The sequence below is a fragment of the Nothobranchius furzeri genome, chromosome 3 (genome assembly GCF_043380555.1).
Source record: "Nothobranchius furzeri strain GRZ-AD chromosome 3, NfurGRZ-RIMD1, whole genome shotgun sequence".
NCBI classification, from domain to species: domain Eukaryota; kingdom Metazoa; phylum Chordata; class Actinopteri; order Cyprinodontiformes; family Nothobranchiidae; genus Nothobranchius; species Nothobranchius furzeri.
This window is the reverse complement of record NC_091743.1, coordinates 22,170,937-22,243,025: the sequence shown is the minus strand read 5'-3', so window position 1 is coordinate 22,243,025 and position 72,089 is coordinate 22,170,937. Positions and strand designations below refer to the sequence as shown.

At 40.3% G+C, this 72,089-nt stretch overlaps 2 protein-coding genes across 3 annotated transcripts; one reads left to right on the top strand and one right to left on the bottom strand.

Annotated features, from left to right (window-relative positions):
* Positions 1-34,267: 34,267 nt before the first annotated feature.
* LOC129155802 (uncharacterized) lies at positions 34,268-37,250 on the bottom strand. Of its 2 annotated transcripts, none has more exons than XM_054735535.2 (5): positions 37,025-37,250; positions 36,162-36,338; positions 35,612-35,719; positions 35,318-35,525; positions 34,268-34,902 (listed from the first exon to the last, which is right to left on the bottom strand). In XM_054735535.2, exons 1-5 carry the CDS (start codon positions 37,036-37,038, stop codon positions 34,438-34,440), a joined length of 972 nt encoding a protein of 323 aa, XP_054591510.2. In that variant the 5' UTR covers positions 37,039-37,250; the 3' UTR covers positions 34,268-34,437. The 2 variants fall into 2 exon arrangements, with proteins under 2 accessions (XP_054591510.2, XP_054591511.2); XM_054735536.2 differs by having other exon boundaries at positions 35,396-35,525.
* An 18-nt stretch (positions 37,251-37,268) lies between these two features.
* LOC129155803 (coiled-coil domain-containing protein 106-like) lies at positions 37,269-40,338 on the top strand. The gene is made up of 4 exons (XM_054735537.2): positions 37,269-37,401; positions 37,762-37,920; positions 38,631-38,837; positions 39,577-40,338. Exons 1-4 carry the CDS (start codon positions 37,269-37,271, stop codon positions 39,897-39,899), a joined length of 822 nt encoding a protein of 273 aa, XP_054591512.1. The 3' UTR covers positions 39,900-40,338.
* Positions 40,339-72,089: the final 31,751 nt, after the last annotated feature.

Below are 72,089 nucleotides of genomic sequence, written 5' to 3'. Positions count from 1 at the left end.
GGTCAAACCATGTCCCAAAGGTCACCGGATCTGGTGTCAATTTAAAGAAGTAGTCCAGTTACACATTTGTGGGCTTATAACTTGGCTTCTGAATGTCCTAGAGAGGTTAGGTTTGTTTCAGTGTACTCCAATCAAAAGCCCCTACAACCACAAAAAGGAAGGGAGTCATTAGCACTTATGGTTTGTAAATGGCACCCAGAATTATGTTGCACGAAGCACAATTTCATATCATTCTGGGTTCATTTGTATGAAAACAAGGTCCAATCAGGCTGAAACGTTACAGGAAGGTAGAATCTATTGAGTTGTAAGTGATCTGAAGGTTTCATGATGATAGCACTTTCCTAAGGGGGTCAAACCATGTCCCAAAGGTCACCGGATCTGGTGTCAATTTAAAGAAGTTGTCCAGTTACACATTTGTGGGCTTATAACTTGGCTTCTGAATGTCCTAGAGCGATCAGGTTTGTTTTAGTGTACTCCAATCAACAGCCCCTACAACCACAAAAAGGAATGGAGTCATTAGCACTTATGGTTTTTAAATGGCACCCAGAATTATGTTGCACGAAGCACAATTTCACATCATTCTGGGTCCATTTGTGTGAAAACAAGGTCCAATCAGGCTGAAACATTACAGGAAGGTAGAATCTATTAAGTTGTAAGTGATCTGAACGTTTCATGATGATAGCACTTCCCTAAGGGGGTCAAACCATGTCCCAAAGGTCACCGGATCTGGTGTCTAAAGAAGTAGTCCAGTTACACATTTGTGGGCTTATAACTTGGCTTCTGAATGCCCTAGAGAGATCAGGTTTATTTTAGTATACTCCAATCAACAGCCCCTACAACCACAAAAAGGAATGGAGTCATTAGCACTTATGGTTTTTAAATGGCACCCAGAATTATGTTGCACGAAGCACAATTTCACATCATTCTGGGTTCATTTGTGTGAAAACAAGGTCCAATCAGGCTGAAACGTTACAGGAAGGTAGAATCTAGTGAGTTGTAAGTGATCTGAATGTTTCATGATGATAGCACATTCCTAAGGGGGTCAAACCATGTCCCAAAGGTCACCGGATCTGGTGTCAATTTAAAGAAGTAGTCCAGTTACACATGTGTGGGCTTATAACTTGGCTTCTGAATGTCCTAGAGCGATCAGGTTTGTTTTAGTATACTCCAATCAACAGCCCCTACAACCACAAAAAGGAGTGGAGACATTAGCACTTATGGTTTTTAAATGGCACCCAGAATTATGTTGCACGAAGCACAATTTCACATCATTCTGGGTTCATTTGTGTGAAAACAAGGTCCAATCAGGCTGAAACGTTACAGGAAGGTAGAATCTATTGAGTTGTAAGTGATTTGAACGTTTCATGATGATAGCACTTTCCTAAGGGGGTCAAACCATGTCCCAAAGGTCACCGGATCTGGTGTCAATTTAAAGAAGTAGTCCAGTTACACATTTTTGGGCTAATAACTTGGCTTCTGAATGTCCTAGAGAGATCAGGTTTGTTTTAGTGTACTCCAATCAAAAGCCCCTACAACCACAAAAAGGAATGGAGTCATTAGCACTTATGGTTTGTAAATGGCACCCAGAATTATGTTGCACGAAGCACAATTTCACATCATTCTGGGTTCATTTGTGTGAAAACAAGGTCCAATCAGGCTGAAACGTTACAGGAAGGTAGAATCTAGTGAGTTGTAAGTGATCTGAACGTTTCATGGTGATAGCACTTTCCTAAGGTGGTCAAACCATGTCCCAAAGGTCACCGGATCTGGTGTCAATTTAAAGAAGTAGTCCAGTTACACATTTGTGGGCTTATAACTTGGCTTCTGAATGTCCTAGAGAGATCAGGTTTGTTTTAGTTTACTCCAACCAACAGCCCCTACAACCACAAAAAGGAATGGAGTCATTAGCACTTATGGTTTTTAAATGGCACCCAGAATTATGTTGCACGAAGCACAATTTCACATCATTCTGGGTTCATTTGTGTGAAAACAAGGTCCAATCAGGCTGAAACGTTACAGGAAGGTAGAATCTATTGAGTTGTAAGTTATCTGAACGTTTCATGATGATAGCACTTTCGTAAGTGGGTCAAACCATGTCCCAAAGGTCACCGGATCTGGTGTCAATTTAAAGAAGTAGTCCAGTTACACATTTGTGGGCTTATAACTTGGCTTCTGAATGTCCTAGAGAGATCAGGTTTGTTTTAATGTACTCCAATCAACAGCCCCTACAACCACAAAAAGGAATGGAGTCATTAGCACTTATGATTTGTAAATGGCACCCAGAATTATGTTGCACGAAGCACAATTTCACATCATTCTGGGTTCATTTGTGTGAAAACAAGGTCCAATCAGGCTGAAATGTTACAGGAAGGTAGAATCTATTGAGTTGTAAGTGATCTGAACGTTTCATGATGATCGCACATTCCTGTAGGGGGTCAAACCATGTCCCAAAGGTCACCGGGCCTGGTGTCACTTTAAAGAAGTAGTCCAGTTACACCTTTGTGGGCTTATAACTTGGCTTCTGAATGTCCTAGAGAGGTCAGGTTTGTTTTAGTGTACTCCAATCAACAGCCCCTACAACCACAAAAAGGAATGGAGTCATTAGCACTTATGGTTTGTAAATGGCACCCAGAATTATGTTGCACGAAGCACAATTTCATATCATTCTGGGTTCATTTGTATGAAAACAAGGTCCAATCAGGCTGAAATGTTACAGGAAGGTAGAATCTATTGAGTTGTAAGTGATCTGAACGTTTCATGATGATCGCACATTCCTGTAGGGGGTCAAACCATGTCCCAAAGGTCACCGGGCCTGGTGTCACTTTAAAGAAGTAGTCCAGTTACACCTTTGTGGGCTTATAACTTGGCTTCTGAATGTCCTAGAGAGGTCAGGTTTGTTTTAGTGTACTCCAATCAACAGCCCCTACAACCACAAAAAGGAATGGAGTCATTAGCACTTATGGTTTGTAAATGGCACCCAGAATTATGTTGCACGAAGCACAATTTCATATCATTCTGGGTTCATTTGTATGAAAACAAGGTCCAATCAGGCTGAAACGTTACAGGAAGGTAGAATCTATTGAGTTGTAAGTGATCTGAAGGTTTCATGATGATAGCACTTTCCTAAGGGGGTCAAACCATGTCCCAAAGGTCACCGGATCTGGTGTCAATTTAAAGAAGTTGTCCAGTTACACATTTGTGGGCTTATAACTTGGCTTCTGAATGTCCTAGAGCGATCAGGTTTGTTTTAGTGTACTCCAATAAACAGCCCCTACAACCACAAAAAGGAATGGAGTCATTAGCACTTATGGTTTTTAAATGGCACCCAGAATTATGTTGCACGAAGCACAATTTCACATCATTCTGGGTCCATTTGTGTGAAAACAAGGTCCAATCAGGCTGAAACATTACAGGAAGGTAGAATCTATTAAGTTGTAAGTGATCTGAACGTTTCATGATGATAGCACTTCCCTAAGGGGGTCAAACCATGTCCCAAAGGTCACCGGATCTGGTGTCTAAAGAAGTAGTCCAGTTACACATTTGTGGGCTTATAACTTGGCTTCTGAATGCCCTAGAGAGATCAGGTTTATTTTAGTATACTCCAATCAACAGCCCCTACAACCACAAAAAGGAATGGAGTCATTAGCACTTATGGTTTTTAAATGGCACCCAGAATTATGTTGCACGAAGCACAATTTCACATCATTCTGGGTTCATTTGTGTGAAAACAAGGTCCAATCAGGCTGAAACGTTACAGGAAGGTAGAATCTAGTGAGTTGTAAGTGATCTGAATGTTTCATGATGATAGCACATTCCTAAGGGGGTCAAACCATGTCCCAAAGGTCACCGGATCTGGTGTCAATTTAAAGAAGTAGTCCAGTTACACATTTGTGGGCTTATAACTTGGCTTCTGAATGTCCTAGAGCGATCAGGTTTGTTTTAGTATACTCCAATCAACAGCCCCTACAACCACAAAAAGGAGTGGAGACATTAGCACTTATGGTTTTTAAATGGCACCCAGAATTATGTTGCACGAAGCACAATTTCACATCATTCTGGGTTCATTTGTGTGAAAACAAGGTCCAATCAGGCTGAAACGTTACAGGAAGGTAGAATCTATTGAGTTGTAAGTGATTTGAACGTTTCATGATGATAGCACTTTCCTAAGGGGGTCAAACCATGTCCCAAAGGTCACCGGATCTGGTGTCAATTTAAAGAAGTAGTCCAGTTACACATTTGTGGGCTAATAACTTGGCTTCTGAATGTCCTAGAGAGATCAGGTTTGTTTTAGTGTACTCCAATCAAAAGCCCCTACAACCACAAAAAGGAATGGAGTCATTAGCACTTATGGTTTGTAAATGGCACCCAGAATTATGTTGCACGAAGCACAATTTCACATCATTCTGGGTTCATTTGTGTGAAAACAAGGTCCAATCAGGCTGAAACGTTACAGGAAGGTAGAATCTAGTGAGTTGTAAGTGATCTGAACGTTTCATGGTGATAGCACTTTCCTAAGGTGGTCAAACCATGTCCCAAAGGTCACCGGATCTGGTGTCAATTTAAAGAAGTAGTCCAGTTACACATTTGTGGGCTTATAACTTGGCTTCTGAATGTCCTAGAGAGATCAGGTTTGTTTTAGTTTACTCCAACCAACAGCCCCTACAACCACAAAAAGGAATGGAGTCATTAGCACTTATGGTTTTTAAATGGCACCCAGAATTATGTTGCACGAAGCACAATTTCACATCATTCTGGGTTCATCTGTGTGAAAACAAGGTCCAATCAGGCTGAAACGTTACAGGAAGGTAGAATCTATTGAGTTGTAAGTTATCTGAACGTTTCATGATGATAGCACTTTCGTAAGGGGGTCAAACCATGTCCCAAAGGTCACCGGATCTGGTGTCAATTTAAAGAAGTAGTCCAGTTACACATTTGTGGGCTTATAACTTGGCTTCTGAATGTCCTAGAGAGATCAGGTTTGTTTTAATGTACTCCAATCAACAGCCCCTACAACCACAAAAAGGAATGGAGTCATTAGCACTTATGATTTGTAAATGGCACCCAGAATTATGTTGCACGAAGCACAATTTCACATCATTCTGGGTTCATTTGTGTGAAAACAAGGTCCAATCAGGGTGAAATGTTACAGGAAGGTAGAATCTATTGAGTTGTAAGTGATCTGAACGTTTCATGATGATAGCACTTTCCTAAGGGGGTCAAACCATGTCCCAAATGTCACCGGATCTGGTGTCAATTTAAAGAAGTAGTCCAGTTACATATTTGTGGGCTTATAACTTGGCTTCTGAATGTCCTAGAGAGATCAGGTTTGTTTTAGTGTACTCCAATCAACAGCCCCTACAACCACAAAAAGGAATGGAGTCATTAGCACTTATGGTTTGTAAAAGGCACCCAGAATTATGTTGCACGAAGCACAATTTCACTTCATTCTGGGTCCATTTGTGTGAAAACAAGGTCCAATCAGGCTGAAACGCTACAAGAAGGTAGAATCTATTGAGTTGTAAGTGATCTGAACGTTTCAAGATGATCGTACATTCCTATAGGGGGTCAAACCATGTCCCAAAGGTCACCGGGCCTGGTGTCACTTTAAAGAAGTAGTCCAGTTACATCTTTGTGGGCTTATAACTTGGCTTCTGAATGTCCTAGACAGGTTAGGTTTGTTTTAGTGTACTCCAATCAACAGCCCCTACAACCACAAAAAGGAATGGAGTCATTAGCACTTATGGTTTGTAAATGGCACCCAGAATTATGTTGCACGAAGCACAATTTCACATCATTCTGGGTTCATTTGTGTGAAAACAAGGTCCAATCAGGCTGAAACGTTACAAGAAGGTAGAATCTATTGAGTTGTAAGTGATCTGAACATTTCATGATGATTGCACATTCCTATAGGGGGTCAAACCATGTCCCAAAGGTCACCGGGCCTGGTGTCACTTTAAAGAAGTAGTCCAGTTACACATTTGTGGGCTTATAACTTGGCTTCTGAATGTCCTAGAGAGATCAGGTTTGTTTTAGTGTACTCCAATCAAAAACCCCTACAACCACAAAAAAGAATGGAGTCATTAGCACTTATGGTTTGTAAATGGCACCCAGAATTATGTTGCACGAAGCACAATTTCACATCATTCTGGGTCCATTTGTGTGAAAACAAGGTCCAATCAGGCTGAAACGTTACAAGAAGGTAGAATCTATTGAGTTGTAAGTGATCTGAACGTTTCATGATGATCGCACAATCCTATAGGGGGTCAAACCATGTCCCAAAGGTCACCGGGCCTGGTGTCACTTTAAAGAAGTAGTCCAGTTACACCTTTGTGGGCTTATAACTTGGCTTCTGAATGTCCTAGAGAGGTCAGGTTTGTTTTAGTGTACTCCAATCAACAGCCTCTACAACCACAAAAAGGAATGGAGTCATTAACACTTATGGTTTGTAAATGGCACCCAGAATTATTTTTGCACGAAGCACAATTTCACATCATTCTGGGTTCATTTGTGTTAAAACAAGGTCCAATCAGGCTGAAACGTTACAGGAAGGTAGAATCTATTGAGTTGTAAGTGATCTGAACGTTTCATGATGATAGCACTTTCCTAAGGAGGTCAAACCATGTCCCAAAGGTCACCGGATCTGGTGTCAATTTAAAGAAGTAGTTCAGTTACACATTTGTGGGCTTATAACTTGGCTTCTGAATGTCCTAGAGAGATCAGGTTTGTTTTAGTATACTCCAATCAACAGCCCCTACAACGACAAAAAGGAATGGAGTCATTAGCACTTATGGTTTTTAAATGGCACCCAGAATTATGTTGCACGAAGCACAATTTCACATCATTCTGGGTTCATTTGTGTGAAAACAAGGTCCAATCAGGCTGAAACGTTACAGGAAGGTAGAATCTACTGATTTGTAAGTGATCTGAATGTTTCATGATGATAGCACTTTCCTAAGGGGGTCAAACAATGTCCCAAAGATCACCGGATCTGGTGTCAATTTAAAGAAGTAGTCCAGTTACACATTTGTGGGCTTATAACTTGGCTTCTGAATGTCCTAGAGAGGTCAGGTTTGTTTTAGTGTACTCCAATCAACAGCCCCTACAACCACAAAAAGGAATGGAGTCATTAGCACTTATGGTTTGTAAATGGCACCCAGAATTATGTTACACGAAGCACAATTTCACATCATTCTGGGTCCATTTGTGTGAAAACAAGGTCCAATAAGGCTGAAACGCTACAAGAAGGTAGAATCTATTGAGTTGTAAGTGATCTGAACGTTTCAAGATGATCGCACATTCCTATAGGGGGTCAAACCATGTCCCAAAGGTCACCGGGCCTGGTGTCACTTTAAAGATGTAGTCCAGTTACACCTTTGTGGGCTTATAACTTGGCTTCTGAATGTCCTAGAGAGGTTAGGTTTGTTTTAGTGTACTCCAATCAACAGCCCCTACAACCACAAAAAAGAATGGAGTCATTAGCACTTATGGTTTGTAAATGGCACCCAGAATTATGTTGCACGAAGCACAATTTCACATCATTCTGGGTCCATTTGTGTGAAAACAAGGTCCAATCAGGCTGAAACGTTACAGGAAGGTAGAATCTATTGAGTTGTAAGTGATCTGAACGTTTCATGATGATAGCACTTTCCTAAGGGGGTCAAACCATGTCCCAAAGGTCATCAGATCTGGTGTCAATTTAAAGAAGTAGTCCAGTTACACAGTTGTGGGCTTATAACTTGGCTTCTGAATGTGCCAGAGAGATCAGGTTTGTTTTAATGAACTCCAATCAACAGCCCCTACAACCACAAAAAGGAATGGAGTCATTAGCACTTATGGTTTGTAAGTGGCACCCAGAATTATGTTGCACGAAGCACAATTTCACATCATTCTGGGTCCATTTGTGTGAAAACTAGGTCCAATCCGGCTGAAACGCTACAAGAAGGTAGAATCTATTGAGTTGTAAGTGATCTGAACGTTTCAAGATGATCGCACATTCCTATAGGGGGTCAAACCATGTCCCAAAGGTCACCGGGCCAAGTGTCACTTTAAAGAAGTAGTCCAGTTACACCTTTGTGGGCTTATAACTTGGCTTCTGAATGTCCTAGAGAGGTTAGGTTTGTTTTAGTGTACTCCAATCAACGGCCCCTACAACCACAAAAAGGAATGGAGTCATTAGCACTTATGGTTTTTAAATGGCACCCAGAATTATTTTGCACGAAGCTCAATTTCACATCATTCTGGGTTCATTTGTGTGAAAACAAGGTCCAATCAGGCTGAAACGTCACAGGAAGGTAGAATCTATTGAGTTGTAAGTGATCTGAACGTTTCATGATGATAGCGCTTTCCTAAGGGGGTCAAAACATGTCCCAAAGGTCACCGGATCTGGTGTCAATTTAAAGAAGTAGTCCAGTTACACATTTGTGGGCTTATAACTTGGCTTCTGAATGTCCTAGAGAGATCAGGTTTGTTTTAGTGTACTCCAATCAACAGCCCCTACAACCACAAAAAGGAATGGAGTCATTAGCACTTATGGTTTGTAAATGGCACCCAGAATTATGTTGCACGAAGCACAATTTCACATCATTCTGGGTCCATTTGTGTGAAAACAAGGTCCAATCAGGCTGAAACGTTACAGGAAGGTAGAATCTATTGAGTTGTAAGTGATCTGAACGTTTCATGATGATAGCACTTTCCTAAGCGGGTCAAACCATGTCCCAAAGGTCACCGGATCTGGTGTCAATTTAAAGAAGTAGTCCAGTTACACATTTGTGGGCTTATAACTTGGCTTCTGAATGTCCTAGAGAGGTTAGGTTTGTTTTAGTGTACTCCAATCAAAAGCCCCTACAACCACAAAAAGGAAGGGAGTCATTAGCACTTATGGTTTGTAAATGGCACCCAGAATTATGTTGCACGAAGCACAATTTCATATCATTCTGGGTTCATTTGTATGAAAACAAGGTCCAATCAGGCTGAAACGTTACAGGAAGGTAGAATCTATTGAGTTGTAAGTGATCTGAAGGTTTCATGATGATAGCACTTTCCTAAGGGGGTCAAACCATGTCCCAAAGGTCACCGGATCTGGTGTCAATTTAAAGAAGTTGTCCAGTTACACATTTGTGGGCTTATAACTTGGCTTCTGAATGTCCTAGAGCGATCAGGTTTGTTTTAGTGTACTCCAATCAACAGCCCCTACAACCACAAAAAGGAATGGAGTCATTAGCACTTATGGTTTTTAAATGGCACCCAGAATTATGTTGCACGAAGCACAATTTCACATCATTCTGGGTCCATTTGTGTGAAAACAAGGTCCAATCAGGCTGAAACATTACAGGAAGGTAGAATCTATTAAGTTGTAAGTGATCTGAACGTTTCATGATGATAGCACTTCCCTAAGGGGGTCAAACCATGTCCCAAAGGTCACCGGATCTGGTGTCTAAAGAAGTAGTCCAGTTACACATTTGTGGGCTTATAACTTGGCTTCTGAATGCCCTAGAGAGATCAGGTTTATTTTAGTATACTCCAATCAACAGCCCCTACAACCACAAAAAGGAATGGAGTCATTAGCACTTATTGTTTTTAAATGGCACCCAGAATTATGTTGCACGAAGCACAATTTCACATCATTCTGGGTTCATTTGTGTGAAAACAAGGTCCAATCAGGCTGAAACGTTACAGGAAGGTAGAATCTAGTGAGTTGTAAGTGATCTGAATGTTTCATGATGATAGCACATTCCTAAGGGGGTCAAACCATGTCCCAAAGGTCACCGGATCTGGTGTCAATTTAAAGAAGTAGTCCAGTTACACATTTGTGGGCTTATAACTTGGCTTCTGAATGTCCTAGAGCGATCAGGTTTGTTTTAGTATACTCCAATCAACAGCCCCTACAACCACAAAAAGGAGTGGAGACATTAGCACTTATGGTTTTTAAATGGCACCCAGAATTATGTTGCACGAAGCACAATTTCACATCATTCTGGGTTCATTTGTGTGAAAACAAGGTCCAATCAGGCTGAAACGTTACAGGAAGGTAAAATCTATTGAGTTGTAAGTGATTTGAACGTTTCATGATGATAGCACTTTCCTAAGGGGGTCAAACCATGTCCCAAAGGTCACCGGATCTGGTGTCAATTTAAAGAAGTAGTCCTGTTACACATTTGTGGGCTTATAACTTGGCTTCTGAATGTCCTAGAGAGATCAGGTTTGTTTTAGTGTACTCCAATCAAAAGCCCCTACAACCACAAAAAGGAATAAAGTCATTAGCACTTATGGTTTGTAAATGGCACCCAGAATTATGTTGCACGAAGCACAATTTCACATCATTCTGGGTTCATTTGTGTGAAAACAAGGTCCAATCAGGCTGAAACGTTACAGGAAGGTAGAATCTAGTGAGTTGTAAGTGATCTGAACGTTTCATGGTGATAGCACTTTCCTAAGGTGGTCAAACCATGTCCCAAAGGTCACCGGATCTGGTGTCAATTTAAAGAAGTAGTCCAGTTACACATTTGTGGGCTTATAACTTGGCTTCTGAATGTCCTAGAGAGATCAGGTTTGTTTTAGTTTACTCCAACCAACAGCCCCTACAACCACAAAAAGGAATGGAGTCATTAGCACTTATGGTTTTTAAATGGCACCCAGAATTATGTTGCACGAAGCACAATTTCACATCATTCTGGGTTCATTTGTGTGAAAACAAGGTCCAATCAGGCTGAAACGTTACAGGAAGGTAGAATCTATTGAGTTGTAAGTTATCTGAACGTTTCATGATGATAGCACTTTCAAAAGGGGGTCAAACCATGTCCCAAAGGTCACCGGATCTGGTGTCACTTTAAAGAAGTAGTCCAGTTACACATTTGTGGGCTTATAACTTGGCTTCTGAATGTCCTAGAGAGATCAGGTTTGTTTTAATGTACTCCAATCAACAGCCCCTACAACCACAAAAAGGAATGGAGTCATTAGCACTTATGATTTGTAAATGGCACCCAGAATTATGTTGCACGAAGCACAATTTCACATCATTCTGGGTTCATTTGTGTGAAAACAAGGTCCAATCAGGCTGAAATGTTACAGGAAGGTAGAATCTATTGAGTTGTAAGTGATCTGAACGTTTCATGATGATAGCACTTTCCTAAGGGGGTCAAACCATGTCCCAAATGTCACCGGATCTGGTGTCAATTTAAAGAAGTAGTCCAGTTACATATTTGTGGGCTTATAACTTGGCTTCTGAATGTCCTAGAGAGATCAGGTTTGTTTTAGTGTACTCCAATCAACAGCCCCTACAACCACAAAAAGGAATGGAGTCATTAGCACTTATGGTTTGTAAATGGCACCCAGAATTATGTTGCACGAAGCACAATTTCACTTCATTCTGGGTCCATTTGTGTGAAAACAAGGTCCAATCAGGCTGAAACGCTACAAGAAGGTAGAATCTATTGAGTTGTAAGTGATCTGAACGTTTCAAGATGATCGTACATTCCTATAGGGGGTCAAACCATGTCCCAAAGGTCACCGGGCGTGGTGTCACTTTAAAGAAGTAGTCCAGTTACATCTTTGTGGGCTTATAACTTGGCTTCTGAATGTCCTAGACAGGTTAGGTTTGTTTTAGTGTACTCCAATCAACAGCCCCTACAACCACAAAAAGGAATGGAGTCATTAGCACTTATGGTTTGTAAATGGCACCCAGAATTATGTTGCACGAAGCACAATTTCACATCATTCTGGGTTCATTTGTGTGAAAACAAGGTCCAATCAGGCTGAAACGTTACAAGAAGGTAGAATCTATTGAGTTGTAAGTGATCTGAACATTTCATGATGATTGCACATTCCTATAGGGGGTCAAACCATGTCCCAAAGGTCACCGGGCCTGGTGTCACTTTAAAGAAGTAGTCCAGTTACACATTTGTGGGCTTATAACTTGGCTTCTGAATGTCCTAGAGAGATCAGGTTTGTTTTAGTGTACTCCAATCAAAAGCCCCTACAACCACAAAAAAGAATGGAGTCATTAGCACTTATGGTTTGTAAATGGCACCCAGAATTATGTTGCACGAAGCACAATTTCACATCATTCTGGGTCCATTTGTGTGAAAACAAGGTCCAATCAGGCTGAAACGTTACAAGAAGGTAGAATCTATTGAGTTGTAAGTGATCTGAACGTTTCATGATGATCGCACAATCCTATAGGGGGTCAAACCATGTCCCAAAGGTCACCGGGCCTGGTGTCACTTTAAAGAAGTAGTCCAGTTACACCTTTGTGGGCTTATAACTTGGCTTCTGAATGTCCTAGAGAGGTCAGGTTTGTTTTAGTGTACTCCAATAAACAGCCCCTACAACCACAAAAAGGAATGGAGTCATTAACACTTATGGTTTGTAAATGGCACCAAGAATTATTTTTGCACGAAGCACAATTTCACATCATTCTGGGTTCATTTGTGTGAAAACAAGGTCCAATCAGGCTGAAACGTTACAGGAAGGTAGAATCTATTGAGTTGTAAGTGATCTGAACGTTTCATGATGATAGAACTTTCCTAAGGAGGTCAAACCATGTCCCAAAGGTCACCGGATCTGGTGTCAATTTAAAGAAGTAGTTCAGTTACACATTTGTGGGCTTATAACTTGGCTTCTGAATGTCCTAGAGAGATCAGGTTTGTTTTAGTATACTCCAATCAACAGCCCCTACAACGACAAAAAGGAATGGAGTCATTAGCACTTATGGTTTTTAAATGGCACCCAGAATTATGTTGCACGAAGCACAATTTCACATCATTCTGGGTTCATTTGTGTGAAAACAAGGTCCAATCAGGCTGAAACGTTACAGGAAGGTAGAATCTACTGATTTGTAAGTGATCTGAATGTTTCATGATGATAGCACTTTCCTAAGGGGGTCAAACAATGTCCCAAAGATCACCGGATCTGGTGTCAATTTAAAGAAGTAGTTCAGTTACACATTTGTGGGCTTATAACTTGGCTTCTGAATGTCCTAGAGAGGTCAGGTTTGTTTTAGTGTACTCCAATCAACAGCCCCTACTACCACAAAAAGGAATGGAGTCATTAGCACTTATGGTTTGTAAATGGCACCCAGAATTATGTTACACGAAGCACAATTTCACATCATTCTGGGTCCATTTGTGTGAAAACAAGGTCCAATAAGGCTGAAACGCTACAAGAAGGTAGAATCTATTGAGTTGTAAGTGATCTGAACGTTTCAAGATGATCGCACATTCCTATAGGGGGTCAAACCATGTCCCAAAGGTCACCGGGCCAAGTGTCACTTTAAAGAAGTAGTCCAGTTACACCTTTGTGGGCTTATAACTTGGCTTCTGAATGTCCTAGAGAGGTCAGGTTTGTTTTAGTGTACTCCAATCAACAGCCCCTACAACCACAAAAAGGAATGGAGTCATTAGCACTTATGGTTTGTAAATGGCACCCAGAATTATGTTGCACGAAGCACAATTTCACATCATTCTGGGTCCATTTGTGTGAAAACAAGGTCCAATCAGGCTGAAACATCACAGGAAGGTAGAATCTATTGAGTTGTAAGTGATCTGAATGTTTCATGATGATAGCACTTTCCTAAGGGGCTCAAACCATGTCCCAAAGGTCACCGGATCTGGTGTCAATTTAAAGAAGTAGTGCAGTTACACCTTTGTGGGCTTATAACTTGGCTTCTGAATGTCCTAGAGAGATCAGGTTTGTTTTAGTATACTCCAATCAACAGCCCCTACAATCACAAAAAGGAATGGAGTCATTAGCACTTATGGTTTGTAAATGGCACCCAGAATTATGTTGCACGAAGCACAATTTCACATCATTCTGGGTTGATTTGTGTGAAAACAAGGTCCAATCAGCTGAAACGTTACAGGAAGGTAGAATCTATTGAGTTGCAAGTGATCTGAACGTTTCATGATGATAGCACTTTCCTAAGCGGGTCAAACCATGTCCCAAAGGTCACCGGATCTGGTGTCACTTTAAAGAAGTAGTCCAGTTACACATTTGTGGGCTTATAACTTGGCTTCTGAATGTCCTAGAGAGGTCAGGGTCATTTTAGTGTACTCCAATCTACAGCCCCTACAACCACAAAAAGCAATGGAGTCATTAGCACTTATGGTTTGTAAATGGCACCCAGAATTATGTTGCACGAAGCACTATTTCACATCATTCTGGGTCCATTTGTGTGAAAACAAGGTCAAATCAGGCTGAAACGTTACAGGAAGGTAGAATCTATTGAGTTGTAAGTGATCTGAACGTTTCATGATGATAGCACTTTCCTAAGGGGGTCACACCATGTCACAAAGGTCACCGGATCTGGTGTCAATTTAAAGAAGTAGTCCAGTTACACATTTGTGGGCTTATAACTTGGCTTCTGAATGTCCTAGAGAGATCAGGTTTGTTTTAGTGTACTCCAATCAACAGCCCCTACAACCACAAAAAGGAATGGAGTCATTAGCACTTATGGTTTTTAAATGGCACCCAGAATTATGTTGCACAAAGCACAATTTCACATCATTCTGGGTTCATTTGTGTGAAAACAAGGTCCAATCAGGCTGAAACGTTACAGGAAGGTAGAATCTACTGAGTTGTAAGTGATCTGAACGTTTCATGATGATAGCACTTTCCTAAGGGGGTCAAACCATGTCCCAAAGATCACCGGATCTGGTGTCAATTTAAAGAAGTAGTCCAGTTACACATTTGTGGGCTCATAACTTGGCTTCTGAATGTCCTAGAGAGATCAGGTTTGTTTTAATGTACTCCAATCAACAGCCCCTACAATCACAAAAAGGAATGGAGTCATTAGCACTTATGGTTTGTAAATGGCACCCAGAATTATGTTGCACGAAGCACAATTTCACATCATTCTGGGTTGATTTGTGTGAAAACAAGGTCCAATCAGCTGAAACGTTACAGGAAGGTAGAATCTATTGAGTTGTAAGTGATCTGAACGTTTCATGATGATAGCACTTTCGTGAGGGGGTCAAACCATGTCCCAAAGGTCACCGGATCTGGTGTCAATTTAAAGAAGTAGTCCAGTTACACATTTGTGGGCTTATAACGTGGCTTCTGAATGTCCTAGAGAGATCAGGTTTGTTTTAGTATACTCCAATCAACAGGCCCTACAACCACAAAAAGGAATGGAGTCATTAGCACTTATGGTTTTTAAATGGCACCCAGAATTATGTTGCACGAAGCAGTTTCACCTCATTCTGGGTTCATTTGTGTGAAAACAAGGTCCAATCAGGCTGAAACGTTACAGGACGGTAGAATCTATTGAGTTGTAAGTGATCTGAACGTTTCATGATGATAGCACTTTCCTAAGCGGGTCAAACCATGTCCCAAAGGTCACCGGATCTGGTGTCACTTTAAAGAAGTAGTCCAGTTACACATTTGTGGGCTTATAACTTGGCTTCTGAATGTCCTAGAGAGGTCAGGGTTGTTTTAGTGTACTCCAATCAACAGCCCCTACAACCACAAAAAGCAATGGAGTCATTAGCACTTATGGTTTGTAAATGGCACCCAGAATTATGTTGCACGAAGCACTATTTCACATCATTCTGGGTCCATTTGTGTGAAAACAAGGTCCAATCAGGCTGAAACGTTACAAGAAGGTAGAATCTATTGAGTTGTAAGTGATCTGAACATTTCATGATGATCGCACATTCCTATAGGGGGTCAAACCATGTCCCAAAGGTCACCGGGCCTGGTGTCACTTTAAAGAAGTAGTCCAGTTACACCTTTGTGGGCTTATAACTTGGCTTCTGAATGTCCTAGAGAGGTCAGGTTTGTTTTAGTGTACTCCAATCAACAGCCCCTACAACCACAAAAAGGAATGGAGTCATTAGCACTTATGGTTTGTAAATGGCACCCAGAATTATGTTGCACGAAGCACAATTTCACATCATTCTGGGTCCATTTGTGTGAAAACAAGGTCCAATCAGGCTGAAACATCACAGGAAGGTAGAATCTATTGAGTTGTAAGTGATCTGAATGTTTCATGATGATAGCACTTTCCTAAGGGGCTCAAACCATGTCCCAAAGGTCACCGGATCTGGTGTCAATTTAAAGAAGTAGTGCAGTTACACCTTTGTGGGCTTATAACTTGGCTTCTGAATGTCCTAGAGAGATCAGGTTTGTTTTAGTATACTCCAATCAACAGCCCCTACAATCACAAAAAGGAATGGAGTCATTAGCACTTATGGTTTGTAAATGGCACCCAGAATTATGTTGCACGAAGCACAATTTCACATCATTCTGGGTTGATTTGTGTGAAAACAAGGTCCAATCAGCTGAAACGTTACAGGAAGGTAGAATCTATTGAGTTGCAAGTGATCTGAACGTTTCATGATGATAGCACTTTCCTAAGCGGGTCAAACCATGTCCCAAAGGTCACCGGATCTGGTGTCACTTTAAAGAAGTAGTCCAGTTACACATTTGTGGGCTTATAACTTGGCTTCTGAATGTCCTAGAGAGGTCAGGGTTGTTTTAGTGTACTCCAATCTACAGCCCCTACAACCACAAAAAGCAATGGAGTCATTAGCACTTATGGTTTGTAAATGGCACCCAGAATTATGTTGCACGAAGCACTATTTCACATCATTCTGGGTCCATTTGTGTGAAAACAAGGTCAAATCAGGCTGAAACGTTACAGGAAGGTAGAATCTATTGAGTTGTAAGTGATCTGAACGTTTCATGATGATAGCACTTTCCTAAGGGGGTCACACCATGTCACAAAGGTCACCGGATCTGGTGTCAATTTAAAGAAGTAGTCCAGTTACACATTTGTGGGCTTATAACTTGGCTTCTGAATGTCCTAGAGAGATCAGGTTTGTTTTAGTGTACTCCAATCAACAGCCCCTACAACCACAAAAAGGAATGGAGTCATTAGCACTTATGGTTTTTAAATGGCACCCAGAATTATGTTGCACAAAGCACAATTTCACATCATTCTGGGTTCATTTGTGTGAAAACAAGGTCCAATCAGGCTGAAACGTTACAGGAAGGTAGAATCTACTGAGTTGTAAGTGATCTGAACGTTTCATGATGATAGCACTTTCCTAAGGGGGTCAAACCATGTCCCAAAGATCACCGGATCTGGTGTCAATTTAAAGAAGTAGTCCAGTTACACATTTGTGGGCTCATAACTTGGCTTCTGAATGTCCTAGAGAGATCAGGTTTGTTTTAATGTACTCCAATCAACAGCCCCTACAATCACAAAAAGGAATGGAGTCATTAGCACTTATGGTTTGTAAATGGCACCCAGAATTATGTTGCACGAAGCACAATTTCACATCATTCTGGGTTGATTTGTGTGAAAACAAGGTCCAATCAGCTGAAACGTTACAGGAAGGTAGAATCTATTGAGTTGTAAGTGATCTGAACGTTTCATGATGATAGCACTTTCGTGAGGGGGTCAAACCATGTCCCAAAGGTCACCGGATCTGGTGTCAATTTAAAGAAGTAGTCCAGTTACACATTTGTGGGCTTATAACGTGGCTTCTGAATGTCCTAGAGAGATCAGGTTTGTTTTAGTATACTCCAATCAACAGGCCCTACAACCACAAAAAGGAATGGAGTCATTAGCACTTATGGTTTTTAAATGGCACCCAGAATTATGTTGCACGAAGCAGTTTCACCTCATTCTGGGTTCATTTGTGTGAAAACAAGGTCCAATCAGGCTGAAACGTTACAGGACGGTAGAATCTATTGAGTTGTAAGTGATCTGAACGTTTCATGATGATAGCACTTTCCTAAGCGGGTCAAACCATGTCCCAAAGGTCACCGGATCTGGTGTCACTTTAAAGAAGTAGTCCAGTTACACATTTGTGGGCTTATAACTTGGCTTCTGAATGTCCTAGAGAGGTCAGGGTTGTTTTAGTGTACTCCAATCAACAGCCCCTACAACCACAAAAAGCAATGGAGTCATTAGCACTTATGGTTTGTAAATGGCACCCAGAATTATGTTGCACGAAGCACTATTTCACATCATTCTGGGTCCATTTGTGTGAAAACAAGGTCAAATCAGGCTGAAACGTTACAGGAAGGTAGAATCTATTGAGTTGTAAGTGATCTGAACGTTTCATGATGATAGCACTTTCCTAAGGGGGTCACACCATGTCACAAAGGTCACCGGATCTGGTGTCAATTTAAAGAAGTAGTCCAGTTACACATTTGTGGGCTTATAACTTGGCTTCTGAATGTCCTAGAGAGATCAGGTTTGTTTTAGTATACTCCAATCAACAGCCCCTACAACCACAAAAAGGAATGGAGTCATTAGCACTTATGGTTTTTAAATGGCACCCAGAATTATGTTGCACAAAGCACAATTTCACATCATTCTGGGTTCATTTGTGTGAAAACAAGGTCCAATCAGGCTGAAACGTTACAGGAAGGTAGAATCTACTGAGTTGTAAGTGATCTGAACGTTTCATGATGATAGCACTTTCCTAAGGGGGTCAAACCATGTCCCAAAGATCACCGGATCTGGTGTCAATTTAAAGAAGTAGTCCAGTTACACATTTGTGGGCTTATAACTTGGCTTCTGAATGTCCTAGAGAGATCAGGTTTGTTTTAGTGTACTCCAATCAACAGCCCCTACAACCACAAAAAGGAATGGAGTCATTAGCACTTATGGTTTGTAAATGGCACCCAGAATTATGTTACACGAAGCACAATTTCACATCATTCTGGGTCCATTTGTGTGAAAACAAGGTCCAATAAGGCTGAAACGCTACAAGAAGGTAGAATCTATTGAGTTGTAAGTGATCTGAACGTTTCAAGATGGTCGCACGTTCCTATAGGGGGTCAAACCATGTCCCAAAGGTCACCGGATCTGGTGTCTAAAGAAGTAGTCCAGTTACACATTTGTGGGCTTATACCTTGGCTTCTGAATGCCCTAGAGAGATCAGGTTTGTTTTAGTATACTCCAATCAACAGCCCCTACAACCACAAAAAGGAATGGAGTCATTAGCACTTATGGTTTTTAAATGGCACCCAGAATTATGTTGCACAAAGCACAATTTCACATCATTCTGGGTTCATTTCTGTGAAAACAAGGTCCAATCAGGCTGAAACGTTACAGGAAGGTAGAATCTATTGAGTTGTAAGTGATCTGAACGTTTCATGATGATAGCACTTTCCTAAGGGGGTCAAACCATGTCCCAAAGATCACCGGATCTGGTGTCAATTTAAAGAAGTAGTCCAGTTACACATTTGTGGGCTTATAACTTGGCTTCTGAATGTCCTAGAGAAATCAGGTTTGTTTTAGTGTACTCCAATCAACAGCCCCTACAACCACAAAAAGGAATGGAGTCATTAGCACTTATGGTTTGTAAATTGCACCCAGAATTATGTTACACGAAGCACAATTTCACATCATTCTGGGTCCATTTGTGTGAAAACAAGGTCCAATAAAGCTGAAACGCTACAAGAAGGTAGAATCTATTGAGTTGTAAGTGATCTGAACGTTTCAAGATGATCGCACGTTCCTATAGGGGGTAAAACCATGTCCCAAAGGTCACCGGGCCTGGTGTCACATTAAAGAAGTAGTCCAGTTACACCTTTGTGGGCTTATAACTTGGCTTCTGAATGTCCTAGAGAGGTTAGGTTTGTTTTAGTGTACTCCAATCAACAGCCCCTACAACCACAAAAAGGAAGGGAGTCATTAGCACTTATGGTTTGTAAATGGCACCCAGAATTATGTTGCACGAAGCACAATTTCACATCATTCTGGGTCCATTTGTGTGAAAACAAGGTCCAATCAGGCTGAAACATTACAGGAAGGTAGAATCTATTAAGTTGTAAGTGATCTGAACGTTTCATGATGATAGCACTTCCCTAAGGGGGTCAAACCATGTCCCAAAGGTCACCGGATCTGGTGTCTAAAGAAGTAGTCCAGTTACACATTTGTGGGCTTATAACTTGGCTTCTGAATGCCCTAGAGAGATCAGGTTTGTTTTAGTATACTCCAATCAACAGCCCCTACAACCACAAAAAGGAATGGAGTCATTAGCACTTATGGTTTTTAAATGGCACCCAGAATTATGTTGCACAAAGCACAATTTCACATCATTCTGGGTTCATTTGTGTGAAAACAAGGTCCAATCAGGCTGAAACGTTACAGGAAGGTAGAATCTATTGAGTTGTAAGTGATCTGAACGTTTCATGATGATAGCACTTTCCTAAGGGGGTCAAACCATGTCCCAAAGGTCACCGGATCTGGTGTCAATTTAAAGAAGTAGTCCAGTTACACATTTGTGGGCTTATAACTTGGCTTCTGAATGTCCTAGAGCGATCAGGTTTGCTTTAGTGTACTCCAATCAACAGCCCCTACAACCACAACAAGGAATGGAGACATTAGCACTTATGGTTTTTAAATGGCACCCAGAATTATGTTGCACGAAGCACAATTTCACATCATTCTGGGTTCATTTGTGTGAAAACAAGGTCCAATCAGGCTGAAACAATACAGGAAGGTAGAATCTATTGAGTTGTAAGTGATCTGAACGTTTCATGATGATCGCACTTTCCTAAGGGGGTCAAACCATGTCCCAAAGGTCACCGGTATCTGGTGTCACTTTAAAGAAGTAGTCCAGTTACACATTTGTGGGCTTATAACTTGGCTTCTGAATGTCCTAGAGAGGTCAGGGTTGTTTTAGTGTACTCCAATCAACAGCCCCTACAACCACAAAAAGCAATGGAGTCATTAGCACTTATGGTTTGTAAATGGCACCCAGAATTATGTTGCACGAAGCACAATTTCACATCATTCTGGGTCCATTTGTGTGAAAACAAGGTCAAATCAGGCTGAAACGTTACAGGAAGGTAGAATCTATTGAGTTGTAAGTGATCTGAACTTTTCATGATGACAGCACTTTCCTAAGGGGGTCACACCATGTCCCAAAGGTCACCGGATCTGGTGTCAATTTAAAGAAGTAGTCCAGTTACACATTTGTGGGCTTATAACTTAACTTCTGAATGTCCTAGAGAGATCAGGTTTGTTTTAGTGTACTCCAATCAACAGCCCCTACAACCACAAAAAGGAATGGAGTCATTAGCACTTATGGTTTTTAAATGGCACCCAGAATTATGTTGCACGAAGCACAATTTCACATCATTCTGGGTTCATTTGTGTGAAAACAAGGTCCAATCAGGCTGAAACGTTACAGGAAGGTAGAATCTATTGAGTTGTAAGTGACCTGAACGTTTCATGATGATAGCACTTTCCTAAGGGGGTCAAACCATGTCCCAAAGGTCATTGGATCTGGTGTCAATTTAAAGAAGTAGTCCAGTTACACATTTGTGGGCTTATAACTTGGCTTCTGAATGTCTTAGAGAGATCAGGTTTGTTTTAATGTACTCCAATCAACAGCCCCTACAACCACAAAAAGGAATGGAGTCATTAGCACTTATGGTTTGTAAGTGGCACCCAGAATTATGTTGCACGAAGCACAATTTCACATCATTCTGCGTCCATTTGTGTGAAAACAAGGTCCAATCCGGCTGAAACGCTACAAGAAGGTAGAATCTATTGAGTTGTAAGTGATCTGAACGTTTCAAGATGATTGCACATTCCTATAGGGGGTCAAACCATGTCCCAAAGGTCACCGGGCCAAGTGTCACTTTAAAGAAGTAGTCCAGTTACACCTTTGTGGGCTTATAACTTGGCTTCTGAATGTCCTAGAGAGGTCAGGTTTGTTTTAGTGTACTCCAATCAACAGCTCCTACAACCACAAAAAGGAATGGAGTCATTAGCCCTTATGGTTTGTAAATGGCACCCAGAATTATGTTGCACGAAGCACAATTTCACATCATTCTGGGTCCATTTGTGTGAAAACAAGGTCCAATCAGGCTGAAACATTACAGGAAGGTAGAATCTATTGAGTTGTAAGTGATCTGAATGTTTCATGATGATAGCACTTTCCTAAGGGGCTCAAACCATCTCCCAAAGGTCACCGGATCTGGTGTCAATTTAAAGAAGCAGTCCAGTTACACATTTGTGGGCTTATAACTTGGCTTCTGAATGTCCTAGAGAAATCAGGTTTGTTTTAGTATACTCCAATCAACAGCCCCTACAATCACAAAAAGGAATGGAGTCATTAGCACTTATGGTTTGTAAATGGCACCCAGAATTATGTTGCACGAAGCACAATTTCACATCATTCTGGGTTCATTTGTGTGAAAACAAGGTCCAATCAGGCTGAAACGTTACAGGAAGGTAGAATCTATTGAGTTGTAAGTGATCTGAACGTTTCATGATGATAGCACTTTCGTAAGGGGGTCAAACCATGTCCCAAAGGTCACCGGATCTGGTGTCAATTTAAAGAAGTAGTCCAGTTACACATTTGTGGGCTTATAACTTGGCTTCTGAATGTCCTAGAGAGATCAGGTTTGTTTTAGTGTACTCCAATCAAAAGCCCCTACAACCACAAAAAGGAATGGAGTCATTAGCACTTATTTTTTGTAAATGGCACCCAGAATTATGTTGCACGAAGCACAATTTCACATCATTCTGGGTCCATTTGTGTGAAAACAAGGTCCAATCAGGCTGAAACGTTACAGGAAGGTAGAATCTATTGAGTTGTAAGTGATCTGAACGTTTCATGATGATAGCACTTTCCTAAGGAGGTCAAACCATGTCCCAAAGGTCACCGGATCTGGTGTCAATTTAAAGAAGTAGTCCAGTTACACATTTGTGGGCTTATAACTTGGCTTCTGAATGTCCAAGAGAGATCAGGTTTGTTTTAGTATACTCCAATCAACAGCCCCTACAACCACAAAAGGGAAGGGAGTCATTAGCACTTATGCTTTATAAATGGCACCCAGAATTATGTTGCATGAAGCACAATTTCACATCATTCTGGGTTCATTTGTGTGAAAACAAGGTCCAATCAGGCTGAAACGTTACAGGAAGGTAGAATCTATTGAGTTGTAAGTGATTTGAACGTTTCATGATGATAGCACTTTCCTAAGGGGGTCAAACCATGTCCCAAAGGTCACCGGATCTGGTGTCAATTTAAAGAAGTAGTCCAGTTACACATTTGTGGGCTTATAACTTGGCTTCTGAATGTCCTAGAGAGATCAGGTTTGTTTTAGTGTACTCCAATCAAAAGCCCCTACAACCACAAAAAGGAATGGAGTCATTAGCACTTATGGTTTGTAAGTGGCACCCAGAATTATGTTGCACAAAGCACAATTTCACATCAATCTGGGTCCATTTGTGTGAAAACAAGGTCCAAACCGGCTGAAACGCTACAAGAAGGTAGAATCTATTGAGTTGTAAGTGATCTGAACGTTTCAAGATGATCGCACGTTCCTATAGGGGGTAAAACCATGTCCCAAAGGTCACCGGGCCTGGTGTCACATTAAAGAAGTAGTCCAGTTACACCTTTGTGGGCTTATAACTTGGCTTCTGAATGTCCTAGAGAGGTTAGGTTTGTTTTAGTGTACTCCAATCAACAGCCCCTACAACCACAAAAAGGAATGGAGTCATTAGCACTTATGGTTTGTAAATGGCACCCAGAATTATGTTGCACAAAGCACAATTTCACATCATTCTGGGTCCATTTGTGTGAAAACAAGGTCCAGTCAGGCTGAAACATTACAGGAAGGTAGAATCTATTAAGTTGTAAGTGATCTGAACGTTTCATGATGATAGCACTTCCCTAAGGGGGTCAAACAATGTCCCAAAGGTCACCGGATCTGGTGTCTAAAGAAGTAGTCCAGTTACACATTTGTGGGCTTATAACTTGGCTTCTGAATGCCCTAGAGAGATCAGGTTTGTTTTAGTATACTCCAATCAACAGCCCCTACAACCACAAAAAGGAATGGAGTCATTAGCACTTATGGTTTTTAAATGGCACCCAGAATTATGTTGCACAAAGCACAATTTCACATCATTCTGGGTCCATTTGTGTGAAAACAAGGTCCAATCAGGCTGAAACGTTACAGGAAGGTAGAATCTATTGAGTTGTAAGTGATCTGAACGTTTCATGATGATAGCACTTTCCTAAGGGGGTCAAACCATGTCCCAAAGGTCACCGGATCTGGTGTCAATTTAAAGAAGTAGTCCAGTTACACATTTGTGGGCTTATAACTTGGCTTCTGAATGTCCTAGAGCGATCAGGTTTGCTTTAGTGTACTCCAATCAACAGCCCCTACAACCACAAAAAGGAATGGAGACATTAGCACTTATGGTTTTTAAATGGCACCCAGAATTATGTTGCACGAAGCACAATTTCACATCATTCTGGGTTAATTTGTGTGAAAACAAGGTCCAATCAGGCTGAAACAATACAGGAAGGTAGAATCTATTGAGTTGTAAGTGATCTGAACGTTTCATGATGATCGCACTTTCCTAAGGGGGTCAAACCATGTCCCAAAGGTCACCGGATCTGGTGTCACTTTAAAGAAGTAGTCCAGTTACACATTTGTGGGCTAATAACTTGGCTTCTGAATGTCCTAGAGAGGTCAGGGTTGTTTTAGTGTACTCCAATCAACAGCCCCTACAACCACAAAAAGCAATGGAGTCATTAGCACTTATGGTTTGTAAATGGCACCCAGAATTATGTTGCACGAAGCACAATTTCACATCATTCTGGGTCCATTTGTGTGAAAACAAGGTCAAATCAGGCTGAAACGTTACAGGAAGGTAGAATCTATTGAGTTGTAAGTGATCTGAACGTTTCATGATGACAGCACTTTCCTAAGGGGGTCAAACCATGTCCCAAAGGTCACCGGATCTGGTGTCAATTTAAATAAGTAGTCCAGTTACACATGTGTGGGCTTATAACTTGGCTTCTGAATGTCCTAGAGAGATCAGGTTTGTTTTAGTGTACTCCAATCAACAGCACCTACAACCACAAAAAGGAATGGAGTCATTAACACTTATGGTTTTTAAATGGCACCCAGAATTATGTTGCACAAAGCACAATTTCACATCATTCTGGGTTCATTTGTGTGAAAACAAGGTCCAATCCGGCTGAAACGCTACAAGAAGGTAGAATCTATTGAGTTGTAAGTGATCTGAACGTTTCAAAATGATTGCACATTCCTATAGGGGGTCAAACCATGTCCCAAAGGTCACCGGTCCAAGTGTCACTTTAAAGAAGTAGTCCAGTTACACCTTTGTGGGCTTATAACTTGGCTTCTGAATGTCCTAGAGAGGTTAGGTTTGTTTTAGTGTACTCCAATCAACAGCCCCTACAACCACAAAAAGGAATGGAGTCATTAGCACTTATGGTTTGTAAATGGCACCCAGAATTATGTTGCACGAAGCACAATTTCACATCATTCTGGGTCCATTTGTGTGAAAACAAGGTCCAATCAGGCTGAAACGTTACAAGAAGGTAGAATCTATTGAGTTGTAAGTGATCTGAACGTTTCATGATGATCGCACATTCCTATAGGGGGTCAAACCATGTCCCAAAGGTCACCGGGCCTGGTGTCACTTTAAAGAAGTAGTCCAGTTACACCTTTGTGGGCTTATAACTTGGCTTCTGAATGTCCTAGAGAGGTCAGGTTTGTTTTAGTGTACTCCAATCAACAGCCCCTACAACCACAAAAAGGAATGGAGTCATTAACACTTATGGTTTGTAAATGGCACCCAGAATTATGTTGCACGAAGCACAATTTCACATCATTCTGGGTCCATTTGTGTGAAAACAAGGTCCATTCAGGCTGAAACATTACAGGAAGGTAGAATCTATTGAGTTGTAAGTGATCTGAATGTTTCATGATGATAGCACTTTCCTAAGGGGCTCAAACCATGTCCCAAAGGTCACCGGATCTGGTGTCAATTTAAAGAAGCAGTCCAGTTACACATTTGTGGGCTTATAACTTGGCTTCTGAATGTCCTAGAGAAATCAGGTTTGTTTTAGTATACTCCAATCAACAGCCCCTAAAATCACAAAAAAGGAATGGAGTCATTAGCACTTATGGTTTTTAAATGGCACCCAGAATTATGTTGCACAAAGCACAATTTCACATCATTCTGGGTTCATTTGTGTGAAAACAAGGTCCAATCAGGCTGAAACGTTACAGGAAGGTAGAATCTATTGAGTTGTAAGTGATCTGAACGTTTCATGATGATAGCACTTTCCTAAGGGGGTCAAACCATGTCCCAAAGGTCACCGGATCTGGTGTCAATTTAAAGAAGTAGTCCAGTTACACATTTGTGGGCTTATAACTTGGTTTCTGAATGTCCTAGAGCGATCAGGTTTGCTTTAGTGTACTCCAATCAACAGCCCCTACAACCACAAAAAGGAATGGAGACATTAGCACTTATGGTTTTTAAATGGCACCCAGAATTATGTTGCACGAAGCACAATTTCACATCATTCTGGGTTCATTTGTGTGAAAACAAGGTCCAATCAGGCTGAAACAATACAGGAAGGTAGAATCTATTGAGTTGCAAGTTATCTGAATGTTTCATGATGATCGCACTTTCCTAAGGGGGTCAAACCATGTCCCAAAGGTCACCGGATCTGGTGTCACTTTAAAGAAGTAGTCCAGTTACACGTTTGTGGGCTTATAACTTGGCTTCTGAATGTCCTAGAGAGGTCAGGGTTGTTTTAGTGTACTCCAATCAACAGCCCCTACAACCACAAAAAGCAATGGCGTCATTAGCACTTATGGTTTGTAAATGGCACCCAGAATTATGTTGCACGAAGCACAATTTCACATCATTCTGGGTCCATTTGTGTGAAAACAAGGTCAAATCAGGCTGAAACGTTACAAGAAGGTAGAATCTATTGAGTTGTAAGTGATCTGAACGTTTCATGATGACAGCACTTTCCTAAGGGGGTCACACCATGTCCCAAAGGTCACCGGATCTGGTGTCAATTTAAAGAAGTAGTCCAGTTACACATTTGTGGGCTTATAACTTGGCTTCTGAATGTCCTAGAGAGATCAGGTTTGTTTTAGTGTACTCCAATCAAAAGCCCCTACAACCACAAAAAGGAATGGAGTCATTAGCACTTATGGTTTGTAAGTGGCACCCAGAATTATGTTGCACAAAGCACAATTTCACATCAATCTGGGTCCATTTGTGTGAAAACAAGGTCCAAACCGGCTGAAACGCTACAAGAAGGTAGAATCTATTGAGTTGTAAGTGATCTGAACGTTTCAAGATGATCGCACGTTCCTATAGGGGGTAAAACCATGTCCCAAAGGTCACCGGGCCTGGTGTCACATTAAAGAAGTAGTCCAGTTACACCTTTGTGGGCTTATAACTTGGCTTCTGAATGTCCTAGAGAGGTTAGGTTTGTTTTAGTGTACTCCAATCAACAGCCCCTACAACCACAAAAAGGAATGGAGTCATTAGCACTTATGGTTTGTAAATGGCACCCAGAATTATGTTGCACGAAGCACAATTTCACATCATTCTGGGTCCATTTGTGTGAAAACAAGGTCCAGTCAGGCTGAAACATTACAGGAAGGTAGAATCTATTAAGTTGTAAGTGATCTGAACGTTTCATGATGATAGCACTTCCCTAAGGGGGTCAAACAATGTCCCAAAGGTCACCGGATCTGGTGTCTAAAGAAGTAGTCCAGTTACACATTTGTGGGCTTATAACTTGGCTTCTGAATGCCCTAGAGAGATCAGGTTTGTTTTAGTATACTCCAATCAACAGCCCCTACAACCACAAAAAGGAATGGAGTCATTAGCACTTATGGTTTTTAAATGGCACCCAGAATTATGTTGCACAAAGCACAATTTCACATCATTCTGGGTCCATTTGTGTGAAAACAAGGTCCAATCAGGCTGAAACGTTACAGGAAGGTAGAATCTATTGAGTTGTAAGTGATCTGAACGTTTCATGATGATAGCACTTTCCTAAGGGGGTCAAACCATGTCCCAAAGGTCACCGGATCTGGTGTCAATTTAAAGAAGTAGTCCAGTTACACATTTGTGGGCTTATAACTTGGCTTCTGAATGTCCTAGAGCGATCAGGTTTGCTTTAGTGTACTCCAATCAACAGCCCCTACAACCACAAAAAGGAATGGAGACATTAGCACTTATGGTTTTTAAATGGCACCCAGAATTATGTTGCACGAAGCACAATTTCACATCATTCTGGGTTAATTTGTGTGAAAACAAGGTCCAATCAGGCTGAAACAATACAGGAAGGTAGAATCTATTGAGTTGTAAGTGATCTGAACGTTTCATGATGATCGCACTTTCCTAAGGGGGTCAAACCATGTCCCAAAGGTCACCGGATCTGGTGTCACTTTAAAGAAGTAGTCCAGTTACACATTTGTGGGCTTATAACTTGGCTTCTGAATGTCCTAGAGAGGTCAGGGTTGTTTTAGTGTACTCCAATCAACAGCCCCTACAACCACAAAAAGCAATGGAGTCATTAGCACTTATGGTTTGTAAATGGCACCCAGAATTATGTTGCACGAAGCACAATTTCACATCATTCTGGGTCCATTTGTGTGAAAACAAGGTCAAATCAGGCTGAAACGTTACAGGAAGGTAGAATCTATTGAGTTGTAAGTGATCTGAACGTTTCATGATGACAGCACTTTCCTAAGGGGGTCACACCATGTCCCAAAGGTCACCGGATCTGGTGTCAATTTAAATAAGTAGTCCAGTTACACATGTGTGGGCTTATAACTTGGCTTCTGAATGTCCTAGAGAGATCAGGTTTGTTTTAGTGTACTCCAATCAACAGCACCTACAACCACAAAAAGGAATGGAGTCATTAGCACTTATGGTTTTTAAATGGCACCCAGAATTATGTTGCACAAAGCACAATTTCACATCATTCTGGGTTCATTTGTGTGAAAACAAGGTCCAATCCGGCTGAAACGCTACAAGAAGGTAGAATCTATTGAGTTGTAAGTGATCTGAACGTTTCAAAATGATTGCACATTCCTATAGGGGGTCAAACCATGTCCCAAAGGTCACCGGTCCAAGTGTCACTTTAAAGAAGTAGTCCAGTTACACCTTTGTGGGCTTATAACTTGGCTTCTGAATGTCCTAGAGAGGTTAGGTTTGTTTTAGTGTACTCCAATCAACAGCCCCTACAACCACAAAAAGGAATGGAGTCATTAGCACTTATGGTTTGTAAATGGCACCCAGAATTATGTTGCACGAAGCACAATTTCACATCATTCTGGGTCCATTTGTGTGAAAACAAGGTCCAATCAGGCTGAAACGTTACAAGAAGGTAGAATCTATTGAGTTGTAAGTGATCTGAACGTTTCATGATGATCGCACATTCCTATAGGGGCTCAAACCATGTCCCAAAGGTCACCGGATCTGGTGTCAATTTAAAGAAGCAGTCCAGTTACACATTTGTGGGCTTATAACTTGGCTTCTGAATGTCCTAGAGAAATCAGGTTTGTTTTAGTATACTCCAATCAACAGCCCCTAAAATCACAAAAAGGAATGGAGTCATTAGCACTTATGGTTTTTAAATGGCACCCAGAATTATGTTGCACAAAGCACAATTTCACATCATTCTGGGTTCATTTGTGTGAAAACAAGGTCCAATCAGGCTGAAACGTTACAGGAAGGTAGAATCTATTGAGTTGTAAGTGATCTGAACGTTTCATGATGATAGCACTTTCCTAAGGGGGTCAAACCATGTCCCAAAGGTCACCGGATCTGGTGTCAATTTAAAGAAGTAGTCCAGTTACACATTTGTGGGCTTATAACTTGGTTTCTGAATGTCCTAGAGCGATCAGGTTTGCTTTAGTGTACTCCAATCAACAGCCCCTACAACCACAAAAAGGAATGGAGACATTAGCACTTATGGTTTTTAAATGGCACCCAGAATTATGTTGCACGAAGCACAATTTCACATCATTCTGGGTTCATTTGTGTGAAAACAAGGTCCAATCAGGCTGAAACAATACAGGAAGGTAGAATCTATTGAGTTGCAAGTTATCTGAATGTTTCATGATGATCGCACTTTCCTAAGGGGGTCAAACCATGTCCCAAAGGTCACCGGATCTGGTGTCACTTTAAAGAAGTAGTCCAGTTACACGTTTGTGGGCTTATAACTTGGCTTCTGAATGTCCTAGAGAGGTCAGGGTTGTTTTAGTGTACTCCAATCAACAGCCCCTACAACCACAAAAAGCAATGGCGTCATTAGCACTTATGGTTTGTAAATGGCACCCAGAATTATGTTGCACGAAGCACAATTTCACATCATTCTGGGTCCATTTGTGTGAAAACAAGGTCAAATCAGGCTGAAACGTTACAAGAAGGTAGAATCTATTGAGTTGTAAGTGATCTGAACGTTTCATGATGACAGCACTTTCCTAAGGGGGTCACACCATGTCCCAAAGGTCACCGGATCTGGTGTCAATTTAAAGAAGTAGTCCAGTTACACATTTGTGGGCTTATAACTTGGCTTCTGAATGTCCTAGAGAGATCAGGTTTGTTTTAGTGTACTCCAATCAACAGCCCCTACAACCACAAAAAGGAATGGAGTCATTAGCACTTATGGTTTTTAAATGGCACCCAGAATTATGTTGCACGAAGCACAATTTCACATCATTCTGGGTTCATCTGTGTGAAAACAAGGTCCAATCAGGCTGAAACGTTACAGGAAGGAAGAATCTATTGAGTTGTAAGTGATCTGAACGTTTCATGATGATAGCACTTTCCTAAGGGGGTCAAACCATGTCCCAAAGGTCATTGGATCTGGTGTCAATTTAAAGAAGTAGTCCAGTTACACATTTGTGGGCTTATAACTTGGCTTCTGAATGTCCTAGAGAGATCAGGTTTGTTTTAATGTACTCCAATCAACATCCCCTACAACCACAAAAAGGAATGGAGTCATTAGCACTTATGGTTTGTAAGTGGCACCCAGAATTATGTTGCACGAAGCACAATTTCACATCATTCTGGGTCCATTTCTGTGAAAACAAGGTCCAATCCGGCTGAAACGCTACAAGAAGGTAGAATCTATTGAGTTGTAAGTGATCTGAACGTTTCAAAATGATTGCACATTCCTATAGGGGGTCAAACCATGTCCCAAAGGTCACCGGGCCAAGTGTCACTTTAAAGAAGTAGTCCAGTTACACCTTTGTGGGCTTATAACTTGGCTTCTGAATGTCCTAGAGAGGTTAGGTTTGTTTTAGTGTACTCCAATCAACAGCCCCTACAACCACAAAAAGGAATGGAGTCATTAGCACTTATGGTTTGTAAATGGCACCCAGAATTATGTTGCACGAAGCACAATTTCACATCATTCTGGGTCCATTTGTGTGAAAACAAGGTCCAATCAGGCTGAAACGTTACAAGAAGGTAGAATCTATTGAGTTGTAAGTGATCTGAACGTTTCATGATGATCGCACATTCCTATAGGGGGTCAAACCATGTCCAAAAGGTCACCGGGCCTGGTGTCACTTTAAAGAAGTAGTCCAGTTACACCTTTGTGGGCTTATAACTTGGCTTCTGAATGTCCTAGAGAGGTCAGGTTTGTTTTAGTGTACTCCAATCAACAGCCCCTACAACCACAAAAAGGAATGGAGTCATTAGCACTTATGGTTTGTAAATGGCACCCAGAATTTTGTTGCACGAAGCACAATTTCACATCATTCTGGGTCCATTTGTGTGAAAACAAGGTCCAATCAGGCTGAAACATTACAGGAAGGTAGAATCTATTGAGTTGTAAGTGATCTGAATGTTTCATGATGATAGCACTTTCCTAAGGGGCTCAAACCATGTCCCAAAGGTCACCGGATCTGGTGTCAATTTAAAGAAGCAGTCCAGTTACACATTTGTGGGCTTATAACTTGGCTTCTGAATGTCCTAGAGAAATCAGGTTTGTTTTAGTATACTCCAATCAACAGCCCCTACAATCACAAAAAGGAATGGAGTCATTAGCACTTATGGTTTGTAAATGGCACCCAGAATTATGTTGCACGAAGCACAATTTCACATCATTCTGGGTTCATTTGTGTGAAAACAAGGTCCAATCAGGCTGAAACGTTACAGGAAGGTAGAATCTATTGAGTTGTAAGTGATCTGAACGTTTCATGGTGATAGCACTTTCCTAAGGTGGTCAAACCATGTCCCAAAGGTCATTGGATCTGGTGTCAATTTAAAGAAGTAGTCCAGTTACACATTTCTGGGCTTATAACTTGGCTTCTGAATGTCCTAGAGAGATCAGGTTTGTTTTAATGTACTCCAATCAACATCCCCTACAACCACAAAAAGGAATGGAGTCATTAGCACTTATGGTTTGTAAGTGGCACCCAGAATTATGTTGCACGAAGCACAATTTCACATCATTCTGGGTCCATTTGTGTGAAAACAAGGTCCAATCCGGCTGAAACGCTACAAGAAGGTAGAATCTATTGAGTTGTAAGTGATCTGAACGTTTCAAAATGACTGCACATTCCTATAGGGGGTCAAACCATGTCCCAAAGGTCACCGGGCCAAGTGTCACTTTAAAGAAGTAGTCCAGTTACACCTTTGTGGGCTTATAACTTGGCTTCTGAATGTCGTAGAGAGGTAAGGTTTGTTTTAGTGTACTCCAATCAACAGCCCCTACAACCACAAAAAGGAATGGAGTCATTAGCACTTATGGTTTGTAAATGGCACCCAGAATTATGTTGCACGAAGCACAATTTCACATCATTCTGGGTCCATTTGTGTGAAAACAAGGTCCAATCAGGCTGAAACGTTACAAGAAGGTAGAATCTATTGAGTTGTAAGTGATCTGAACCTTTCATGATGATCGCACATTCCTATAGGGGGTCAAACCATGTCCCAAAGGTCACCGGGCCTGGTGTCACTTTAAAGAAGTAGTCCAGTTACACCTTTGTGGGCTTATAACTTGGCTTCTGAATGTCCTAGAGAGGTCAGGTTTGTTTTAGTGTACTCCAATCAACAGCCCCTACAACCACAAAAAGGAATGGAGTCATTAGCACTTATGCTTTGTAAATGGCACCCAGAATTATGTTGCACGAAGCACAATTTCACATCATTCTGGGTCCATTTGTGTGAAAACAAGGTCCAATCAGGCTGAAACATTACAGGAAGGTAGAATCTATTGAGTTGTAAGTGATCTGAATGTTTCATGATGATAGCACTTTCCTAAGGGGCTCAAACCATGTCCCAAAGGTCACCGGATCTGGTGTCAATTTAAAGAAGCAGTCCAGTTACACATTTGTGGGCTTATAACTTGGCTTCTGAATGTCCTAGAGAAATCAGGTTTGTTTTAGTATACTCCAATCAACAGCCCCTACAATCACAAAAAGGAATGGAGTCATTAGCACTTATGGTTTGTAAATGGCACCCAGAATTATGTTGCACGAAGCACAATTTCACATCATTCTGGGTTCATTTGTGTGAAAACAAGGTCCAATCAGGCTGAAACGTTACAGGAAGGTAGAATCTATTGAGTTGTAAGTGATCTGAACGTTTCATGGTGATAGCACTTTCCTAAGGTGGTCAAACCATGTCCCAAAGGTCACCGGATCTGGTGTCAATTTAAAGAAGTAGTCCAGTTACACATTTGTGGGCTTATAACTTGGCTTGGTACCACTTTACAATAAGGCTCCCTTATAAATGGCTAATAAATGGTTTATAAATGTATTATTAATCCATCTATAATGCCTTATATATGACTAATTAATGTTTATTATGCATTAATTAAGGGTGAGAAAGAGACTAAACCTACTAGTTTTTTGCCAAATAGTGAACCAAATCTGTTGACTTATGTACTTTATCTAGACTTCATATATTAAACATTTCAAACTAAGAACCTATCTTTTAAGCACTATTAGCATTTGTAAACACAGTTTTGGGCAAATAATTAATGTACCTTATAACTGCATTATAAATACTTACAATGATTAAAGGGAGCGCTATTGTAAAGTGTAAAACATGTCTTTATTTATTAATGATTAATTAACATTTATAAATACAAACTGGAGCCTTCTTATAAAGTGTAAAACATGTCTTTATTTATTAATGATTATTAATGATTAATAAACATTTATAAATACAAACTGGAGCCTTATTGTAAAGTGTAAAACATGTCTTTATTTATTAATGATTAATAAACATTTATAAATACAAAAGGGAGCCTTATTATAAAGTGCAAAGCATGTTTTTATTCATTAATGATTAATAAACATTTGTAAATACAAACTGGAGCCTTATTGTAAAGTGTAAAACATGTTTTTATTTATTAATGATTAATAAACATTTATAAATACAAACTGGAGCCTTATTGTAAAGTATAAAACATATCTTTATTTATTAATGACTAATAAACATTTATAAATACTAAAAATTAGTCTTAAATGTTTAAATTTGTTAAACTTCAGAGTTACACTAAATGCTTAAAATATTTGTACAAACCATGTTAACTACTGTCAAAAATGGTCATGTATTGTAAGTGTAGCACATTTAACATCCAAACTCATCAAACACACCAAATACCCCCTCCCTAAAAAAAACTGTTGTAGAAGAGATTCAGGTTAAACTGGGAATGATTTCCATATGTCCTTGAATAAGCGTCCCAGTGGTCCATCAGGATGTTTTGAACCAAGCCAAGATGACCATTCGAGAACTTTAAGATGTTCCTCCAACAACATCTCTGTACGATTTCCTCTTAGTCTGCGAATATGTCCTTTAATTGTCATCCAAGCTCTTTCAATATGTTGTGTATGACTGCCCGAGTGAGGATCAACAAACCACCTGCTGTGATTTACTGTGTAATGTTTGTACCCCATGTTTGTCAAGACATTCTTGTAGGCTCTCCACTCATCACTGATAATGGCACTACCTGACTTAACATGCTGTCTGATCAGAGGAACAAGGTGACGCCTTGTTCGTTTCTCTACAAGTTTTAACACGAGCCTTCGCCTTTTGTCTTTCACTCCCATCAGTCCAAAGACCCATTTCTTTCTTTTCCAAGCATTTCCGAAGCGTCCACGTGCATACTGAAAATAAAAAAAGATTAAGGTTAAACAGAATATTTACAAAGTATATTCTTAAATGCAGTTTGCATCTTAACATTTTAATTGTATTGCTGTTATTAAAGTAAATTGTATTTTAACTTTATTAACAGCATGACAAAGATGTTGAATAAAAAAGCTGTTTTCTGTCATTCATTTCCTTTATGGATTAATTGACTACTTTTACAAACTTTAATTTAGTTAAATTCTGACTCAAGTGATTCAAATCATCATAGTAATTGATATAATAATATGTTTATTAACAGATTGTTTTTGTTTGGTTGTAACAGTTTTACTATATTGATTCTTAAATGTAATGGTAAAAACTTAAAACTTATATGTTTAGGGGACATGTTCAGATCTGGACTGATAATAACAAAGGGGTCTGAGAGTTTACAACCTTTCGCTGATGACGGAGACAGCTTTCATCCATAACCACAAATTCTTTGTGACCACCAAGACAGTGCCCTTTATTTACTCCGTGTCTTTCCATTGCACTGATGCAGACTTGTCGAATACGCTTTGCCATGGCACTTAATGTTTTGGAGCTGCCAGCCACATCATCATCAATCATATCTATCTGCCTGAGCCTGAGCCCTTGTGAAAATCTGCGACAGAAATGAAAACCAATCAAAACTCACTGAGGCCCTATTATTAACTGCTATTCCTGTTGACATTTATACACACAGGCTACCTGTAGATGAACTTCATCCAACTGAAAAGAGAAGATTTTGATTTCTCAAAGAGGGAGCCAGTTCTAATTGTTCTGGAGACTTTTCTATGACTTGCTCTTTTGCAGCACCTGAGAACAAACCAAAAAGTGAGGTAAATAAATGAACCTATAAACATTATCACAAAATTATATTAAAAAATAAATAAGTATTGAGATAAAGTTAGCACTGTGTCTTGCTTTTAAAATTTGAAGGGCTGTTGCTCTATCCCCGACCTTCCTGAATGAGCCGAAAGCCACGCCTCCTAACGTGCACATGCAGGGAAAGCCGAGTCAAGTGAGAGAACATCTGAAATGTAGTGCTATTGGCCAATGTGGTAGGCTTGCAGAAATTATTAGTTTAGCTGTAAAGCCAGGGGAGGGACTTAGGAGAAAAATAAAATATGAAAGATCACACTTTTTCTCATAGAACAAGGTCAGATGGTCAAAATTATTTTAACAATTCCAACTTACGTACCCTGCCTTTAATATCAGAATGTGATGTTAAATGTTCTACATTATCATGCATTCATACCACATAAATTGGTCTTTCTTCACCACAGATATCATTTTCATCTTATGGTGGCAAACAGGGCATCTCAGCTTCTTCTTTAGAAGGTGTTTCTTTTGCAGCCATTTAATCAGCCTCAGAGTCTTCTTTTTAGTTTGTTTTCCCTCTGTATGAGTGCGCAACTTCATCCCAAGAGGCATTCTAGTAGGAAAAATTATAGATTTATTTAATTATATTATTACATTGAAATACTGGTATCTTCAGAATGTCATAGGTAAAAAAAGGTCACTGATATAGCAACAGATCAAGTCTTTGTATAATTCTCAAAGCATTCTTTGAAAAGTCAAGGAAAAATGTAAAACCATTAATTTGACCAAAAAATTCAACACACAAAAAAAATCAAGATATAAACATTTCTAGTTCCAGTTTATTTTACTTACTTAAAAAACACAGCACATACAGTTACTAACTGTATTGCCTCTGCAATCTATTTGTGTTGTTTTTTTTTCTTTTTACAATACACAGCTCAACAGGAAGTAACACTTGCTAAATAAAAACCTGAATTTATAATTATGTTGACTTACTAAGAATGACCAAAAAAAGAAAGATAAATGGGTTTTTAATAAATATGTTAATTATCATTATTTATGACTACTCTTCCCTGCAAGCGAACTTGTAAATGCTGATAATTTTCAAAGAAAAATGTAAAAATGGCTAACACAACAGGAACAAGAATATTTAGTTAAGTTAATACAAAACATGCTACATTTACACAAAACATTTTCATTCTTAAAAATGATTTTTCTTCATCAGCTAAAGTAATATTTAAAAGTGAATTATAATTAAAAGAACAACCCTGCATACAAAAAATAAAACAATTTGCTTACCTCTTATAGTGCATTGGACTCAGTTATGAAGCGTTTCCCGCTGGATTTTTAGGTTGCATATGAAAACTAGCCATCGTCGCGCCAAAGGGAATAAAACGAAAATTAGCCATACAGAGATGAGCTTAGTGCAAACATCCAATCACAGTGAATCTTAATACGGAAGTCCCTCCCATCGGTGTGCGTCGGAGCTGAGGTGGATCCACCAGTCAAACCGACACGGACTGACGCTAGCTACGGCAGCGCCATGGATGGACATGAAGAGAAAGATTCCTGTTCCACTGCGACACCTGCGGTCATCACGCGTTCAAAGAAAAACAAAAAGCAGCGACTGGATAACGTTAACACTAAACCAACGCTGTCAACAGAGAAACGTGATGGTGAGGAATGTTTTAATGCTAACAATGAACCATTTGGCTGCTACAGTGCCTAGCTATCTCTGGTACTATTAATTATTACGAAAGTGACACCTCACAAAGTTTTATATTTTTTAATAGTTAGTAAATGTATATACATTTATATCATTATGAATAACCCCAGTGTGGTAACATGGAGGAATAATTTATTTTGTTCTGGAAGTGTCTGCTCTACAACAGGTGTTTGTCTCAGAACTTTTTTTACATTTGTATTGTTACCATTTAAAGTAGATATTTTTGTTTCTGCTGTCATTTAGTTTGCCTAGTTTAGATTAGAGATTCTGCTACTGTTGTTAATGTGTGTCTAAATTTTGTCTTTTTTAGATACTTCTTCTGGCCTTGCCCCTACTGCAACTGTGCTTCTTAATAAGGAGAGACAGGAAGTTGCTTTTCTTAAGGAGAAGCTGGAGTGGCAAAAGATGAGAATTGAAGAACTGGAAGGAGAGAGGGATTTCCTCCGAAGTCAGCTATCATCTCTGTCAAGTATGACATTAAACTAGTTTCATAAACATTGTTTAATTTTAGATTATTGTGATAAAAATCAGATAATTTATAAATATACATGAAGATCCCTTATTGTCACTGTGTTGATAAAAAAAATAGTTACTCTTTGGTGTTATGCCAGTTAACTCTTAAAAATAACTTGTTCTAATTGGGTTTAAACCTATTGATTAATTAATTGGCATGTATTATGCCATTACCTATTATCTGTTTATTATCTGTTTTCTTACAGTTGTCTGTGCTCTCACGAATAAATACATTTTCATTTACATACTTTAATAATTAATTTAAAATACACATTTCGACATCAAAGTGTTCATTTAGATGGTTTGTAGTTGTGCCACTTTATCTCTTAGTACCAGCAACTTAGTTTTCCCCTTTTTCTCCTTTAAACACCACGGTAATAGGTAATTACTGCCAATTATTGACATTTAATGTTGTATTGGACAACAACACTCAGTCATTATACTGTTTTATTATTCTATAGTCTACAAAAATTAGATTTGCCCAGCCACATGTATATTATTTCACTCAGAAGGGTGCATCATTCTCATTCTGTCAAAGCACATAAGCTGACAAAATCATCCATTGTGTAATGAAATGAAATTGGCAGCTACTTTGCATGTTTGTTTCACTCTGTGTTACCTGATATGTGTTAAAAAAAATCTAAATTCATCCATTTTTTTCTGCAGCGCAACCTAAAGACGAACCATTAAATGATACGTTTATCAACAATCCTTCTGAAAACTTGGATTCATCTTCCACATCTTCATCTGCATCATCTGAGTGGTCATCCTCATCCTCATCTTCACCCCCAAAGAAGCAAAAGCGCAAATTCAAAAACAAGCATTCAAAAGCCAAGAAATACAAGAAGGAGGAAAAGAAGTTCCGGCAGCGTGGTGAGCAAAATACTTGTACAGAAGATATGTAGCCTGGCCTGCCAGACTCCTCCTCTGTTGAATTCTGCACAGAGAAAGAGTCTGGTAACTCTCCTATGTAAATAACCCCACCCCCCTGAAAATGCTAACCAAACCAATCATCACTGAGCAGCGTATGTCACACACACAGTGAAGCTCAAATTCTCATAAACAATTATGTCTGAAGCGGAGTTCACCGCGGCTCTTTCCTCTGTTGTAAAAGACTTGGACATGTCTTTGAAACCACAACAAGAACCGCTAAAAATCTTTCTTCTAAAGAAAGATGTTTGCGCCATTACCAGGCTCCATTTTTTACTACAGCTAAAAAAACTACTGTGTCACATGGTACAGTTGGCATTTCCACCTTTTTTTTTTTTGATTGGTCATTTTTGAGCTGGCTAATCCCGCCCCTCATGTGCCTCTCTGCCTGTGAGTTACCAGACTCTCTGTGCAGAAGTCTAGTCTGGCAGGCCAGGCTAGAAGATATGTTCTTTGGAGATAAAATTACCATTTAAACATTTTCTTCAAACTACATTGTATTTGACACCAAACTTGAATATAAGGTTTGGACTGATGCGCATTTTTAGAAATGCATACACACACACACACACACACACACACACGTATATGCATGTGTGTGTGTAAATTATAGTAACAGATTGTATTGTGTGCCATGAGCATTTGTTTCTAACAGTTTTCTTTGTTTTAATTTGATTCTCAGTCCGAACACCAAGTGAGATTGTGCAGAGATACAAGTCCCTCCTCAAGACATTTCCAAAGATGAAGACCTTGTCCAAAGCTTTTCAGAAGCATGGGATTGACAGAAACACAGTTGTGTCCACGGCATCAGTTGCTGAGCTCGCTATCGCAGCTCCTCTTGTTTACCAGGAGCTGATCTCCAACAAGCCCAGTGGAGAGACGGTACTCCATTTTGCTAAGCGATGTGAGGAAGAGATTCAAAGCAATGATGAAGTGAAAAACAAAATAGAAAGCATGAAGGCTGATGGTACTTTGCTTCCAATTCGAAGAGGCAAGTCTGTCTGAAAGCCTACTCAGTTATCTGACTTGTTCTGTTTCAGCATATTTAGCTATAGAACAGATGTGTGTGAAACTGGTAATTTTTTAACGATCTGTTCAGTTATGTGTTCAGTTTCCACACAACAAAGATTTTTCTTGTCATTTTTGTTTAGAAGGTTTTGTGTGTCCTAAGAGTAACCAAAACAACTGCACTTGTTAAGATAGAGTATTGTCTAATGTTATAAGGCAGCTTGTTATACTTTTCATAGTAAGGCCCCTAGTCTTCAAAAAGTTTACTGGTTATAAATAAATGTTAACTAGTTTCATACTAAAAAAGTTTCATTTTACATTTAAAAATGTTTAAGAGTCATTAATAAACACTGATATGTTTTATACTTTACAATAAGGCTCCCTTTTGTAATTATAAATGTTTATTAACTATTAATAAATAAAGACATATTTTACACTTTACAATAAGGCTCCAGTTTGTATTTATAAATGTTTATTAATCATTAATAAATAAATACATGTTTTATACTTTACAATAAGGCTCCCTTTTGTAATTATAAATGTTTATTAACTATTAATAAATAAAGACATATTTTACACTTTACAATAAGGCTCCAGTTTGTATTTATAAATGTTTATTAATCATTAATAAATAAAGACATGTTTTACACTTTACAATAAGGCTCCAGTTTGTATTTATAAATGTTTATTAACTATTAATGAATAAAGACATATTTTACACTTTACAATAAGCCTCCCTTTAATCATTGTAAGTATTTATAATGCAGTTATAAGGTACATTATTAGTTGTCCAAAACCTTGTTTACAAATGCTAATAGTGCTTAAAAGGTAGTTTCTTAGTTTGAAATGTTTAATATATGAAGTCTAGATAAAGTACATAAGTCAACAGATTTGGTTCACTATTTGGCAAGAAACTAGTAAGTTTAGTGTCTTTTTCATCCTTAATTAATGCATAATAAATGTTTATTAGTCATATATAAGGCATTATAGGTTGATTAATAAGACATTTATAAACCATTTATTAGCCATTTATAAGGGAGCCTTATTGTAAAGTGGTACCCTTGGCTTCTGAATGTCCAAGAGAGATCAGGTTTGTTTTAGTATACTCCAATCAACAGCCCCTACAACCACAAAAAGGAATGGAGTCATTAGCACTTATGCTTTGTAAATGGCACCCAGAATTATGTTGCACGAAGCACAATTTCACATCATTCTGGGTTCATTTGTGTGAAAACAAGGTCCAATCAGGCTGAAACGTTACAGGAAGGTAGAATCTATTGAGTTGTAAGTGATTTGAACGTTTCATGATGATAGCACTTTCCTAAGGGGGTCAAACCATGTCCCAAAGGTCACCGGATCTGGTGTCAATTTAAAGAAGTAGTCCAGTTACACATTTGTGGGCTTATAACTTGGCTTCTGAATGTCCTAGAGAGATCAGGTTTGTTTTAGTGTACTCCAATCAAAAGCCCCTACAACCACAAAAAGGAATGGAGTCATTAGCACTTATGGTTTGTAAATGGCACCCAGAATTATGTTGCACGAAGCACAATTTCACATCATTCTGGGTCCATTTGTGTGAAAACAAGGTCCAATAAGGCTGAAACGCTACAAGAAGGTAGAATCTATTGAGTTGTAAGTGATCTGAACGTTTCAAGATGATCGCACATTCCTATAGGGGGTAAAACCATGTCCCAAAGGTCACCGGGCCTGGTGTCACTTTAAAGAAGTAGTCCAGTTACACCTTTGTGGGCTTATAACTTGGCTTCTGAATGTCCTAGAGAGGTTAGGTTTGTTTTAGTGTACTCCAATCAACAGCCCCTACAACCACAAAAAGGAATGGAGTCATTAGCACTTATGGTTTGTAAATGGCACCCAGAATTATGTTGCACGAAGCACAATTTCACATCATTCTGGGTCCATTTGTGTGAAAACAAGGTCCAATCAGGCTGAAACGTTACAGGAAGGTAGAATCTATTGAGTTGTAAGTGATCTGAACGTTTCATGATGATAGCACTTTCCTAAGGGGGTCAAACCATGTCCCAAAGGTCACCGGATCTGGTGTCAATTTAAAGAAGTAGTCCAGTTACACATTTGTGGGCTTATAACTTGGCTTCTGAATGTCCTAGAGAGATCAGGTTTGTTTTAGTGTACTCCAATCAAAAGCCCCTACAACCACAAAAAGGAATGGAGTCATTAGCACTTATGGTTTGTAAGTGGCACCCAGAATTATGTTGCACAAAGCACAATTTCACATCATTCTGGGTCCATTTGTGTGAAAACAAGGTCCAATCCGGCTGAAACGCTACAAGAAGGTAGAATCTATTGAGTTGTAAGTGATCTGAACATTTCAAGATGATCGCACGTTCCTATAGGGGGTAAAACCATGTCCCAAAGGTCACCGGATCTGGTGTCAATTTAAAGAAGTAGTCCAGTTACACATTTGTGGGCTTATAACTTGGCTTCTGAATGTCCTAGAGAGATCAGGTTTGTTTTAGTGTACTCCAATCAAAAGCCCCTACAACCACAAAAAGGAATGGAGTCATTAGCACTTATTGTTTGTAAATGGCACCCAGAATTATGTTGCACGAAGCACAATTTCACATCATTCTGGGTCCATTTGTGTGAAAACAAGGTCCAATCAGGCTGAAACGTTACAGGAAGGTAGAATCTATTGAGTTGTAAGTGATCTGAACGTTTCATGATGATAGCACTTTCCTAAGGAGGTCAAACCATGTCCCAAAGGTCACCGGATCTGGTGTCAATTTAAAGAAGTAGTCCAGTTACACATTTGTGGGCTTATAACTTGGCTTCTGAATGTCCAAGAGAGATCAGGTTTGTTTTAGTATACTCCAATCAACAGCCCCTACAACCACAAAAAGGAATGGAGTCATTAGCACTTATGCTTTGTAAATGGCACCCAGAATTATGTTGCACGAAGCACAATTTCACATCATTCTGGGTTCATTTGTGTGAAAACAAGGTCCAATCAGGCTGAAACGTTACAGGAAGGTAGAATCTATTGAGTTGTAAGTGATTTGAACGTTTCATGATGATAGCACTTTCCTAAGGGGGTCAAACCATGTCCCAAAGGTCACCGGATCTGGTGTCAATTTAAAGAAGTAGTCCAGTTACACATTTGTGGGCTTATAACTTGGCTTCTGAATGTCCTAGAGAGATCAGGTTTGTTTTAGTGTACTCCAATCAAAAGCCTCTACAACCACAAAAAGGAATGGAGTCATTAGCACTTATGGTTTGTAAATGGCACCCAGAATTATGTTGCACAAAGCACAATTTCACATCATTCTGGGTCCATTTGTGTGAAAACAAGGTCCAATAAGGCTGAAACGCTACAAGAAGGTAGAATCTATTGAGTTGTAAGTGATCTGAACGTTTCAAGATGATCGCACATTCCTATAGGGGGTAAAACCATGTCCCAAAGGTCACCGGGCCTGGTGTCACTTTAAAGAAGTAGTCCAGTTACACCTTTGTGGGCTTATAACTTGGCTTCTGAATGTCCTAGAGAGGTTAGGTTTGTTTTAGTGTACTCCAATCAACAGCCCCTACAACCACAAAAAGGAATGGAGTCATTAGCACTTATGGTTTGTAAATGGCACCCAGAATTATGTTGCACGAAGCACAATTTCACATCATTCTGGGTCCATTTGTGTGAAAACAAGGTCCAATCAGGCTAAAACGTTACAGGAAGGTAGAATCTATTGAGTTGTAAGTGATCTGAACGTTTCATGATGATAGCACTTTCCTAAGGGGGTCAAACCATGTCCCAAAGGTCACCGGATCTGGTGTCAATTTAAAGAAGTAGTCCAGTTACACATTTGTGGGCTTATAACTTGGCTTCTGAATGTCCTAGAGAGATCAGGTTTGTTTTAGTGTACTCCAATCAAAAGCCCCTACAACCACAAAAAGGAATGGAGTCATTAGCACTTATGGTTTGTAAGTGGCACCCAAAATTATGTTGCACAAAGCACAATTTCACATCATTCTCGGTCCATTTGTGTGAAAACAAGGTCCAATCCGGCTGAAACGCTACAAGAAGGTAGAATCTATTGAGTTGTAAGTGATCTGAACGTTTCAAGATGATCGCACGTTCCTATAGGGGGTAAAACCATGTCCCAAAGGTCACCGGATCTGGTGTCAATTTAAAGAAGTAGTCCAGTTACACATTTGTGGGCTTATAACTTGGCTTCTGAATGTCCTAGAGAGATCAGGTTTGTTTTAGTGTACTCCAATCAAAAGCCCCTACAACCACAAAAAGGAATGGAGTCATTAGCACTTATTGTTTGTAAATGGCACCCAGAATTATGTTGCACGAAGCACAATTTCACATCATTCTGGGTCCATTTGTGTGAAAACAAGGTCCAATCAGGCTGAAACGTTACAGGAAGGTAGAATCTATTGAGTTGTAAGTGATCTGAACGTTTCATGATGATAGCACTTTCCTAAGGAGGTCAAACCATGTCCCAAAGGTCACCGGATCTGGTGTCAATTTAAAGAAGTAGTCCAGTTACACATTTGTGGGCTTATAACTTGGCTTCTGAATGTCCAAGAGAGATCAGGTTTGTTTTAGTATACTCCAATCAACAGCCCCTACAACCACAAAAAGGAATGGAGTCATTAGCACTTATGCTTTGTAAATGGCACCCAGAATTATGTTGCACGAAGCACAATTTCACATCATTCTGGGTTCATTTGTGTGAAAACAAGGTCCAATCAGGCTGAAACGTTACAGGAAGGTAGAATCTATTGAGTTGTAAGTGATTTGAACGTTTCATGATGATAGCACTTTCCTAAGGGGGTCAAACCATGTCCCTAAGGTCACCGGATCTGGTGTCAATTTAAAGAAGTAGTCCAGTTACACATTTGTGGGCTTATAACTTGGCTTCTGAATGTCCTAGAGAGATCAGGTTTGTTTTAGTGTACTCCAATCAAAAGCCTCTACAACCACAAAAAGGAATGGAGTCATTAGCACTTATGGTTTGTAAATGGCACCCAGAATTATGTTGCACGAAGCACAATTTCACATCATTCTGGGTCCATTTGTGTGAAAACAAGGTCCAATAAGGCTGAAACGCTACAAGAAGGTAGAATCTATTGAGTTGTAAGTGATCTGAACGTTTCAAGATGATCGCACATTCCTATAGGGGGTAAAACCATGTCCCAAAGGTCACCGGGCCTGGTGTCACTTTAAAGAAGTAGTTCAGTTACACCTTTGTGGGCTTATAACTTGGCTTCTGAATGTCCTAGAGAGGTTAGGTTTGTTTTAGTGTACTCCAATCAACAGCCCCTACAACCACAAAAAGGAATGGAGTCATTAGCACTTATGGTTTGTAAATGGCACCCAGAATTATGTTGCACGAAGCACAATTTCACATCATTCTGGGTCCATTTGTGTGAAAACAAGGTCCAATCAGGCTGAAACGTTACAGGAAGGTAGAATCTATTGAGTTGTAAGTGATCTGAACGTTTCATGATGATAGCACTTTCCTAAGGGGGTCAAACCATGTCCCAAAGGTCACCGGATCTGGTGTCAATTTAAAGAAGTAGTCCAGTTACACATTTGTGGGCTTATAACTTGGCTTCTGAATGTCCTAGAGAGATCAGGTTTGTTTTAGTGTACTCCAATCAAAAGCCCCTACAACCACAAAAAGGAATGGAGTCATTAGCACTTATGGTTTGTAAGTGGCACCCAGAATTATGTTGCATAAAGCACAATTTCACATCATTCTGGGTCCATTTGTGTGAAAACAAGGTCCAATCCGGCTGAAACGCTACAAGAAGGTAGAATCTATTGAGTTGTAAGTGATCTGAACGTTTCAAGATGATCGCACGTTCCTATAGGGGGTAAAACCATGTCCCAAAGGTCACCGGGCCTGGTGTCACATTAAAGAAGTAGTCCAGTTACACCTTTGTGGGCTTATAACTTGGCTTCTGAATGTCCTAGAGAGGTTAGGTTTGTTTTAGTGTACTCCAATCAACAGCCCCTACAACCACAAAAAGGAATGGAGTCATTAGCACTTATGGTTTGTAAATGGCACCCAGAATTATGTTGCACGAAGCACAATTTCACATCATTCTGGGTCCATTTGTGTGAAAACAAGGTCCAGTCAGGCTGAAACATTACAGGAAGGTAGAATCTATTAAGTTGTAAGTGATCTGAACGTTTCATGATGATAGCACTTCCCTAAGGGGGTCAAACCATGTCCCAAAGGTCACCGGATCTGGTGTCTAAAGAAGTAGTCCAGTTACACATTTGTTGGCTTATAACTTGGCTTCTGAATGCCCTAGAGAGATCAGGTTTGTTTTAGTATACTCCAATCAACAGCCCCTACAACCACAAAAAGGAATGGAGTCATTAGCACTTATGGTTTTTAAATGGCACCCAGAATTATGTTGCACAAAGCACAATTTCACATCATTCTGGGTTCATTTGTGTGAAAACAAGGTCCAATCAGGCTGAAACGTTACAGGAAGGTAGAATCTATTGAGTTGTAAGTGATCTGAACGTTTCATGATGATAGCACTTTCCTAAGGGGGTCAAACCATGTCCCAAAGGTCACCGGATCTGGTGTCAATTTAAAGAAGTAGTCCAGTTACACATTTGTGGGCTTATAACTTGGCTTCTGAATGTCCTAGAGCGATCAGGTTTGCTTTAGTGTACTCCAATCAACAGCCCCTACAACCACAAAAAGGAATGGAGACATTAGCACTTATGGTTTTTAAATGGCACCCAGAATTATGTTGCACGAAGCACAATTTCACATCATTCTGGGTTCATTTGTGTGAAAACAAGGTCCAATCAGGCTGAAACAATACAGGAAGGTAGAATCTATTGAGTTGTAAGTGATCTGAACGTTTCATGATGATCGCACTTTCCTAAGGGGGTCAAACCATGTCCCAAAGGTCACCGGATCTGGTGTCACTTTAAAGAAGTAGTCCAGTTACACATTTGTGGGCTTATAACTTGGCTTCGGAATGTCCTAGAGAGGTCAGGGTTGTTTTAGTGTACTCCAATCAACAGCCCCTACAACCACAAAAAGCAATGGAGTCATTAGCACTTATGGTTTGTAAATGGCACCCAGAATTATGTTGCACGAAGCACAATTTCACATCATTCTGAGTCCATTTGTGTGAAAACAAGGTCAAATGAGGCTGAAACGTTACAGGAAGGTAGAATCTATTGAGTTGTAAGTGATCTGAATGTTTCATGATGACAGCACTTTCCTAAGGGGGTCACACCATGTCCCAAAGGTCACCGGATCTGGTGTCAATTTAAAGAAGTAGTCCAGTTACACATTTGTGGGCTTATAACTTGGCTTCTGAATGTCCTAGAGAGATCAGGTTTGTTTTAGTGTACTCCAATCAACAGCCCCTACAACCACAAAAAGGAATGGAGTCATTAGCACTTATGGTTTTTAAATGGCACCCAGAATTATGTTGCACGAAGCACAATTTCACATCATTCTGGGTTCATTTGTGTGAAAACAAGGTCCAATCAGGCTGAAACGTTACAGGAAGGTAGAATCTATTGAGTTGTAAGTGATCTGAACGTTTCATGATGATAGCACTTTCCTAAGGGGGTCAAACCATGTCCCAAAGGTCATTGGATCTGGTGTCAATTTAAAGAAGTAGTCCAGTTACACATTTGTGGGCTTATAACTTGGCTTCTGAATGTCCTAGAGAGATCAGGTTTGTTTTAATGTACTCCAATCAACATCCCCTACAACCACAAAAAAGAATGGAGTCATTAGCACTTATGGTTTGTAAGTGGCACCCAGAATTATGTTGCACGAAGCACAATTTCACATCATTCTGGGTCTATTTGTGTGAAAACAAGGTCCAATCCGGCTGAAACGCTACAAGAAGGTAGAATCTATTGAGTTGTAAGTGATCTGAACGTTTCAAAATGATTGCACATTCCTATAGGGGGTCAAACCATGTCCCAAAGGTCACCGGGCCAAGTGTCACTTTAAAGAAGTAGTCCAGTTACACCTTTGTGGGCTTATAACTTGGCTTCTGAATGTCCTAGAGAGGTTAGGTTTGTTTTAGTGTACTCCAATCAACAGCCCCTACAACCACAAAAAGGAATGGAGTCATTAGCACTTATGGTTTGTAAATGGCACCCAGAATTATGTTGCACGAAGCACAATTTCACATCATTCTGGGTCCATTTGTGTGAAAACAAGGTCCAATCAGGCTGAAACGTTACAGGAAGGTAGAATCTATTGAGTTGTAAGTGATCTGAACGTTTCATGATGATAGCACTTTCGTAAGGGGGTCAAACCATGTCCCAAAGGTCACCGGATCTGGTGTCAATTTAAAGAAGTAGTCCAGTTACACATTTGTGGGCTTATAACTTGGCTTCTGAATGTCCAAGAGAGATCAGGTTTGTTTTAGTGTACTCCAATCAAAAGCCCCTACAACCACAAAAAGGAATGGCGTCATTAGCACTTATGGTTTGTAAGTGGCACCCAGAATTATGTTGCACAAAGCACAATTTCACATCATTCTCGGTCCATTTGTGTGAAAACAAGGTCCAATCCGGCTGAAACGCTACAAGAAGGTAGAATCTATTGAGTTGTAAGTGATCTGAACGTTTCAAGATGATCGCACGTTCCTATAGGGGGTAAAACCATGTCCCAAAGGTCACCGGATCTGGTGTCAATTTAAAGAAGTAGTCCAGTTACACATTTGTGGGCTTATAACTTGGCTTCTGAATGTCCTAGAGAGATCAGGTTTGTTTTAGTGTACTCCAATCAAAAGCCCCTAAACCACAAAAAGGAATGGAGTCATTAGCACTTATTGTTTGTAAATGGCACCCAGAATTATGTTGCACGAAGCACAATTTCACATCATTCTGGGTCCATTTGTGTGAAAACAAGGTCCAATCAGGCTGAAACGTTACAGGAAGGTAGAATCTATTGAGTTGTAAGTGATCTGAACGTTTCATGATGATAGCACTTTCCTAAGGAGGTCAAACCATGTCCCAAAGGTCACCGGATCTGGTGTCAATTTAAAGAAGTAGTCCAGTTACACATTTGTGGGCTTATAACTTGGCTTCTGAATGTCCAAGAGAGATCAGGTTTGTTTTAGTATACTCCAATCAACAGCCCCTACAACCACAAAAAGGAATGGAGTCATTAGCACTTATGCTTTGTAAATGGCACCCAGAATTATGTTGCACGAAGCACAATTTCACATCATTCTGGGTTCATTTGTGTGAAAACAAGGTCCAATCAGGCTGAAACGTTACAGGAAGGTAGAATCTATTGAGTTGTAAGTGATTTGAACGTTTCATGATGATAGCACTTTCCTAAGGGGGTCAAACCATGTCCCAAAGGTCACCGGATCTGGTGTCAATTTAAAGAAGTAGTCCAGTTACACATTTGTGGGCTTATAACTTGGCTTCTGAATGTCCTAGAGAGATCAGGTTTGTTTTAGTGTACTCCAATCAAAAGCCTCTACAACCACAAAAAGGAATGGAGTCATTAGCACTTATGGTTTGTAAATGGCACCCAGAATTATGTTGCACGAAGCACAATTTCACATCATTCTGGGTCCATTTGTGTGAAAACAAGGTCCAATAAGGCTGAAACGCTACAAGAAGGTAGAATGTCACTTTAAAGAAGTAGTCCAGTTACACCTTTGTGGGCTTATAACTTGGCTTCTGAATGTCCTAGAGAGGTCAGGTTTGTTTTAGTGTACTCCAATCAACAGCCCCTACAACCACAAAAAGGAATGGAGTCATTAGCACTTATGGTTTGTAAATGGCACCCAGAATTATGTTGCACGAAGCACAATTTCACATCATTCTGGGTCCATTTGTGTGAAAACAAGGTCCAATCAGGCTGAAACATTACAGGAAGGTAGAATCTATTGAGTTGTAAGTGATCTGAACGTTTCAAGATGATTGCACATTCCTATAGGGGGTCAAACCATGTCCCAAAGGTCACCGGGCCAAGTGTCACTTTAAAGAAGTAGTCCAGTTACACCTTTGTGGGCTTATAGCTTGGCTTCTGAATGTCCTAGAGAGGTTAGGTTTGTTTTAGTGTACTCCAATCAACAGCCCCTACAACCACAAAAAGGAATGGAGTCATTAGCACTTATGGTTTGTAAATGGCACCCAGAATTATGTTGCACGAAGCACAATTTCACATCATTCTGGGTCCATTTGTGTGAAAACAAGGTCCAATCAGGCTGAAACGTTACAAGAAGGTAGAATCTATTGATTTGTAAGTGATCTGAACGTTTCATGATGATCGCACATTCCTATAGGGTTTCAAACCATGTCCCAAAGGTCACCGGGCCTGGTGTCACTTTAAAGAAGTAGTCCAGTTACACCTTTGTGGGCTTATAACTTGGCTTCTGAATGTCCTAGAGAGGTCAGGTTTGTTTTAGTGTACTCCAATCAACAGCCCCTACAACCACAAAAAGGAATGGAGTCATTAGCACTTATGGTTTGTAAATGGCACCCAGAATTATGTTGCACGAAGCACAATTTCACATCATTCTGGGTCCATTTGTGTGAAAACAAGGTCCAATCCGGCTGAAACATTACAGGAAGGTAGAATCTATTGAGTTGTAAGTGATCTGAATGTTTCATGATGATAGCACTTTCCTAAGGGGCTCAAACCATGTCCCAAAGGTCACCGGATCTGGTGTCAATTTAAAGAAGCAGTCCAGTTACACATTTGTGGGCTTATAACTTGGCTTCTGAATGTCCTAGAGAAATCAGGTTTGTTTTAGTATACTCCAATCAACAGCCCCTACAATCACAAAAAGGAATGGAGTCATTAGCACTTATGGTTTGTAAATGGCACCCAGAATTATGTTGCACGAAGCACAATTTCACATCATTCTGGGTTCATTTGTGTGAAAACAAGGTCCAATCAGGCTGAAACGTTACAGGAAGGTAGAATCTATTGAGTTGTAAGTGATCTGAACGTTTCATGGTGATAGCACTTTCGTAAGGGGGTCAAACCATGTCCCAAAGGTCATCGGATCTGGTGTCAATTTAAAGAAGTAGTCCAGTTACACATTTGTGGGCTTATAACTTGGCTTCTGAATGTCCTAGAGAGATCAGGTTTGTTTTAATGTACTCCAATCAACAGCCCCTACAACCACAAAAAGGAATGGAGTCATTAGCACTTATGGTTTCTAAGTGGCACCCAGAATTATGTTGCACGAAGCACAATTTCACATCATTCTGGGTCCATTTGTGTGAAAACAAGGTCCAATCCGGCTGAAACGCTACAAGAAGGTAGAATCTATTGAGTTGTAAGTGATCTGAACGTTTCAAGATGATCGCACATTCCTATAGGGGGTCAAACCATGTCCCAAAGGTCACCGGGCCAAGTGTCACTTTAAAGAAGTAGTCCAGTTACACCTTTGTGGGCTTATAACTTGGCTTCTGAATGTCCTAGAGAGGTTAGGTTTGTTTTAGTGTACTCCAATCAACAGCCCCTACAACCACAAAAAGGAATGGAGTCATTAGCACTTATGATTTGAAAATGGCACCCAGAATTATGTTGCACGAAGCACAATTTCACATCATTCTGGGTTCATTTGTGTGAAAACAAGGTCCAATCAGGCTGAAACGTTACAGGAAGGTAGAATCTATTGAGTTGTAAGTGATCTGAATGTTTCATGATGATAGCACTTTCGTAAGGGGGTCAAACCATGTCCCAAAGGTCACCGGATCTGGTGTCAATTTAAAGAAGTAGTCCAGTTACACATTTGTGGGCTTATAACTTGGCTTCTGAATGTCCTAGAGAGATCAGGTTTGTTTTAGTGTACTCCAATCAAAAGCCCCTACAACCACAAAAAAGAATGGAGTCATTAGCACTTATTGTTTGTAAATGGCACCCAGAATTATGTTGCACGAAGCACAATTTCACATCATTCTGGGTCCATTTGTGTGAAAACAAGGTCCAATCAGGCTGAAACGTTACAGGAAGGTAGAATCTATTGAGTTGTAAGTGATCTGAACGTTTCATGATGATAGCACTTTCCTAAGGAGGTCAAACCATGTCCCAAAGGTCACCGGATCTGGTGTCAATTTAAAGAAGTAGTCCAGTTACACATTTGTGGGCTTATAACTTGGCTTCTGAATGTCCAAGAGAGATCAGGTTTGTTTTAGTATACTCCAATCAACAGCCCCTACAACCACAAAAAGGAATGGAGTCATTAGCACTTATGCTTTGTAAATGGCACCCAGAATTATGTTGCACGAAGCACAATTTCACATCATTCTGGGTTCATTTGTGTAAAAACAAGGTCCAATCAGGCTGAAACGTTACAGGAAGGTAGAATCTATTGAGTTGTAAGTGATTTGAACGTTTCATGATGATAGCACTTTCCTAAGGGGGTCAAACCATGTCCCAAAGGTCACGGGATCTGGTGTCAATTTAAAGAAGTAGTCCAGTTACACATTTGTGGGCTTATAACTTGGCTTCTGAATGTCCTAGAGAGATCAGGTTTGTTTTAGTGTACTCCAATCAAAAGCCCCTACAACCACAAAAAGGAATGGAGTCATTAGCACTTATGGTTTGTAAATGGCACCCAGAATTACGTTGCACGAAGCACAATTTCACATCATTCTGGGTCCATTTGTGTGAAAACAAGGTCCAATAAGGCTGAAACGCTACAAGAAGGTAGAATCTATTGAGTTGTAAGTGATCTGAACGTTTCAAGATGATCGCACATTCCTATAGGGGGTAAAACCATGTCCCAAAGGTCACTGGGCCTGGTGTCACTTTAAAGAAGTAGTCCAGTTACACCTTTGTGGGCTTATAACTTGGCTTCTGAATGTCCTAGAGGGGTTAGGTTTGTTTTAGTGTACTCCAATCAACAGCCCCTACAACCACAAAAAGGAATGGAGTCATTAGCACTTATGGTTTGTAAATGGCACCCAGAATTATGTTGCACGAAGCACAATTTCACATCATTCTGGGTCCATTTGTGTGAAAACAAGGTCCAATCAGGCTGAAACGTTACAGGAAGGTAGAATCTATTGAGTTGTAAGTGATCTGAACGTTTCATGATGATAGCACTTTCCTAAGGGGGTCAAACCATGTCCCAAAGGTCATCGGATCTGGTGTCAATTTAAAGAAGTAGTCCAGTTACACATTTGTGGACTTATAACTTGGCTTCTGAATGTCCTAGAGAGATCAGGTTTGTTTTAATGTACTCCAATCAACAGCCCCTACAACCACAAAAAGGAATGGAGTCATTAGCACTTATGGTTTGTAAATGGCACCCAGAATTATGTTGCACGAAGCACAATTTCACATCATTCTGGGTTCATTTGTGTGAAAACAAGGTCCAATCAGGCTGAAACGTTACAGGAAGGTAGAATCTATTGAGTTGTAAGTGATTTGAACGTTTCATGATGATAGCACTTTCCTAAGGGGGTCAAACCATGTCCCAAAGGTCACCGGATCTGGTGTCAATTTAAAGAAGTAGTCCAGTTACACATTTGTGGGCTTATAACTTGGCTTCTGAATGTCCTAGAGAGATCAGGTTTGTTTTAATGTACTCCAATCAACAGCCCCTACAACCACAAAAAGGAATGGAGTCATTAGCACTTATGGTTTGTAAGTGGCACCCAGAATTATGTTGCACGAAGCACAATTTCACATCATTCTGGGTCCATTTGTGTGAAAACAAGGTCCAATCCGGCTGAAACGCTACAAGAAGGTAGAATCTATTGAGTTGTAAGTGATCTGAACGTTTCAAGATGATCGCACATTCCTATAGGGGGTCAAACCATGTCCCAAAGGTCACCGGGCCAAGTGTCACTTTAAAGAAGTAGTCCAGTTACACCTTTGTGGGCTTATAACTTGGCTTCTGAATGTCCTAGAGAGGTTAGGTTTGTTTTAGTGTACTCAAATCAACAGCCCCTACAACCACAAAAAGGAATGGAGTCATTAGCACTTATGATTTGTAAATGGCACCCTGAATTATGTTGCACGAAGCACAATTTCACATCATTCTGGGTCCATTTGTGTGAAAACAAGGTCCAATCAGGCTGAAACGTTACAGGAAGGTAGAATCTATTGAGTTGTAAGTGATCTGAACGTTTCATGATGATAGCACTTTCCTAAGGAGGTCAAACCATGTCCCAAAGGTCACCGGATCTGGTGTCAATTTAAAGAAGTAGTCCAGTTACACATTTGTGGGCTTATAACTTGGCTTCTGAATGTCCAAGAGAGATCAGGTTTGTTTTAGTATACTCCAATCAACAGCCCCTACAACCACAAAAAGAAATGGAGTCATTAGCACTTATGCTTTTTAAATGGCACCCAGAATTATGTTGCACGAAGCACAATTTCACATCATTCTGGGTTCATTTGTGTGAAAACAAGGTCCAATCAGGCTGAAACGTTACAGGAAGGTAGAATCTATTGAGTTGTAAGTGATTTGAACGTTTCATGATGATAGCACTTTCCTAAGGGGGTCAAACCATGTCCCAAAGGTCACCGGATCTGGTGTCAATTTAAAGAAGTAGTCCAGTTACACATTTGTGGGCTAATAACTTGGCTTCTGAATGTCCTAGAGAGATCAGGTTTGTTTTAGTGTACTCCAATCAAAAGCCCCTACAACCACAAAAAGGAATGGAGTCATTAGCACTTATGGTTTGTAAATGGCACCCAGAATTATGTTGCACGAAGCACAATTTCACATCATTCTGGGTTCATTTGTGTGAAAACAAGGTCCAATCAGGCTGAAACGTTACAGGAAGGTAGAATCTATTGAGTTGTAAGTGATCTGAACGTTTCATGGTGATAGCACTTTCCTAAGGGGGTCAAACCATGTCCAAAAGGTCACCGGATCTGGTGTCAATTTAAAGAAGTAGTCCAGTTACACATTTGTGGGCTTATAACTTGGCTTCTGAATGTCCTAGAGAGATCAGGTTTGTTTTAGTTTACTCCAACCAACAGCCCCTACAACCACAAAAAGGAATGGAGTCATTAGCACTTATGGTTTTTAAATGGCACCCAGAATTATGTTGCACGAAGCACAATTTCACATCATTCTGGGTTCATTTGTGTGAAAACAAGGTCCAATCAGGCTGAAACGTTACAGGAAGGTAGAATCTATTGAGTTGTAAGTGATCTGAACGTTTCATGATGATAGCACTTTCGTAAGGGGGTCAAACCATGTCCCAAAGGTCACCGGATCTGGTGTCAATTTAAAGAAGTAGTCCAGTTACACATTTGTGGGCTTATAACTTGGCTTCTGAATGTCTAGAGAGATCAGGTTTATTTTAATGTACTCCAATCAACAGCCCCTACAACCACAAAAAGGAATGGAGTCATTAGCACTTATGATTTGTAAATGGCACCCAGAATTATGTTGCACGAAGCACAATTTCACATCATTCTGGGTTCATTTGTGTGAAAACAAGGTCCAATCAGGCTGAAATGTTACAGGAAGGTAGAATCTATTGAGTTGTAAGTGATCTGAACGTTTCATGATGATAGCACTTTCCTAAGGGTGTCAAACCATGTCCCAAATGTCACCGGATCTGGTGTCAATTTAAAGAAGTAGTCCAGTTACATATTTGTGGGCTTATAACTTGGCTTCTGAATGTCCTAGAGAGATCAGGTTTGTTTTAGTGTACTCCAATCAACAGCCCCTACAACCACAAAAAGGAATGGAGTCATTAGCACTTATGGTTTGTAAATGGCACCCAGAATTATGTTGCACGAAGCACAATTTCACTTCATTCTGGGTCCATTTGTGTGAAAACAAGGTCCAATCAGGCTGAAACGCTACAAGAAGGTAGAATCTATTGAGTTGTAAGTGATCTGAACGTTTCAAGATGATCGTACATTCCTATATGGGGTCAAACCATGTCCCAAAGGTCACCGGGCCTGGTGTCACTTTAAAGAAGTAGTCCAGTTACATCTTTGTGGGCTTATAACTTGGCTTCTGAATGTCCTAGAAAGGTTAGGTTTGTTTTAGTGTACTCCAATCAACAGCCCCTACAACCACAAAAAGGAATGGAGTCATTAGCACTTATGGTTTGTAAATGGCACCCAGAATTATGTTGCACGAAGCACAATTTCACATCATTCTGGGTTCATTTGTGTGAAAACAAGGTCCAATCAGGCTGAAACGTTACAAGAAGGTAGAATCTATTGAGTTGTAAGTGATCTGAACGTTTCATGATGATCGCACATTCCTATAGGGGGTCAAACCATGTCCCAAAGGTCACCGGGCCTGGTGTCACTTTAAAGAAGTAGTCCAGTTACACATTTGTGGGCTTATAACTTGGCTTCTGAATATCCTAGAGAGATCAGGTTTGTTTTAGTGTACTCCAATCAAAAGCCCCTACAACCACAAAAAGGAATGGAGTCATTAGCACTTATGGTTTGTAAATGGCACCCAGAATTATCTTGCACGAAGCACAATTTCACATCATTCTGGGTCCATTTGTGTGAAAACAAGGTCCAATCAGGCTGAAACGTTACAAGAAGGTAAAATCTGCTGAGTTGTAAGTGATCTGAACGTTTCATGATGATCGCACAATCCTATAGGGGGTCAAACCATGTCCCAAAGGTCACCGGGCCTGGTGTCACTTTAAAGAAGTAGTCCAGTTACACCTTTGTGGGCTTATAACTTGGCTTCTGAATGTCCTAGAGAGGTCAGGTTTGTTTTAGTGTACTCCAATCAACAGCCCCTACAACCACAAAAAGGAATGGAGTCATTAGCACTTATGGTTTGTAAATGGCACCCAGAATTATTTTGCACGAAGCACAATTTCACATCATTCTGGGTTCATTTGTGTGAAAACAAGGTCCAATCAGGCTGAAACATTACAGGAAGGTAGAATCTATAGAGTTGTAAGTGATCTGAACGTTTCATGATGATAGCACTTTCCTAAGGAGGTCAAACCATGTCCCAAAGGTCACCGGATCTGGTGTCAATTTAAAGAAGTAGTCCAGTTACACATTTGTGGGCTTATAACTTGGCTTCTGAATGTCCTAGAGAGATCAGGTTTGTTTTAGTATACTCCAATCAACAGCCCCTACAACCACAAAAAGGAATGGAGTCATTAGCACTTATGGTTTTTAAATGGCACCCAGAAATATGTTGCACGAAGCACAATTTCACATCATTCTGGGTTCATTTGTGTGAAAACAAGGTCCAATAGGGCTGAAACGTTACAGGAAGGTAGAATCTACTGAGTTGTAAGTGATCTGAACTTTCATGATGATAGCACTTTCCTAAGGGGGTCAAACCATGTCCCAAAGATCACCGGATCTGGTGTCAATTTAAAGAAGTAGTCCAGTTACACATTTGTGTGCTTATAACTTGGCTTCTGAATGTCCTAGAGAGATCAGGTTTGTTTTAGTGTACTCCAATCAACAGCCCCTACAACCACAAAAAGCAATGGAGTCATTAGCACTTATGGTTTGTAAATGGCACCCAGAATTATGTTGCACGAAGCACAATTTCACATCATTCTGGGTCCATTTGTGTGAAAACAAGGTCCAATCAGGCTGAAACGTTACAAGAAGGTACAATCTATTGAGTTTTAAGTGATCTGAACGTTTCATGATGATCGCACATTCCTATAGGGGGTCAAACCATGTCCCAAAGGTCACCGGGCCTGGTGTCACTTTAAAGAAGTAGTCCAGTTACACATTTGTGGGCTTATAACTTGGCTTCTGAATGTCCTAGAGAGGTCAGGTTTGTTTTAGTGTACTCCAATCAACAGCCCCTACAACCACAAAAAGGAATGGAGTCATTAGCACTTATGGTTTGTAAATGGCACCCAGAATTATGTTGCACGAAGCACAATTTCACATCATTCTGGGTCCATTTGTGTGAAAACAAGGTCCAATCAGGCTGAAACATTACAGGAAGGTAGAATCAATTGAGTTGTAAGTGATCTGAATGTTTCATGATGATAGCACTTTCCTAAGGGGCTCAAACCATGTCCCAAAGGTCACCCTGATCTGGTGTCAATTTAAGGAAGCAGTCCAGTTACACATTTGTGGGCTTATAACTTGGCTTCTGAATGTCCTAGAGAAATCAGGTTTGTTTTAGTATACTCCAATCAACAGCCCCTACAATCACAAAAAGGAATGGAGTCATTAGCACTTATTGTTTGTAAATGGCACCCAGAATTATGTTGCACGAAGCACAATTTCACATCATTCTGGGTCCATTTGTGTGAAAACAAGGTCCAATCAGGCTGAAACGTTACAGGAAGGTAGAATCTATTGAGTTGTAAGTGATCTGAACGTTTCATGATGATAGCACTTTCCTAAGGAGGTCAAACCATGTCCCAAAGGTCACGGGATCTGGTGTCAATTTAAAGAAGTAGTCCAGTTACACATTTGTGGGCTTATAACTTGGCTTCTGAAAGTCCAAGAGAGATCAGGTTTGTTTTAGTATACTCCAATCAACAGCCCCTACAACCACAAAAAGGAATGGAGTCATTAGCACTTATGCTTTGTAAATGGCACCCAGAATTATGTTGCACGAAGCACAATTTCACATCATTCTGGGTTCATTTGTGTGAAAACAAGGTCCAATCAGGCTGAAACGTTACAGGAAGGTAGAATCTATTGAGTTGTAAGTGGTTTGAACGTTTCATGATGATAGCACTTTCCTAAGGGGGTCAAACCATGTCCCAAAGGCCACCGGATCTGGTGTCAATTTAAAGAAGTAGTCCAGTTACACATTTGTGGGCTTATAACTTGGCTTCTGAATGTCCTAGAGAGATCAGGTTTGTTTAAGTGTACTTCAACCAAAAGCCCCTACAACCACAAAAAGGAATGGAGTCATTAGCACTTATGGTTTGTAAATGGCACCCAGAATTATGTTGCACAAAGCACAATTTCACATCATTCTGGGTCCATTTGTGTGAAAACAAGGTCCAATCCGGCTGAAACGCTACAAGAAGGTAGAATCTATTGAGTTGTAAGTGATCTGAACGTTTCAAGATGATTGCAAGTTCCTATAGGGGGTAAAACCATGTCCCAAAGGTCACCGGGCCTGGTGTCACATTAAAGAAGTAGTCCAGGTACACCTTTGTGGGCTTATAACTTGGCTTCTGAATGTCCTAGAGAGGTTAGGTTTGTTTTAGTGTACTCCAATATACAGCCCCTACAACCACAAAAAGGAATGGAGTCATTAGCACTTATGGTTTGTAAATGGCACCCAGAATTATGTTGCACGAAGCACAATTTCACATCATTCTGGGTCCATTTGTGTGAAAACAAGGTCCAATCAGGCTGAAACATTACAGGAAGGTAGAATCTATTAAGTTGTAAGTGATCTGAACGTTTCATGATGATAGCACTTCCCTAAGGGGGTCAAACCATGTCCCAAAGGTCACCGGATCTGGTGTCTAAAGAAGTAGTCCAGTTACACATTTGTGGGCTTATAACTTGGCTTCTGAATGCCCTAGAGAGATCAGGTTTGTTTTAGTATACTCCAATCAACAGCCCCTACAACCACAAAAAGGAATGGAGTCATTAGCACTTATGGTTTTTAAATGGCACCCAGAATTATGTTGCACAAAGCACAATTTCACATGATTCTGGGTTCATTTGTGTGAAAACAAGGTCCAATCAGGCTGAAACGTTACAGGAAGGTAGAATCTATTGAGTTGTAAGTGATCTGAACGTTTCATGATGATAGCACTTTCCTAAGGGGGTCAAACCATGTCCCAAAGGTCACCGGATCTGGTGTCAATTTAAAGAAGTAGTCCAGTTACACATTTGTGGGCTTATAACTTGGCTTCTGAATGTCCTAGAGCGATCAGGTTTGCTTTAGTGTACTCCAATCAACAGCCCCTACAACCACAAAAAGGAATGGAGACATTAGCACTTATGGTTTTTAAATGGCACCCAGAATTATGTTGAACGAAGCACAATTTCACATCATTCTGGGTTCATTTGTGTGAAAACAAGGTCCAATCAGAATGAAACAATACAGGAAGGTAGAATCTATTGAGTTGTAAGTGATCTGAACGTTTCATGATGATCGCACTTTCCTAAGGGGGTCAAACCATGTCCCAAAGGTCACCGGATCTGGTGTCACTTTAAAGAAGTAGTCCAGTTACACATTTGTGGGCTTATAACTTGGCTTTTGAATGTCCTAGAGAGGTCAGGGTTGTTTTAGTGTACTCCAATCAACAGCCCCTACAACCACAAAAAGCAATGGAGTCATTAGCACTTATGGTTTGTAAATGGCACCCAGAATTATGTTGCACGAAGCACAATTTCACATCATTCTGGGTCCATTTGTGTGAAAACAAGGTCAAATCAGGCTGAAACGTTACAGGAAGGTAGAATCTATTGAGTTGTAAGTGATCTGAACGTTTCATGATGACAGCACTTTCCTAAGGGGGTCACACCATGTCCCAAAGGTCACCGGATCTGGTGTCAATTTAAAGAAGTAGTCCAGTTACACATTTGTGGGCTTATAACTTGGCTTCTGAATGTCCTAGAGAGATCAGGTTTGTTTTAGTGTACTCCAATCAACAGCCCCTACAACCACAAAAAGGAATGGAGTCATTAGCACTTATGGTTTTTAAATGGCACCCAGAATTATGTTGCACGAAGCACAATTTCACATCATTCTGGGTTCATTTGTGTGAAAACAAGGTCCAATCAGGCTGAAACGTTACAGGAAGGTAGAATCTATTGAGTTGTAAGTGATCTGAACGTTTCATGATGATAGCACTTTCCTAAGGGGGTCAAACCATGTCCCAAAGGTCATTGGATCTGGTGTCAATTTAAAGAAGTAGTCCAGTTACACATTTGTGGGCTTATAACTTGGCTTCTGAATGTCCTAGAGAGATCAGGTTTGTTTTAATGTACTCCAATCAACATCCCCTACAACCACAAAAAGGAATGGAGTCATTAGCACTTATGGTTTGTAAGTGGCACCCAGAATTATGTTGCACGAAGCACAATTTCACATCATTCTGGGTCCATTTGTGTGAAAACAAGGTCCAATCCGGCTGAAACGCTACAAGAAGGTAGAATCTATTGAGTTGTAAGTGATCTGAACGTTTCAAAATGATTGCACATTCCTATAACGGGTCAAACCATGTCCCAAAGGTCACCGGGCCAAGTGTCACTTTAAAGAAGTAGTCCAGTTACACCTTTGTGGGCTTATAACTTGGCTTCTGAATGTCCTAGAGAGGTTAGGTTTGTTTTAGTGTACTCCAATCAACAGCCCCTACAACCACAAAAAGGAATGGAGTCATTAGCACTTATGGTTTGTAAATGGCACCCAGAATTATGTTGCACGAAGCACAATTTCACATCATTCTGGGTCCATTTGTGTGAAAACAAGGTCCAATCAGGCTGAAACGTTACAAGAAGGTAGAATCTATTGAGTTGTAAGTGATCTGAACGTTTCATGATGATAGCACTTTTTGTGAAATTGTGCTTCGTGCAACATAATTCTGGGTGCCATTTACAAACCATAAGTGCTAATGACTCCATTCCTTCTTGTGGTTGTAGGGGCTGTTGATTGGAGTATACTAAAACAAACCTGATCTCTCTAGGGCATTCAGAAGCCAAGTTATAAGCCCACAAATGTGTAACTGGACTACTTCTTTAGACACCAGATCCGGTGACCTTTGGGACATGGTTTGACCCCCTTAGGGAAGTGCTATCATCATGAAACGTTCAGATCACTTACAACTTAATAGATTCTACCTTCCTGTAATGTTTCAGCCTGATTGGACCTTGTTTTCACACAAATGGACCCAGAATGATGTGAAATTGTGCTTCGTGCAACATAATTCTGGGTGCCATTTACAAACCATAAGTGCTAATGACTCCATTCCTTTTTGTGGTTGTAGGGGCTGTTGATTGGAGTATACTAAAACAAACCTGATCTCTCTAGGACATTCAGAAGCCAAGTTATAAGCCCACAAAGGTGTAACTGGACTACTTTTTTAAAGTGACACCAGGCCCGGTGACCTTTGGGACATGGTTTGACCCCCTATAGGAATGTGCGATCATCATGAAACGTTCAGATCACTTACAACTCAATAGATTCTACCTTCTTGTAACGTTTCAGCCTGATTGGACCTTGTTTTCACACAAATGGACCCAGAATGATGTGAAATTGTGCTTCGTGCAACATAATTCTGGGTGCCATTTACAAACCATAAGTGCTAATGACTCCATTCCTTTTTGTGGTTGTAGGGGCTGTTGATTGGAGTACACTAAAACAAACCTAACCTCTCTAGGACATTCAGAAGCCAAGTTATAAGCCCACAAAGGTGTAACTGGACTACTTCTTTAAAGTGACACTTGGCCCGGTGACCTTTGGGACATGGTTTGACCCCCTATAGGAATGTGCAATCATCTTGAAACGTTCAGATCACTTACAACTCAATAGATTCTACCTTCTTGTAGCGTTTCAGCCGGATTGGACCTTGTTTTCACACAAATGGACCCAGAATGATGTGAAATTGTGCTTCGTGCAACATAATTCTGGGTGCCACTTACAAACCATAAGTGCTAATGACTCCATTCCTTTTTGTGGTTGTAGGGGCTGTTGATTGGAGTACATTAAAACAAACCTGATCTCTCTAGGACATTCAGAAGCCAAGTTATAAGCCCACAAATGTGTAACTGGACTACTTCTTTAAATTGACACCAGATCCGATGACCTTTGGGACATGGTTTGACCCCCTTAGGAAAGTGCTATCATCATGAAACGTTCAGATCACTTACAACTCAATAGATTCTACCTTCCTGTAACGTTTCAGCCTGATTGGACCTTGTTTTTACACAAATGGACCCAGAATGATGTGAAATTGTGCTTCGTGCAACATAATTCTGGGTGCCATTTACAAACCATAAGTGCTAATGACTCCATTCCTTTTTGTGGTTGTAGGGGCTGTTGATTGGAGTACACTAAAACAAACCTAACCTCTCTAGGACATTCAGAAGCCAAGTTATAAGCCCACAAAGGTGTAACTGGACTACTACTTTAAAGTGACACCAGGCCTGGTGACCTTTGGGACATGGTTTTACCCCCTATAGGAATGTGCGATCATCTTGAAACGTTCAGATCACTTACAACTCAATAGATTCTACCTTCTTGTAGCGTTTCAGCCTTATTGGACCTTGTTTTCACACAAATGGACCCAGAATGATGTGAAATTGTGCTTCGTGCAACATAATTCTGGGTGCCATTTACAAACCATAAGTGCTAATGACTCCATTCCTTTTTGTGGTTGTAGGGGCTTTTGATTGGAGTACACTAAAACAAACCTGATCTCTCTAGGACATTCAGAAGCCAAGTTGTAAGCCCACAAATGTGTAACTGGACTACTTCTTTAAATTGACACCAGATCCGGTGACCTTTGGGACATGGTTTGACCCCCTTAGGAAAGTGCTATCATCATGAAATGTTCAAATCACTTACAACTCAATAGATTCTACCTTCCTGTAACGTTTCAGCCTGATTGGACCTTGTTTTCACACAAATGAACCCAGAATGATGTGAAATTGTGCTTCGTGCAACATAATTCTGGGTGCCATTTACAAAGCATAAGTGCTAATGACTCCATTCCTTTTTGTGGTTGTAGGGGCTGTTGATTGGAGTATACTAAAACAAACCTGATTCCTCTAGGACATTCAGAAGCCAAGTTATAAGCCCACAAATGTGTAACTGGACTGCTTCTTTAAATTGACACCAGATCCGGTGACCTTTGGGACATGGTTTGAGCCCCTTAGGAAAGTGCTATCATCATGAAACATTCAGATCACTTACAACTCAATAGATTCTACCTTCCTGTAATGTTTCAGCCTGATTGGACCTTGTTTTCACACAAATGGACCCAGAATGATGTGGAATTGTGCTTCGTGCAACATAATTCTGGGTGCCATTTACAAACCATAAGTGCTAATGACTCCATTCCTTTTTGTGGTTGTAGGGGCTGTTGATTGGAGTACACTAAAACAAACCTGACCTCTCTAGGACATTCAGAAGCCAAGTTATAAGCCCACAAAGGTGTAACTGGACTACTTCTTTAAAGTGACACCAGGCCCGGTGACCTTTGGGACATGCTTTGACCCCCTATAGGAATGTGCGATCATCATGAAACGTTCAGATCACTTACAACTCAATAGATTCTACCTTCTTGTAACGTTTCAGCCTGATTGGACCTTGTTTTCACACAAATGGACCCAGAATGATGTGAAATTGTGCTTCGTGCAACATAATTCTGGGTGCCATTTACAAACCATAAGTGCTAATGACTCCATTCCTTTTTGTGGTTGTAGGGGATGTTGATTGGAGTACATTAAAACAAACCTGATCTCTCTAGGACATTCAGAAGCCAAGTTATAAGCCCACAAATGTGTAACTGGACTACTTCTTTAAATTGACACCAGATCCAATGACCTTTGGGACATGGTTTGACCCCCTTAGGAAAGTGCTATCATCATGAAACGTTCAGATCACTTACAACTCAATAGATTCTACCTTCCTGTAACGTTTCAGCCTGATTGGACCTTGTTTTCACACACATGAACCCAGAATGATGTGAAATTGTGCTTCGTGCAACATAATTCTGGGTGCCATTTAAAAACCATAAGTGCTAATGACTCCATTCCTTTTTGTGGTTGTAGGGGCTGTTGATTGGAGTACACTAAAACAAACCTGATCTCTCTAGGACATTCAGAAGCCAAGTTATAAGCCCACAAATGTGTAACTGGACTACTTCTTTAAATTGACACCAGATCCGGTGACCTTTGGGACATGGTGTGACCCCCTTAGGAAAGTGCTGTCATCATGAAACGTTCAGATCACTTACAACTCAATAGATTCTACCTTCCTGTAACGTTTCAGCCTGATTTGACCTTGTTTTCACACAAATGGACCCAGAATGATGTGAAATTGTGCTTCGTGCAACATAATTCTGGGTGCCATTTACAAACCATAAGTGCTAATGACTCCATTGCTTTTTGTGGTTGTAGGGGCTGTTGATTGGAGTACACTAAAACAACCCTGACCTCTCTAGGACATTCAGAAGCCAAGTTATAAGCCCACAAATGTGTAACTGGACTACTTCTTTAAAGTGACACCAGATCCGGTGACCTTTGGGACATGGTTTGACCCCCTTAGGAAAGTGCGATCATCATGAAACGTTCAGATCACTTACAACTCAATAGATTCTACCTTCCTGTATTGTTTCATTCTGATTGGACCTTGTTTTCACACAAATGAACCCAGAATGATGTGAAATTGTGCTTCGTTCAACATAATTCTGGGTGCCATTTAAAAACCATAAGTGCTAATGTCTCCATTCCTTTTTGTGGTTGTAGGGGCTGTTGATTGGAGTACACTAAAGCAAACCTGATCGCTCTAGGACATTCAGAAGCCAAGTTATAAGCCCACAAATGTGTAACTGGACTACTTCTTTAAATTGACACCAGATCCGGTGACCTTTGGGACATGGTTTGACCCCCTTAGGAAAGTGCTATCATCATGAAACGTTCAGATCACTTACAACTCAATAGATTCTACCTTCCTGTAACGTTTCAGCCTGATTGGACCTTGTTTTCACACAAATGAACCCAGAATCATGTGAAATTGTGCTTTGTGCAACATAATTCTGGGTGCCATTTAAAAACCATAAGTGCTAATGACTCCATTCCTTTTTGTGGTTGTAGGGGCTGTTGATTGGAGTATACTAAAACAAACCTGATCTCTCTAGGGCATTCAGAAGCCAAGTTATAAGCCCACAAATGTGTAACTGGACTACTTCTTTAGACACCAGATCCGGTGACCTTTGGGACATGGTTTGACCCCCTTAGGGAAGTGCTATCATCATGAAACGTTCAGATCACTTACAACTTAATAGATTCTACCTTCCTGTAATGTTTCAGCCTGATTGGACCTTGTTTTCACACAAATGGACCCAGAATGATGTGAAATTGTGCTTCGTGCAACATAATTCTGGGTGCCATTTACAAACCATAAGTGCTAATGACTCCATTCCTTTTTGTGGTTGTAGGGGCTGTATATCGGAGTACACTAAAACAAACCTAACCTCTCTAGGACATTCAGAAGCCAAGTTATAAGCCCACAAAGGTGTAACTGGACTACTTCTTTAATGTGACACCAGGCCCGGTGACCTTTGGGACATGGTTTTACCCCCTATAGGAACGTGCAATCATCTTGAAACGTTCAGATCACTTACAACTCAATAGATTCTACCTTCTTGTAGCGTTTCAGCCGGATTGGACCTTGTTTTCACACAAATGGACCCAGAATGATGTGAAATTGTGCTTTGTGCAACATAATTCTGGGTGCCACTTACAAACCATAAGTGCTAATGACTCCATTCCTTTTTGTGGTTGTAGGGGCTTTTGGTTGGAGTACACTTAAACAAACCTGATATCTCTAGGACATTCAGAAGCCAAGTTATAAGCCCACAAATGTGTAACTGGACTACTTCTTTAAATTGACACCAGATCCGGTGGCCTTTGGGACATGGTTTGACCCCCTTAGGAAAGTGCTATCATCATGAAACGTTCAAATCACTTACAACTCAATAGATTCTACCTTCCTGTAACGTTTCAGGCTGATTGGACCTTGTTTTCACACAAATGAACCCAGAATGATGTGAAATTGTGCTTCGTGCAACATAATTCTGGGTGCCATTTACAAAGCATAAGTGCTAATGACTCCATTCCTTTTTGTGGTTGTAGGGGCTGTTGATTGGAGTATACTAAAACAAACTTGATCTCTCTTGGACTTTCAGAAGCCAAGTTATAAGCCCACAAATGTGTAACTGGACTACTTCTTTAAATTGACACCAGATCCCGTGACCTTTGGGACATGGTTTGACCTCCTTAGGAAAGTGCTATCATCATGAAACGTTCAGATCACTTACAACTCAATAGATTCTACCTTCCTGTAACGTTTCAGCCTGATTGGACCTTGTTTTCACACAAATGGACCCAGAATGATGTGAAATTGTGCTTCGTGCAACATAATTCTGGGTGCCATTTACAAACAATAAGTGCTAATGACTCCATTCCATTTTGTGGTTGTAGGGACTTTTGATTGGAGTACACTAAAACAAACCTGATCTCTCTAGGACATTCAGAAGCCAAGTTATAAGCCCACAAATGTGTAACTGGACTACTTCTTTAAATTGACACCAGATCCGGTGACCTTTGGGACATGGTTTGACCCCCTTACGAAAGTGCTATCATCATGAAACGTTCAGATCACTTACAACTCAATAGATTCTACCTTCCTGTAACGTTTCAGCCTGATTGGGCCTTGTTTTCACACAAATAAACCCAGAATGATGTGAAATTGTGCTTCGTGCAACATAATTCTGGGTGCCATTTACAAACCATAAGTGCTAATGACTCCATTCCTTTTTGTGATTGTAGGGGCTGTTGATTGGAGTATACTAAAACAAACCTGATTTCTCTAGGACATTCAGAAGCCAAGTTATAAGCCCACAAATGTGTAACTGGACTGCTTCTTTAAATTGACACCAGATCAGGGTGACCTTTGGGACATGGTTTGAGCCCCTTAGGAAAGTGCTATCATCATGAAACATTCAGATCACTTACAACTCAATAGATTCTACCTTCCTGTAATGTTTCAGCCTGATTGGACCTTGTTTTCACACAAATGGACCCAGAATGATGTGAAATTGTGCTTCGTGCAACATAATTCTGGGTGCCATTTACAAACCATAAGTGCTAATGACTCCATTCCTTTTTGTGGTTGTAGGGGCTGTTGATTGGAGTACACTAAAACAAACCTGACCTCTTTAGGACATTCAGAAGCCAAGTTATAAGCCCACAAATGTGTAACTGGACTACTTCTTTAAAGTGACACCAGGCCCGGTGACCTTTGGGACATGGTTTGACCCCCTATAGGAATGTGCGATCATCATGAAACGTTCAGATCACTTAAAACTCAATAGATTGTACCTTCTTGTAACGTTTCAGCCTGATTGGACCTTGTTTTCACACAAATGGACCCAGAATGATGTGAAATTGTGCTTCGTGCAACATAATTCTGGGTGCCATTTACAAACCATAAGTGCTAATGACTCCATTGCTTTTTGTGGTTGTAGGGGCTGTTGATTGGAGTACACTAAAACAAACCTGATCTCTCTAGGACATTCAGAAGCCAAGTTATAAGCACACAAATGTGTAACTGGACTACTTCCTTAAATTGACACCAGATCCGGTGATCTTTGGGACATGGTTTGACCCCCTTAGGAAAGTGCTATCATCATGAAAGTTCAGATCACTTACAACTCAGTAGATTCTACCTTCCTGTAACGTTTCAGCCCTATTGGACCTTGTTTTCACACAAATGAACCCAGAATGATGTGAAATTGTGCTTCGTGCAACATATTTCTGGGTGCCATTTAAAAACCATAAGTGCTAATGACTCCATTCCTTTTTGTGGTTGTAGGGGCTGTTAATTGGAGTATACTAAAACAAACCTGATCTCTCTAGGACATTCAGAAGCCAAGTTATAAGCCCACAAATGTGTAACTGGACTACTTCTTTAAATTGACACCAGATCCGGTGACCTTTGGGACATGGTTTGACCTCCTTAGGAAAGTGCTATCATCATGAAACGTTCAGATCACTTACAACTCTATAGATTCTACCTTCCTGTAACGTTTCAGCCTGATTGGACCTTGTTTTCACACAAATGAACCCAGAATGATGTGAAATTGTGCTTCGTGCAAAATAATTCTGGGTGCCATTTACAAACCATAAGTGCTAATGACTCCATTCCTTTTGTGGTTGTAGGGGCTGTTGATTGGAGTACACTAAAACAAACCTGACCTCTCTAGGACATTCAGAAGCCAAGTTATAAGCCCACAAAGGTGTAACTGGACTACTTCTTTAAAGTGACACCAGGCCCGGTGACCTTTGGGACATGGTTTGACCCCCTATAGGATTGTGCGATCATCATGAAACGTTCAGATCACTTACAACTCAGCAGATTCTACCTTCTTGTAACGTTTCAGCCTGATTGGACCTTGTTTTCACACAAATGGACCCAGAATGATGTGAAATTGTGCTTCGTGCAAGATAATTCTGGGTGCCATTTACAAACCATAAGTGCTAATGACTCCATTCCTTTTTGTGGTTGTAGGGGCTTTTGATTGGAGTACACTAAAACAAACCTGATCTCTCTAGGATATTCAGAAGCCAAGTTATAAGCCCACAAATGTGTAACTGGACTACTTCTTTAAAGTGACACCAGGCCCGGTGACCTTTGGGACATGGTTTGACCCCCTATAGGAATGTGCGATCATCATGAAACGTTCAGATCACTTACAACTCAATAGATTCTACCTTCTTGTAACGTTTCAGCCTGATTGGACCTTGTTTTCACACAAATGAACCCAGAATGATGTGAAATTGTGCTTCGTGCAACATAATTCTGGGTGCCATTTACAAACCATAAGTGCTAATGACTCCATTCCTTTTTGTGGTTGTAGGGGCTGTTGATTGGAGTACACTAAAACAAACCTAACCTTTCTAGGACATTCAGAAGCCAAGTTATAAGCCCACAAAGATGTAACTGGACTACTTCTTTAAAGTGACACCAGGCCCGGTGACCTTTGGGACATGGTTTGACCCCATATAGGAATGTACGATCATCTTGAAACGTTCAGATCACTTACAACTCAATAGATTCTACCTTCTTGTAGCGTTTCAGCCTGATTGGACCTTGTTTTCACACAAATGGACCCAGAATGAAGTGAAATTGTGCTTCGTGCAACATAATTCTGGGTGCCATTTACAAACCATAAGTGCTAATGACTCCATTCCTTTTTGTGGTTGTAGGGGCTGTTGATTGGAGTACACTAAAACAAACCTGATCTCTCTAGGACATTCAGAAGCCAAGTTATAAGCCCACAAATATGTAACTGGACTACTTCTTTAAATTGACACCAGATCCGGTGACATTTGGGACATGGTTTGACACCCTTAGGAAAGTGCTATCATCATGAAACGTTCAGATCACTTACAACTCAATAGATTCTACCTTCCTGTAACTTTTCAGCCTGATTGGACCTTGTTTTCACACAAATGAACCCAGAATGATGTGAAATTGTGCTTCGTGCAACATAATTCTGGGTGCCATTTAAAAACCATAAGTGCTAATGACTCCATTCCTTTATGTGGTTGTAGGGGCTGTTGATTGGAGTATACTAAAACAAACCTGATCTCTCTAGGACATTCAGAAGCCAAGTTATAAGCCCACAAATGTGTAACTGGACTACTTCTTTAAATTGACACCAGATCCGGTGACCTTTGGGACATGGTTTGATCCCCTAGGAAAGTGCTATCATCATTAAACGTTCAGATCACTTACAACTCAATAGATTCTACCTTCCTGTAACGTTTCAGCCTGATTGGACCTTGTTTTCACACAAATGAACCCAGAATGATGTGAAATTGTGCTTCGTGCAACATAATTCTGGGTGCCATTTAAAAACCATAAGTGCTAATGACTCCATTCCTTTTTGTGGTTGTAGGGGCTGTTGATTGGAGTATATTAAAACAAACCTGATCTCTCTAGGACATTCAGAAGCCACGTTATAAGCCCACAAATGTGTGACTGGACTACTTCTTTAAATTGACACCAGATCCGGTGACCTTTGGGACATGGTTTGACCCCCTTAGGAAAGTGCTATCATCATGAAACGTTCAGAACACTTACAACTCAATAGATTCTACCTTCCTGTAAAGTTTCAGCCTGATTGGACCTTGTTTTCACACAAATGAACCCAGAATGATGTGAAATTGTGCTTCGTGCAACATAATTCTGGGTGCCATTTAAAAACCATAAGTGCTAATGACTCCATTCCTTTATGTGGTTGTAGGGGCTGTTGATTGGAGTATACTAAAACAAACCTGATCTCTCTAGGACATTCAGAAGCCAAGTTATAAGCCCACAAATGTGTAACTGGACTACTTCTTTAAATTGACACCAGATCCGGTGACCTTTGGGACATGGTTTGATCCCCTAGGAAAGTGCTATCATCATTAAACGTTCAGATCACTTACAACTCAATAGATTCTACCTTCCTGTAACGTTTCAGCCTGATTGGACCTTGTTTTCACACAAATGAACCCAGAATGATGTTAAATTGTGCTTCGTGCAACATAATTCTGGGTGCCATTTAAAATCATAAGTGCTAATGACTCCATTCCTTTTTGTGGTTGTAGGGGCTGTTGATTGGAGTATATTAAAACAAACCTGATCTCTCTAGGACATTCAGAAGCCACGTTATAAGCCCACAAATGTGTGACTGGACTACTTCTTTAAATTGACACCAGATCCGGTGACCTTTGGGACATGGTTTGACCCCTTAGGAAAGTGCTATCATCATGAAACATTCAGAACACTTACAACTCAATAGATTCTACCTTCCTGTAAAGTTTCAGCCTGATTGGACCTTGTTTTCACACAAATGAACCCAGAATGATGTGAAATTGTGCTTCGTGCAACATAATTCTGGGTGCCATTTACACACCATAAGTGCTAATGACTCCATTCCTGTTTGTGGTTGTAGGGGCTTTTGATTGGAGTACACTAAAACAAACCTAACCTCTCTAGGACATTTAGAAGCCAAGTTATAAGCCCACAAAGGTGTAACTGGACTACATCTTTAAAGTGACACCAGGCCCGGTGACCTTTGGGACATGGTTTTACCCCCTATAGGAATGTGCGATCATCTTGAAACGTTCAGATCACTTACAACTCAATAGATTCTACCTTCTTGTAGCGTTTCAGCCTGATTGGACCTTGTTTTCACACAAATGAACCCAGAATGATGTGAAATTGTGCTTCGTGCAACATAATTCTGGGTGCCATTTAAAAACCATAAGGGCTAATGACTCCATTCCTTTTTGTGGTTGTAGGGGCTGTTGATTGGAGTACACTAAAACAAACCTGATCTCTCTAGGACATTCAGAAGCCAAGTTATAAGCCCACAAATGTGTAACTGGACTACTTCTTTAAAATTGACACCAGATCCGGTGATCTTTGGGACATGGTTTGACCCCCTTAGGAAAGTGCTATCATCATGAAACGTTCAGATCACTTACAACTCAATAGATTCTACCTTCCTGTAACGTTTCAGCCTGATTGGACCTTGTT

Excerpts from the sequence above, each read along its gene's own strand:
- LOC129155802 (XM_054735535.2), bottom strand. Across the intron at positions 35,526-35,611 it reads TGGATGAAGTTCATCTACAG|ATTTTCACAAGGGCTCAGGC; the intron begins GTAGCCTGTGTG and ends TTTCTGTCGCAG. Across the intron at positions 34,903-35,317 it reads GTCTCCGTCATCAGCGAAAG|TATGCACGTGGACGCTTCGG; the intron begins GTTGTAAACTCT and ends TTTTATTTTCAG.
- LOC129155803 (XM_054735537.2), top strand. The coding sequence starts at position 37,269 with ATGGATGGACATGAAGAGAAAGATTCCTGTTCCACTGCGACACCTGCG. Across the intron at positions 37,921-38,630 it reads TCAGCTATCATCTCTGTCAA|CGCAACCTAAAGACGAACCA; the intron begins GTATGACATTAA and ends TTTTTTCTGCAG. Across the intron at positions 38,838-39,576 it reads AAAGAAGTTCCGGCAGCGTG|TCCGAACACCAAGTGAGATT; the intron begins GTGAGCAAAATA and ends TTTGATTCTCAG.